Consider the following 72,089-nt stretch of genomic DNA (forward strand, 5'->3'; position numbering starts at 1 on the left):
GGTACTTCTGCGGGTGCTGCCTGCTTCTGTGAGGGCTCCCTGAGTTGCCCCTCTGTCTCCTCCTCCAAAAGGTGACATCCTGGTCCCTCGTGGGCCACAGCAGCAACCAAAAACCTCTACCGCAACCCTTGCAGCTAGCAAGGCTTGTTTGCGGTCTTTCTGCATGGGAATACCTCTGAAAGCTTCATCGTGACGTGGGACATCCATCTTCCAAAGGAGAAGTCCCTAGTCCTCTTCTTTCTTGCAGAACGCCAAGCTTCTTCCAACCGGTGGCAGCTTCCTTACATCTTCAGCTGGCATTTCCTGGGCTCCTGCCCACTCTCGACACTGCCGCAACTATTGGACTTGGTCCCTTTGTCTTACAGGTACTCAGGTCTGGAAATCCACTGTTGTTGCATTGCTGGTGTTTGTTCTTCCTGCAGAATCCCCCTATCACGACTTCTGTGCTCTCTGGGGTAGTAGGTGTACTTTACTCCTACTTTTCAGGGTCTTGGGGTGTTTTTTTTTTCTAACCCTCACTGTTTTCTTACAGTCCCAGCGACCCTCTCCAAGCTCACATAGGTCTGGGGTCCCTTCGTGGTTCGCATTCCACTTTTGGAGTATACGGTTTGTGTTGCCCCTATCCCTATGTGCTCCTATTGCAACCAATTATAATTCTCCACTGTTTGCATTACTTTTCTTGCTCTGATTTACCTAATTTCGGTTTGTGTACATATAACTTGTTTATATAACTTATCTTCTTCCTGAGGATACTCACTGAGATACTTTTGGCATATTGTCATAAAAATAAAGTACCTTTATTTTTAGTAACTCTGTGTATTGTGTTTTCTTATGGTATTGTGCATATGATATAAGTGGTATAGTAGGAGCTTTACATGTCTCCTAGTACAGCCTAAGCTGCTTTTGCCATAACTACCTTCTATCAGTCTAAGCTGCTAGAAACACCTCTTCTACACTAATAAGGGATAACTGGACCTGGCACAAGGTGTAAGTACCTCTGGTACCCACTACAAGCAGGCCAGCCTCCCACACCCATAAAGTATGCCTCTTTTGAGGCCAAGAGGTCTGTTGCAGAGGTTCCAAGAGGTTAGGACTTAGCACCAGGAGGAGGAACAATGAGCCCAAGATCTTTGATATATAGCCCAGCAGGCCCAAGATATCCACTGTTAAAGGATTTGGCCTTTGACCCCCTTGTGAGTAAAGGAGTGTGTGGGGCTCTGCCGGCCACCCGAATTCCAACGTTGGGCTGAGCCAGTTCCTGGGGTCAGCACAAACTCCTGTTTTTTGATGCTCCAGGAGGGAACATCACAGGCCCCCTCTCCAGAGCCCTCCATGACCTGGCACCCCAACCAAAGAGTTGGTTGTTCCCTAAAGAGAGGCTGAGACCCCCAACTCCAGGCCCCCGAAACAAAAGAGAAGGGAAAGTGTTGTTACATCCCCCACCCCAATGGCAGTGTCCTCTCTCCCGCTCTCTGTGCTCACTCCTGGGGTGAGCTGGGGAGCCACAGCAACTAAAAGAATATTGCTGGCTCCTGTGCTTGCAGAGACAAAGCCAGTTGGGCAGGAAGCTTGCTTGGCACTGCAGAAATGGGCTACTGGTGCTGCCCCAATGTGGGAACTATGCCAAATGGGGCCACACCCCCATTAAAAAAATATGGAGAAACAAAAGAAGAGGACAAAACGGCACGATGTGAAGCTGCACAGATGGAGGAAGTGACTGAAGCCACTAATAAAATCTTTGCAGCTACCGGGCTGGGAGCACCCCATAATGCCCTGCAGACTTATTTTGTGTACTGATTTGTGCTTGGTGGTGCCCCAGGAAAGCATGTACACCACCATGAAGAAGGATTAAGGAAGTGCGTGGGGACTGCCGGAGGACATCAGCCCCATCTTTGAAGAATATTTCAAAGTGACCATAAGTTTCAAGGGCTATGAAAGCATGACCCCCAGGTTTCTCCTCATTGTTTTTAAAACACTACTAATGCTGGGGCTTTTGCTCTTCTGCAGGAGAACTATGATTGCCCCCAGTAGTAAAAAATGTTTTTAAAGTGATACCCCCACCTATACTATCATGTTCCTTCTGGTGTAGATGGGGGGCTACTGTGATTTTAGGGGTCTGACCCTTTGGGGGTCAAATGTGGTTGCAGAATGTCACCAAAAGTATTTCTATCTGCCAGATGTATACAACTGTATTGTATTGTATTGTATTGGGCATTTCTAAAGCGCATTCCGGCCCTCGGGCATCGAAGCGCTAGCTGGGTGAGGCAATAAAGAGCTAAACAGAGACGCTCCCAGACTTATTGAGAAAACAGCCAAGTTTTGACCAGTTTCCTGAAAGTTAGATGATTATGTTCTTGCCTTATGCTCAGTGGAAGAGAGTTCCAAATTTTAGCAGCTGCGATGGTAAAAGCTCTGTCTCCCCATTTCACTTTTCTAGTGCGGGCTATTTGGATTTGATAGGCACCGGCTGAACGCAACACGCGATTAGGCTTATGCAATTTCAGCTTGGTAGTTAGTGTTACAGGCCCAATCCCATGAGCCGCTTTGTGAGTGATGCAGAGAGCCTTAAAAGAAAGCCGATGGATGATTGGGAGCCTGTGTAGATCTTTAAGGCCCCTCTTGACAGAGGCCCCCTGAGGTAATTTTAGCAGCAGCCTGGCAGCCGTATTCTGCATCAACTGAAGCCTATTCAGAGCTTCCTTATTCAAATTTAGTAGAAGCGCATTCCCATAATCCAATCTGGAAATGACCAGGGCCAAAACGACAGTAATTCTGCTGGTCTGAGGAATAAACGGGAGGATTTTTCTTAATTTCTTCATTGTCCACACACAGCACTTAATTATCTGATTAACCTGAGGTTTAAATGACAATTGTTCATCAAATACTACTCCTAAGTTTCTCGAGTAAGACCGCGGAACAGGAGGTGACCCACATTCTTCCGGCCACCAGCTAGAGGTCCAATGTACCTTGTCAATTCCGAAACACAAAATCTCGGTTTTATCGCAGTTGAGTTTCAACCAGTTGGACTTCATCCAGTGACTGACTGCCACCATACAGGCATTGAAGCGAATAGCCACTTCTTCAAGATCATTATCGATAGGGATAATGATTTGAGTATCGTCAGCACAGGAAGTAGGAATGAAGCCAAAGGAACGAACCAGCTCCGCCAGTGGTGCCACATACACGTTAAATAACGTCGGGCTCAAAGAAGAGCCCTGGGGGACCCCACACGGCAAAAGATAGGGAAGAGACCTAAAATCGCCACAGCTAACTGTGGCCCACCTATCAGATAAAAAAGATCCGATCAGTTTGAGAGCCTGGTCTCTAATGCCTGTCTGGTATAGTCGGTCTAGCAAGATATGAGGAGCAATAGTGTCAAAAGCTGCCGACAAGTCCAATAGCACCAGAAATGCCCCCTGCCCCTTATCCACCAATCTACGTATGGTATCAGATGATGCAATAAGAGCAGATTCAGTACTGTGGGCTTTCCGGAAACCATGTTGCGAGTTGTCCAAGCCCTTAGAACTTGACAGGAAATCTACCAGTTCCTTATTTAGGTGCTTTTCCAAAACTTTAGCCGCGTAGGGGAGAAGGGCTATAGGACGTAAGTTCGTTAAGTCATCCGGTTTACCCGCTGCTTTCTTTTTCAGCGGAATGATAGTAGCTTCTTTCCAAGCCCTTGGGTAGAGACCCGATGCTAGCACTTCCTGAAAAATAGGGGCCAACCTAGAAACCACTAACTCTGGTACTAGTTGGAGAATGGCCGGGGGGCAGGGATCCATGGGGGAGCCCGATTTGCATTCCCGGAGCAATTTACACAGAGCCTCCAAAGTCGGCATCTTAAAATTAGATAGTAAAAGTGGGTCGTCTGATGTCCCGTTAGTTGTCCCCTCGGGGTACGGGCGAGCAGTCAGTCGTGGAGATGTGCTAGTTAAAGTCTCCTCCAGCCTAAAACTGGAGTAAATGTCTAGCACCTTGCATTAAAAAAATTTAGCTACTTTGTTACAGAAATCTTGGGAATTTTCTACTCTGGGTAAACCTAATGGAGTAGTAAGAATGTTGACCGTTTTAAATAACTCTCTAGAAGAGTTAGCTGCTTCATTAATTTTACATGTAAAAAAAGCCGATTTGGCTACCTGACAGGCTTTTTTGTAGTTGTAGAGTGCAAGCTTAAGATTCGCCCTCTCAACTTCACCAGGGCTGAGTTTCCAGCAGCGCTCTTTCTGCCTATATGTCCTCTGCAAAGATTTAAGGGTTTGGGAAAACCAAGGGTGATTAAATTTCTTCTTGATGTGAGAAGAAAAGATTCTTACGGGTGCTAGCATGTCCATAGCTTGTTCAATCCCTAGATTAAATCTAGCAAGTGGAGACAGCCTGGACAGCTTAGGCTCATTCCAATTAAATAGAAGTGCCATTGTCAGTGGTTCAACTTCAATTTTTTTCCAGGATCTAATCCGTTTTTCATGGGGAGTAACTTTTGAGAGCTGCTGTTTGGCCCAAAATTTAAATGTCAAGAGGGCGTGATCTGTCCATTCTAATGGGGTAGTGGAAAGATAAAGTGATTCATCAGAACGAGTGAAAATCCCATCAAGGGTATGACCAGCTCTGTGCGTGGCCATCCCATCCTTTAGAACCCAATCTAGTGCCCCCATCAGGTTGAGGAATTCCACAGCCAATAAATCACGGGTATTATCAAAATGAATGTTAAAATCTCCCAGTATAATGGCTTTAGGGGCCATGATTAAGGGTTCCAATACAGAGGGCCAAATCGAAAGAAACTTAGCAATAGGGCCAGTGGGGCGATAAATTAGAAGGCCTTCCCAGACTAAAGATGTATCACGAAGTAATTTAAAGGCCATAGCTTCACAGACCTCAGTAGTGTAACTCGCATTATTCCAAGTACACGTGAGCTCAGACCTACAGATGATGGCTAGACCTCCTCCTCTACCTGTATTCCTATCCACCCTGTAAAAGGAGTAGCCAATAGGAGTTGCTTCGATAAAATCAGGATCCGAATCAGGCCTTGCCCAAGTTTCTGTTATAAAAAGACAATCTATGTTAAGGGTGCGGATGAGCTCATTAATTTCAAATTTATGTTTAGGGAGGGACCTAGCATTTATGAGAGCAAAAGGGCCCCCCGCTCTAACGTCCTTTCCAATTCCCCCCAAAGCGTGTTCAATATTATTCACACCTGTGGCCCGAACTCTCTGGGTTGCCTGCTTACCCATCAAAGGAGGCATATGCACCATCCAATTGCACTGCGTGCATCTCCAGGTGCACGCAGTATCCGGGTTCAGCGTACAGGTGCAGCGCGAGCCCGCCAACTTCTTGAGTTCATCCCTGGTGTAACTCAAGTTTCCAGAACTAGAAATACAATTCCTGGCCCTCTGGCCCGTTCTGGCGCGGACGGGCGCAGACGGGCTTGCCTTTGGCGCGCCTTTGGCGCGGCCGCGATTTTGCCGACATTTATCCCCTGCACCCGACCATTAGACCGCAAACCGCGGTTATGCCGTGGAAACCGGAAGTGGGCTTTGGCCGGCCCGACTTCCTGCCCCCAATGTTTTGAAAGCCTTGCTAATCCCAATCCCTCCCGTAAGTAATTCCGAATCCGCCGTGCCCCAAGCTTTTCCCGAGGTTCGTAGGATTCCCACACTTTAAAATTATGTAGTTCGAAATTTCAATTTCAAATTTAAAAATATTTTATATTAAAAAGCAAATAAAATTATGTGCAAATTCAGATTCAAACAGGGCAATTAGAAAAACAAGGGTGACAGAAGCTTTAAGATACAAAATCGATAAAAACAGCCTCAATTGCAAGACAAAGACGCGCTCACCCCAATCTGTGCGGCCGCGATTTTGCGGACATTTATCCCCTGCACCCGACCACTAGACCGCAAACCGCGGTTATGCCGTGGAAACCGGAAGTGGGCTTTGGCCGGCCCGACTTCCTGCCCCCAATGTTTTGAAAGCCTTGCTAATCCCAATCCCTCCCGTAAGTAATTCCGAATCCGCCGTGCCCCAAGCTTTTCCCGAGGTTCGTAGGATTCCCACACTTTAAAATTATGCAGTTCGAAATTTCAATTTCAAATTTAAAAATATTTTATATTAAAAAGCAAATAAAATTATGTGCAAATTCAGATTCAAACAGGGCAATTAGAAAAACAAGGGTGACAGAAGCTTTAAGATACAAAATCGATAAAAACAGCCTCAATTGCAAGACAAAGACGCATTTCCAAACTGTAAATTAATGCATAGTAATTAATAGTGTGTCTGTAATAAATGTACTTTTCCTTTTTCCAAAGAAAAAGCACTGACTGAACAATCTTTATTGAGTATTATTATATTGCATGCCAGCGAATGGTGATTAGTAGCCCACACCACCACCCCAGAGTAGGCCTTGCACTTACCTTTCTATACCACCATAGAACGAGTCTAGATTTAAGGTGCATATCTGTAGATGACTCAGTCTGACTTTTAGCACTAAACAACATAGCAACCCAGTTTTGCACACTGCAACTGTCTTCAGTCGTGACCTTTTTGTGTACAATTCATTAATTTCAAGTGCAGTATCCTACTTAGTTCAATGAAAGCCAAAAAGGAGTAAAACACCCAGGATGCATTAGGTTATCAGACAAAAGCCCAAGTCTAGAAATAGGCCCTCATTACAACCTTGGTGGGCGGCAACCGCCGCCCGCCAAGGTTGAACCGCCGGGTGGCGCCAATGCGGCCGCACTCCCGCAGGGTCTATTATGAGATCCCCACTGGACCGGTGAGCAAAAACCTGGTTTTCGCCTGCCGGCCCAGCAGGGATCTTGGCCGCAACACGGGAGCCGGCTCCAAATGGAGCCGGCGGTGTTGCGGCTGTGCCAGAGGTGCAGTTACATAGCAGACAGTGAAAAGCTGCATGGGGCCGTGGCAGGGGGTCCCTGCACTGCCCATGCCAGTGGCATGGTGTAGGAGGCTGGACTGGCTTGTAGTGAGTACCTAGGGGTACTTGCACCTTGCACCAGGCCCAGTTCTCCCTTATTAGTGTATAGGGTGTCTAGCAGCATAGGCTGATAGATAATGGTAGCTTAGCAGAGCAGCTTAGGCTGAACTAGGGGACGAGTGAAGCTCCTACAGTACCACTTAGTGTCATATGCACAATATCATAAGAAAACACAATGCACAGTTATACTAAAAATAAAGGTACTTTATTTTTATGACAATATGCCAAAGTACCTCAGAGTGTACCCTCAGTGAGAGGATAGGAAATATACACAAGATATATATACACAATACCAAAATATGCAGTAATAGTCTTAGAAAACAGTGCAAACAATGTATAGTTACAATAGGATGCAATGGAGACACATAGGGATAGGGGCAACACAAACCATATACTCCAAAAGTGGAATGCGAACCACGAATGGACCCCAAACCTATGTGACCTTGTAGAGGGTCGCTGGGACTATTAGAAAATAGTAAGGGTTAGAAAAATAGCCCACCCCAAGACCCTGAAAAGTGAGTGCAAAGTGCACTAAAGTTCCCCAAAGGACATAGAAGTCGTGATAGGGGAATTCTGCAGGAAAGACACAAACCAGCAATGCAACAATGATGGATTTCCAGTCGAGGGTACCTGTGGAACAAGGGGACCAAGTCCAAAAGTCACAAGCAAGTCGGAGATGGGCAGATGCCCAGGAAATGCCAGCTGCGGGTGCAAAGAAGCTGCTACTGGATTGTAGAAGCTTAGGTTTCTGCAGGAACGACAAGGGCTAAAGACTTCCCCTTTAGAGGACGGATCCCTCACGCCGTGGAGAGTCGTGCATAAGTGTTTTCCCGCCGAAAGACTGCCAACAAGCCTTGCTAGCTGCAAATCATGCGGTAAGGGTTTTTGGATGCTGCTGTAGCCCAGGAGGGACCAGGATGTCGCAAATTGCGTCAGGAGACAGAGGGGACGTTGAGCAAGACAAGAAGCCCTCTCAGCAGCAGGTAGCACCCAGGGAAGTGCCAGAAATAGGCACTACAAGGATGCGTGAAACAGTGCTCACCCGAAGTCGCACAAAGGAGTCCCACGTCGCCGGAGAACAACTTAGGAGGTCGTGCAATGCAGGTTAGAGTGCCGTGGACCCAGGCTGGACTGTGCACAAAGGATTTCCGCCGAAAGTGCACGGAGGCCGGAGTAGCTGCAAAAGTCGCGGTTCCCAGCAATGCAGTCTGGCGTGGGGAGGCAAGGACTTACCTCCACCAAACTTGGACTGAAGAGTCACTGGACTGTGGGAGTCACTTGGACAGAGTTGCTGGATTCAAGGGACCTCGCTCGTCGTGCTGAGAGGAGACCCAGGGGACCGGTGATGCAGTTCTTTGGTGCCTGCGGTTGCAGGGGGACGATTCCGTCGACCCACGGGAGATTTCTTCGGAGCTTCTAGTGCAGAGAGGAGGCAGACTACCCCCACAGCATGCACCACCAGGAAAACAGTCGAGAAGGCTGCAGGATCAGCGTTACAGAGTTGCAGTAGTCATCTTTGCTACTATGTTGCAGTTTTGCAGGCTTCCAGCGCGGTCAGCAGTCGATTCCTTGGCAGAAGGTGAAGAGAGAGATGCAGAGGAACTCGGATGAGCTCTTGCATTCGTTATCTAAAGTTTCCCCAGAGACAGAGACCCTAAATAGCCAGAAAATAGGGTTTGGCTACCTAGGAGAGAGGATAGGCTAGCAACACCTGAAGGAGCCTATCAGAAGGAGTCTCTGACGTCACCTGCTGGCACTGGCCAATCAGAGCAGTCCAGTGTGCCAGCAGCACCTCTGTTTCCAAGATGGCAGAGGTCTGGAGCACACTGGAGGAGCTCTGGACACCTCCCAGGGGAGGTGCAGGTCAGGGGAGTGGTCTCTCCCCTTTTCCTTTGTCCAGTTTCGCGCCAGAGCAGGGCTAAGGGGTCCCTGAACCGGTGTAGACTGGCTTATGCAGAAATGGGCACCAAATGTGCCCATGAAAGCATTTCCAGAGGCTGGGGGAGGCTACTCCTCCCCTGCCTTCCCACCATTTTCCAAAGGGAGAGGGTGTAACACCCTCTCTCAGAGGAATTCCTTTGTTCTGCCATCCTGGGCCAGGCCTGGCTGGACCCCAGGAGGGCAGAAGCCTGTCTGAGGGGTTGGCAGCAGCAGCAGCTGCAGTGAAACCCCTGAAAAGGCAGTTAGGCAGTACCAGGGTCTGTGCTACAGACCACTGGGATCATGGGATTGTGCCAACTATGCCAGGATGGCATATAGGGGGCAATTCCATGATCATAGACATGTTACATGGCCATATTCGGAGTTACCATTGTGAAGCTACATATAGGTAGTGACCTATATGTAGTGCACGCGTGTAATGGTGTCCCCGCACTCACAAAGTCCGGGGAATTGGCCCTGAACAATGTGGGGGCACCTTGGCTAGTGCCAGGGTGCCCTCACACTAAGTAACTTTGCACCTAACCTTTACCAGGTAAAGGTTAGACATATAGGTGACTTATAAGTTACTTAAGTGCAGTGTAAAATGGCTGTGAAATAACGTGGACGTTATTTCACTCAGGCTGCAGTGGCAGGCCTGTGTAAGAATTGTCAGAGCTCCCTATGGGTGGCAAAAGAAATGGTGCAGCCCATAGGGATCTCCTGGAACCCAAATACCCTGGGTACCTTAGTACCATATACTAGGGAATTATAAGGGTGTCCCAGTAAGCCAATGTAAATTGGTAAAATTGGTCACTAGCCTGTTAGTGACAATTTGAAAGAAATGAGAGAGCATAACCACTGAGGTTCTGGTTAGCAGAGCCTCAGTGAGACAGTTAGGCATCACACAGGGAACACATACATATAGGCCACAAACTTATGAGCACTGGGGTCCTGACTAGCAGGGTCCCAGTGACACATAACAAACATACTGAAAACATAGGGTTTTCACTATGAGCACTGGGCCCTGGCTAGCAGGATCCCAGTGAGACAGTGGAAACACCCTGACATACACTCACAAACAGGCCAAAAGTGGGGGTAACAAGGCTAGAAAGAGGCTACTTTCTCACACATGGGCAGTGCTGGGGCCACCAGGGGTCCCACGACTCCCCTTTCCGACAGCCATTTCATGGCAGTTCTTACTGCCATGAAAAGGCTGGCGGGAGGGGAACTCGTAATCCCCTGGGCAGCGCTGCAAGCAGCGCTGCCCTGGGGGATTTAAACCGCCAGGACCAATGTGGCGGGAAACAACCGGTCCCGGCGGTGCGACCGCGGTGCTTCCGCCGTGGCTGTAATGCCCCTGGAAGCACCGCCAGTCTGTTGGCGGTGCTTCCTCCAAAAACAGCCCTGGCAGTCGAAGACCGCCAGGGTTGTAATGACCCCCATAGTGTCTTTGATGACATGGGAAAGGTTGGTCACCCTAGGAGTACAGGGTCACTCTATCTCTTAAAAGGCAGAAAACACATGGCTTCAAGAGTTTGAAAGTCCGCTCAGTGGTACTGGATCATTGATGTATGAGTGAGCAGATTGTGACAATTAAATATTTGTTTGGAGTTCTTCTCATGTACTTTTCGACTGTGTGAGCAGAGGAGGATTGTGTGCTTACCATGATTGTAATTCAGCTACTACATTGTGCCGATCATATTGAACAGGTATATCAGTTGACCAGGTGGAAATGTACTCAACATTTATTTATGTTTTTGACAATGTTATGGTTCTGAAACACAAAACAGAAAAATTGTGTGAAGAAACCAGAATGCCCATTCAATGATGCCATGAGTGTGCATGCCTTTTGCTGAGGTCGATTAGCAGGCTACTCAAAGGCAGTCAAGAGAGACGAGCCACTAGGATAGGCACTGTTACCAGTGTGGAAATTATGTGCATTTGCTGTATGCTATTATCATACATATGTTTCTTTCAGTTTGATTGAACATTTGCTCCAGTGAGATAACCTATATTTAATTGTTTGTACAACGTGTGCCACCAAGTGCTATTAGTGGTGACACTAACTAAGCAGCTACATTGCATTGTACTCGCTAATATGTAGCTGTGGAACACTTGCTGAATACCAGAATAGGCAAATGTGTGATTCACCAAGTGGAAGCGCCCCTTCCCATTCCCTAACGGGTGACCTTGTCCCAGGAACAGGTAAGGTGATTGTCTGACAGGGGAGGGGAGTGGTAGGGTTGGGGGGTGTTGTGTGTGTGTGTGTGTGGTGTCTGCATGTGTGCATGAATGCATCTATGTGTAGCTGCATGCGTGTCTGAATGTTGAAGTGAGTGCGTGTCTGCATGTAAGTGTGTATGCATGTGAGTATGCGTGTTTGGATGGGTGTGAGTGTGCATGCTTGAATGCGTGAATGAACGTTGTTGTGAGTGTGGGGATGAATGGAGTTGTGAGTGCATGTAGGAATGGAGTTGTGGATGTGTGTATGTATGGAGTTGTAAATGCATTTATGAATGCATGTATGAATGTTGTTGTGAATGTGTGCATGTATGCGGGGAGAGGGCGTGGGGAGAGGAACGATGTAGTTGAAGGGGAGGTGGGAGAGGAATGATGTGGCTGAAGGTGGGCGGAAGGAACGATGTGGCTGAAGGAAGGTTGGGGGGGTCCAGTGCTTGCTGGAGGGTTTGGGGGAAGGTTTGGGTGAGCCATCTACCGGTGACAGGGAAGGAATTCCCTGTCATCGGTAGCCTTTCTGCCATGGTTTTCGTGGTGGTACTACTGTCGCGGAAACCATGGTTGAAACCCAGATCCTAATACTGCCGCCAGGCTTCATCTCCGGCCCGGCGGTTCCGACCGCCTTGGCGGTATGAGTGGAGATGTGGCGGGTTGGCAGAGGCCAACCCGCCACACCCATAATGTAGCGGTCTTCACCTCCAGCCTGTTGGCGGTAAAACCGCCACATTTACCCTACCACCTCAATGCCTGATTAGACGTTTGGTGGTCCGTGCACTGCCATCCGCTTGGCATTCGGACCACTGTATTATGAGTCATGTGGGCCAAAGGTGCAAAGACTGACGTGGTCCCACTGGCACCACCAGGAAGTGCAGACCATCGTGGTCCTGAGGCAGCACAAACAGGATGGCGGAGACAGTGTTTCCACTGGACACATTATGAGGATGCACACAGCCAATGTGACCATGGAAGTCCAACCACCATGTCGCAGCAAGCGGAAACATAGAATAGAGCAACTCTCCCGAAGGCAGCTTCACACGTCTGGTGCCACCATGGATCCCATCACACACGTTCTGCTGCTGCTCATCGATGGATTCCAAAATCCACGCCAGCGAGAACGCAACCGACCATAAGTACACACATCTACCTGTGTCATTAAGCTCAACAACAGATCATCACTCCGTCATCCCACATGAAATGGGGTCACACTGCGGGCACTAAGTACACTTGTCATTCTGTACACATTGGAGTCATTCATAAAGAAAGACACATTGACAGACACAAAACACCTGCTTTGGACAGGTCACTTACACTGCACTGCAACACTACATAAAAACACACGTCTGCACATCTTAGGGACAGGGACAGCGAAGTGTACACAACATTGTGTCACACAACACCACCAACACAGCAACATCACAACTACAAATACAACTGACACGCTCACATTGCACACATGCCATGGACTGCCATCAGATACATCATATGGATGTGTGATGGAACAACAAACACCACTCCCAGGAAGGATGCTACACTGGGATACATATCACTTTGCACACACCCCTAAAACAACATTTGCACAGGAAATGGCCCTTCAGGTATCTCAGGGACAAACAATACTAAAGCCAAGTGACATTTCTATCTGCATAATGTGAAAGTGCAAGTCACCAAAGGACATACAACTGCAACAGCATGGGACATACAGCTAGATAAAGTCTAACACTATACCTGCTGACAACAGAAGATATAATACTTACTATACCAAACAAAACACAATGCAATGACATCCCTATTGAGTTAACACCCACATATCCATAAAGTCAACATCTACCTTTGCCTTGAGTGATACCTGCACTGCCCACAAAGTCAGATATTGCAAACAACAGCAAATGGATCAGCAAGCAGTCTGAAACACACACAACTGTAGGCAGACAGCACAAGTTACTCAGGAACAGCATAAATGTAGAGAAAGAATTGCAGGACTCATCTGTACTTAAAAAAACAACAGTTTGGGTTTATTTTTAACAAAATGCAAAACATCAAATGCCATTGACCAGTCTAGCAGTTTGTCAGTGCACAGTACTGTATCCACACTTGACTCCTATTACTGCCAAGGACCCTCTACAGGAACGGGCATCAAGTGGGCAGGCATGCACCTCAGGGACTATCCGGTGGGGGAGGAGGGGTTCAGATTTGGGATGGGTGGGTTTGGGTTTCGGATGTTTGAACCTTTTCTTAGGAGGAACAGGCTTCTTCTTGGGTGGAGGAGTATGGGTGCTTGCATGGGAGGCAGATGTGACAGGGGAGGACTTAGATGTGGAATGATGGGTTGAGATGCAGGTTGGGCCGCTTGTGTTTTGGACAGGGTGAAGGGAACAGCGGAAAGGGCAAGTTAAAAAACATTCCTTTGGAGCACGGAGGTTTATCAAAAGGGGTTGGGGATTTGGAGGTTGAGGGCGTGGTTGTCTGGTGTATCGGTGTTGATGTCTTGGGTGTGTGCATGTGTGAAGTATGCTTATGTGTGGGTGATGTCTGTTGCATGTGTGAGTGTGGGTTTTTGCCTGTCTTGGGGGTTGGGAGCTGGAGGGGCGGGGTGATGTCGGAGTAGTGGATGTGTGTGTGTCTGTTGGGGCTGTATCTTGAGGTATGTTTGTAGTGGTTAATGTTTGTGTGTCTGTTGGGGTGGTGTCTAAAGGAATGGTAGATGTGTTAGATGTCTGTGTGTCGGATGAGGTGGTGTCTGCGGGTATAGTTGATGTGGTAGATGTCTGTGTTTCTCATGGGTAGTATCTGTGGATATGGTGGGTGTGTCACAGCCTGTTATGGTGGTGCCAGTGGGTATGACTGATGTGGTGTGTGAACCGGCAGGGGTGGTGGGAGTGTCTGGGGAAGTGGTGGCTGATGTTGTGTTTGTGGGTGTATGTTGAGTTATTGAGTGCCTGTGTGTTTTGTGGTGTTTGTGTTTTTGTGTCCTGCTTGTGTGTGTTGAGGTGGGCCTGTGAGGATGTGTTTGTGTGCTTGGTATAGGTAGGGGAATGGGGGATTTGGATTGAGAAGAGGGAGGTGGAGGTGGGGCAGAATGTGGGGTGACTGGCTGCCATAAGTGAGGAGGCCAGAGCCTGAAAAGATCTCTGAAGGCCAGACATTGCAATATGAATGCCTTCCAGGAAAGCATTGGTCTGCTGAGGTTGGCTGGCCAACCTCTGGATGGCATTCACAATGGCAGTCCTACCCATAGAGATACCCCTGAGAAGGTCAATACCCTTCTCACTCAGGGCAGCAGAGGTAACAGGGGCTGGGGGAGGTGCCTATGGCAAAGGAGATGCCCAGCCTCTTAGGTGAGCAGGCACGGCCACCTCAGTGGGGAGCAACAGGGAGGGTGGCAATGGACCTGGTGGTGGCAGACAAAAATGGTACTGAAGTATGTCCTGATAGGTCTGCTACCACTAGGGAGTGGCCACTGGAGGTGGATTCCGATGATGATGATGTCGATACGGTCTCCTCTGTGGCACTCCCCTAAGCCTCTGGGCCACTCGGTCCCTCTGTATCGGTGGTGTCTTCACTGAAGGTACTGTGGCCAGGGATACTTCCTCACTTGGCTGTGCCCTGCATCCTTCACTTGCCTGGGTTGATTCTGCAAATACAAAGAGAAATAGTGTCACCACATGTCCCTCATCACACTTGAACAACAGTTGTGATTACAAAACATTACCATGATGTCAAGCAGGCCCCAGCAACAAACTCCAACTAAGTGACCCCTACATGTACCATACCATATGCATGCATGCCATCTGAACTGTCAACAGTTGCCCGAAGGAAAGTCAGGATCTCAGACAACTCAAACTGCCTGGCTGAAGATGTGCAATCAAAGTAACCATTGAACAAGTAGGAGACCAGATCAACTTCAATCCTTTGCCTCATGGAGCATACCTCGGTTACCTGTTATCATACAATAGAAGGCCAATGCCAACTGCATTTCCACAGACCCCACACAAAGTAATGGAGACATTTATTTGTCACATATAGAATAACACAACAATAAGAAATGATGCTCCCGGGACATGCCATGTTGCTGTCAACAGTAAAGAAGCGTGGAGAAGGTGACATGAAAATACTCATGTCACACTGGAAACATATCCACAATGCACACTTCACCTAGTGAAATTTGTGCCAATGGAGTCATGGAGGTAGTACCAATCTGGCTCTGATAGGCCACACATTTGGCATGGAAATGTACACTGTAGACATAATGTGTAAATTGTCAGGGACATATGTCCCTAAAATCCACAACACAAAGAATCAGCAAGCCCAGGAAAAACACCACTAATGTCCAGCACCCCTTACAGTTACAAAATCTGATTGCATCATTAGAAGCCATTAGTCCTTTGTATGTTGGAGAGACACAGAGATTTGCAAGTAGCTGTAGAAGGCCCTCAACATGTTGCCCAATGGGAAGCTACATCATTGTCTCCATTTTGGTCCTCCAACCCAGATGTCTGTTGTTCAATAGTTTTTCCCAAACGTGGTTTCAACAAAACTGCAAGGTATTCCAGAATGCATGCCAACAGTCTGGAAAAAACTCTTCCTCGTTACACGAGCACAGTGCACTTTGCTACATAATACCACATCAATGGCCTGAAAATGTGCATTGTGGCTAAAATATCTAATCTAGACATGTCTTGTCCCTCATTGCTACTGCAGTTGTACATCCCAAATGGCGTGCAATGGCGGATGAGGGAATGTGTGAGTCATGAATTAAAGGTGACACACTCCTGTCTGTGGTACTACATGAAATATACTCCCATTGCAAATACCCTATTCCAAACACAGGTTGGCATGCAAATATATGTGAGGGAGTACAAGTATCATCCCATGAACACAGGTAGACAAGGCATGAAATAGCAGCGTACAGATTTTGTCAAAAGAGTAAGGGACACATGCCAACATGTAGGCACAAGGAATGTTTGCAACAGTGATAACACACAAATCAAGTCCATGGACGTTCCCCACTTACCAAGGGAAAGTAGTGATCTGTAGCTGCACCCAAAGAACAATTTATGCTGTGTCACATGTATGGTGGCCAGCTTCAGATTACAGGCAGTAGTGAGGCACCAGCACCCTTCACATGCTGAAGACAAGTAGCCTCTGGATGGCCGATGCCAATATACATACAGTATTTAACCAGACACATGGCTGAGGACAGTGATCTATCACTTCCTTTCCTTTGACCTGTAACACTGCGGAGTAGTGGTCTGTTGCATAGAATTTACACCCGCTACAACAACAAACAGTACTTGATTGATCAATGTACACTGACATATGTTGTCCCTGGACAGCAAATTGTTCTCAGGAGGTCAATTGCCTCCTCTGGGAGGGCAGCAGGGCTGACTGGGGCAGGGGAGGAGGTGCCCGGGGCGAAGGAGACACCCATCTTTCTGGGTGGGCGGGCACGGCAACTCGGTGGGGAGCAGAAGGGAGGGCGGTGATGGTATGGGTGGTGGCGGAAGATCTCACGGTAGTGGTGTGTCCACTAGGGTCCGCCACCGCCAGAGGCCCCCCATCAGAGGAGGTCTCAGAGTCACTACCTTCTGTGGTAGTAGCCTCCCCTGTGAAAGTCCCCTCACCCTCCCACCCACTGGTCCCCTGGGCATCCGTTGTCTCTGCCTTGGAGGATTCGTGGGCCGCTGCCTCCCTACTTGCTGGTGCCTCAGCTCCCTCGCCTTATGTTGATGCTGTACCAAACCAACACAAGAGAACAGGGAAGGGGAGACAAAACAGGAGAGAAACCTGTAAATAGCTGAATGCTGATACACAATGGCCAGACATACACCTACCAAGCAAACACACCCAACAAGCAGCATCGTGCACTATGCCCAAGGCCATGCCCCTGACTACACATATCATACATATGTTTATTTCAGTTTGATTGAACATTTGCTCCAGTGAGATAACCTATATTTAATTGTTTGTACAACGTGTGCCACCAAGTGCTATTAGTGGTGACACTAACTAAGCAGCTACATGGCATTGTACTCGCAAGTATGTAGCTGTGGAACACTTGCTGAATACCAGAATAGACAAATGTGTGATTCACCAAGTGGAAGCGCCCCTTCCCATTCCCTAACGGATGACCTTGTCCCAGGAACAGGTAAGGTGATTGTTTGACAGGGGAGGGGAGTGGTAGGGTGAGGGGGTGTTGTGTGTGTGTGTGTGTGTGTGTGTGTGGTGTCTGCATGTGTGCATGAATGCATCTATGTGTAGCTGCATGCGTGTCTGAATGTTGAAGTGAGTGCGTGTCTGCATGTAAGTGTGTATGCGTGTGAGTATGCGTGTTTGGATGGGTGTGAGTGTGCATGCTTGAATGCGTGAATGAATGTTGTGAGTGTGGGGATTAATGGAGTTGTGAGTGCATGTAGGAATGGAGTTGTGAATGTGTGTATGGATGGAGTTGTGAATGCATGTATGAATGCATGTATGAATGTTATGCGGGGAGAAGGGGTGGGGAGAGGAACGATGTGGTTGAAGGGGAGGTGGGAGAGGAATGATGTGGCTGAAGGTGGGCGGGAGGAACGATGTGGCTGAAGGAAGGTTGGGGGGGTCCAGTGCTTGCTGGAGGGTTTGGGGGAAGGTTTGGGTGAGCCATCTACCGGTGACAGGGAAGGAATTCCCTGTCATCGGTAGCCTTTCTGCCATGGTTTTCGTGGTGGTACTACCGTCGCGGAAACCATGGTTGAAACCCAGATCCTAATACTGCCGGCAGGCTTAATCTCCGGCCCGGCGGTTCCGACCGCCTTGGCGGTATGAGTGGAGATGTGGCGGGTTGGCAGAGGCCAACCCGCCACACCCATAATGTAGCGGTCTTCACCTCCAGCCTGTTGGCGGTAAAACCGCCACATTTACCCTACCACCTTAATGCCTGATTAGAAGTTTGGTGGTCCGTGCACCGCCATCCGCTTGGCATTCAGACCACTGTATTATGAGTCATGTGGGCCAAAGGTGCAAAGACTGACGTGGTCCCACTGGCACCACCAGGAAGTGCAGACCATCGTGGTCCTGAGGCAGCACAAACAGGATGGCGGAGACAGTGTTTCCACTGGACACATTATGAGGATGCACACTGCCAATGTGACCATGGAAGTCCAACCACCATGTCTCAGCAAGCGGAAACATAGAGTAGAGCAACTCTCCTGCAGGCAGCTTCACACGTCTGGTGCCACCATGGATCCCATCACACACGTTCTGCTGCTGCTCATCGATGGATTCCAAAATCCATGCCACAGTGGACGCAACCGACCATAAGTACACACATCTACCTTTGTCATTAAGCTCAACAACAGATCATCACTCTGTCATCCCACATGAAATGGGGTCACACTGCGGGCACCAAGTACACTTGTCATTCTGTACACATTGGAGTCATTCACAAAGAAAGACACATTGACAGACACAAAACACCTGCTTTGGACAGGTCACTTACACTGCACTGCAACACTACATAAAAACACACGTCTGCACATCTTAGGCACAGGGACAGCGAAGTGTACACAACATTGTGTCACACAACACCACCAACACAGCAACAGCACAACTACAAATACAACTGACACGCTCACATTGCACACATGCCATGGACTGCCATCAGATACATCATATGGATGTGTGATGGAATAACAAACACCACTCCCAGGAAGGATGCTGCACTGGGATACATATCACTTTGCACACACCCCTAAAACAACATTTGCACAGGAAATGGCCCTTCAGGTATCTCAGGGACAAACAATACTAAAGCCAAGTGACATTTCTATCTGCATAATGTGAAAGTGCAAGTCACCAGAGGACATACAACTGCAACAGCATGGGACATACAGCTAGATAAAGTCTAACACTATACCTGCTGACAACAGAAGATATAATACGTACTATACCAAACAAAACACAATGCAATGACATCCCTATTGAGTTAACACCCACATATCCATAAAGTCAACATCTACCTTTGCCTTGAGTGATACCTGCACTGCCCACAAAGTCAGATATTGCAAACAACAGCAAATGATCAGCAAGCAGTCTGAAACACACACAACTGTAGGCAGACAGCACAAGTTACTCAGGAACAGCATAAAGGGAGAAAAAGAATTGCAGGACACATCTGTACTTAAAAAAACAACAGTTTTGGTTTATTTTTAACAAAATGCAAAACATCAAATGCCATTTACCAGTCTAGCAGTTTGTCAGTGCACAGTACTGTGCCCACACTTGACTCCTATTACTGCCAACGACCCTCTACAGGAAGGAGCTTCAAGTGGGCAGGCATGCACCTCAGGGACCATCCGGTGGGGGAGGAGGGGTTCAGATTTGGGATGGGTGGGTTTGGGTTTCGGATGTTTGAACCTTTTCTTCGGAGGAACAGGCTTCTTCTTGGGTGGAGGAGTATGGGTGCTTGCATGGGAGGCAGATGTGACAGGGGAGGACTTAGATGTGGAACGATGGGTTGAGATGCAGGTTGGGCCGCTTGTGTTTCGGACAGGGTGAAGGGAACAGCGGAAAGGGCAAGTTAAAAAAACATTCCTTTGGAGCACGGGGTTTATCAAAAGGGGTTGGGGATTTGGAGATTGAGGGCGTGGTTGTCTGGTGTATCAGTGTTGATGTCTTGGGTGTGTGCATGTGTGAAGTATGCTTATGTGTGGGTGATGTCTGTTGCATGTGTGAGTGTGGGTTTTTGCATGTCTTGGGGGATAGGAGTTGGAGGGGCGAGGTGATGTAGGAGTAGTGGATGTGTGTGTGTCTGTTGGGGCTGTATCTTGAGGTGTGTTTGTAGTGGTTAATGTTTGTGTGTCTGTTGGGGTGGTGTCTAAAGGAATGGTAGATGTGTTAGATGTCTGTGTGTCGGATGAGGTGGTGTCTGCAGGTATGGTTGATGTGGTAGATGTCTGTGTTTCTCATGGGTAGTATCTGTGGATAAGGTGGGTGTGTCACAACCTGTTATGGTGGTGCCAGAGGGTATGATTGATGTGGTGTGTGAACCGGCAGCGGTGGTGGGAGTGTCTGGGGAAGTGGTGGCTGATGTTGTGTTTGTGGGTGTATGTTGAGTTATTGAGTGCCTGTGTGTTTTGTGGTGTTTGTGTTTTTGTGTTCTGCTTGTGTGTGTTGAGGTGGGCCCGTGCGGATGTGTCTGTGTGCTTGGTATAGGTAGGGAAATGGGGGATTTGGATTGGGAAGAGGGAGGTGGAGGTGGGGCAGAATGTGGGGTGACTGGCTGCCATAAGTGAGGAGGCCAGAGCCTGAAAAGATCTCTGAAGGTCAGACATTGCACTATGAATGTCTTCCAGGAAAGCATTGGTCTGCTGAAGTTGGCTGGCCAACCTCTGGATGGCATTCACAATGGCAGTCCATACCCCTGAGAAGGTCAATGCCCTTCTCACTCAGGGCAGCAGAGGTAACAGGGGCTGGGGGGAGGTGCCTGTGGCAAAGGAGATGCCCAGCCTCTTAGGTGAGCAGGCACCGTCACCTCAGTGGGGAGCAACAGGGAGGGTGGCAATGGACCTGGTGGTGGCAGACGAAAATGGTACTGAAGTATGTCCTGATGGGTCTGCTACCACTAGGGAGTGGCCACTGGAGGTGGATTCTGATCATGATGATGTAGATACGGTCTCCTCTGTGGCACTCCCCTAAGCCTCTGGGCCACTGGGTCCCTCTGTGTCGGTGGTGTCTTCACTGAAGGTACCGTGGCCAGGGATACTTCCTCACTTGACTGTGCCCTGCATCCTTCACTTGCCTGGGTTGATGCTGCAAATACAAAGAGAAATAGGGTCACCACATGTCCCTGATCACACTTGAACAACAGTTGTGATTAGAAAACATTACCATGATATCAAGCAGGCCCCAGCAACAAACTCCAACTAAGTGACCCCTACATGTACCATACCATATGCATGCATGCCATCTGAACTGTCAACAGTTGCCCAAAGGAAAGTCAGGATCTCAGACAACTCAAACTGCCTGGCTGAAGATGTGCAATCAAAGTAACCATTGAACAAGTAGGAGACCAGATCAACTTCAATCCTTTGCCTCATGGAGCATACCTCGGTTACCTGTTATCATACAATAAAAGGCCCATGCCAACTGCATTTCCACAGACCCCACACAAAGTAATGGAGACATTTATTTGACACATACAGAATAACACAACAATAAGAAATGATGCTCCCAGAACATGCCATGTTGCTGTCAACAGTAAAGAAGCGTGGAGAAGGTGACATGGAAATACTCATGTCACACTGAAAACATATCCACAATGCACACTTCACCTAGTGAAATTTGTGCTAATGGAGTCATGGAGGTAGTACCAATGTGGCTCTGATGGGCAAGTCACATTTGGCATGGAAATGTACACTGTAGACATAGGCCCTCATTCTGACCTTGGCGGGCGGCGGAGGCCGCCCGCCAAAGTCCCGCCGTCAGGTTACCGTTCCGCAGTCGAAAGACCGCGGCGGTAATTCTGACTTTCCCGCTGGGCTGGCGGGCGGTCGCCTTCAGACCGCCAGCCAGCCCAGCGGGAAAGAGGCTTCCACGATGAAGCCGGCTCGGAATCGAGCCGGCGGAGTGGAAGCTGTGCGACGGGTGCAGTTGCACCCGTCGCGTATTTCACTGTCTGCGCAGCAGACAGTGAAATACATGTAGGGGCCCTCTTACGGGGGCCCCTGCAATGCCCATGCCAGTGGCATGGGCACTGCAGGGGCCCCCAGGGGCACCGCGACCCCCCCTACCGCCATCCGGATCTCGGCGGTCCGACCGCCGGGATCTGGATGGCGGTAGGGGGGGTCGGAATCCCCGCGGCGGTGCAGCAAGCTGCGCCGCCGCGGAGGATTCAATGGGGCCGCGGTACACTGCCGGGACCCCGCCAGTGGTGCCGGTCCGACCGCGGCTTTACCGCCGCGGTCGGAATCCCCATTGGAGCACCGCCGGCCTGTCGGCGGTGCTCCCGCGGTCCTCCGCCCTGGCGGTCAAAGACCGCCAGGGTCAGAATGACCACCATAATGTGTAAATTGTCAGGGACATATGTCCCTAAAATCCACAACACAAAGAATCAGCAAGCCCCAGGAAAAACACCACTAATGTCCAGCACCCCTTACAGTTATAAAATATGATTGCATCATTAGAAGCCATTAGTCCTTTGTATGTTGGAGAGAAACAGAGAATTGCAAGTAGCTGTAGAAGGCACTCAACATGTTGCCCAATGGGAAGCTACCTCATTGTCTCCATTTTGGTCCTCCAACCCAGATGTCTGATGTTTAATAGTTGTTCCCAAACATGTGGTTTCAACAAAACTGCAAGGTATTCCAGAATGCATGCCAACAGTCTGGAAAAAACTCTTCCTCATTACACAGTGCACTTTGCTACATAATACCACATCAATGGCCTGAAAATGTGCATTGTGGCTAAAATATCTAGTCTAGACATGTCTTGTCCCTCATTGCTACTGCAGTTGTACATCCCAAAGGGCGTGCAATGGCGGATGAGGGAATGTGTGAGTCATGAATTAAAGGTGACACACTCCTGTCTGTGGTACTACATGAAATGTACTCCCATTGCAAATGCCCTATTCCAAACACAGGTTGGCATGCAAATATATGTGAGGGAGTACAAGTATCATCCCATGAACACAGGTAGACAAGGCATGAAATAGCAGCGTACAGATTTTGTCAAAAGAGTAAGGGACACATGCCAACATGTAGGCACAAGGAATGTTTGCAACAGTGATGGCACACAAATCAAGTCCATGGACGTTCCCCACTTTCCAAGGGAAAGTAGTGATCTGTAGCTGCATCCAAAGAACAATTTAAGCTATGTCACACGTATGGTGTCCAGCTTCAGATTACAGGCAGTAGTGAGGCACCAGCACCCTTCACATGCTGAAGACAAGTAGCCTCTGGATGGCCGATGCCAATATATATATTTAACCAGACACATGGCTGAGGACAGTGATCTATCACTTCCTTTCCTTTGACCTGTAACACTGCAGAGTAGTGGTCTGTTGCATAGAATTTACACCCGCTACAACAACAAACAGTACTTGATTGATCAATGTACACTGCCATATGTTGTCCCTGGACAGCAAATTGTTCTCAGGAGGTCAATAGCCTCCCCTGTGAGGGCAGCAGGGCTGACTGGGGCAGGGGAGGAGGTGCCTGGGGCGAAGGAGACACCCATCTTTCTGGGTGGGCGGGCACGGCAACTCGGTGGGGAGCAGAAGGGAGGGCGGTGATGGTATGGGTGGTGGCGGAAGATCTCACGGTAGTGGTGTGTCCACTAGGGTCCGCCACCGCCAGAGGCCCCCCATCAGAGGAGGTCTCAGAGTCACTACCTTCTGTGGTAGTAGCCTCCCCTGTGAAAGTCCCCTCACCCTCCCACCCACTGGTCCCCTGGGCATCCGTTGTCTCTGCCTTGGAGGATCCGTGGGCCGCTGCCTCCCTACTTGCTGGTGCCTCAGCTCCCTCGCCTTATGTTGATGCTGCACCAAACCAACACAAGAGAACAGGGAAGGGGAGACCAAACAGGAGAGAAACCTGTAAATAACTGAATGCTGATACACAATGGCCAGACATACACCTACCCAGCAGACGCACCCAACAGGCAGCATCGTGCACTATGCCCAAGGCCATGCCCCTGACTACTGAGGAGAATACTGACCTACACCCATCCCCTGAAATAGTATTGGAGCTGAGGTAGGTGAAAACTGACAGGGACACCCCTACACCATTTGGGGAACATACAGTAGATGGACACCAGTCAAATTCCCTGCTCTAAGCACCATGAGCCCTATCGCACACACACTCATCCTTCCAGGCTGAAGTATGGTCTGTGAGTACTCAGCCGCTTGTGACTGCTGTGCAGCCTTCAAGCGCCCATCCAGGTCTGGGTACACCACCGCCAGGATCCGATGCATGAGAAGGGTCAGTGCCCGATGGGCACCCCTTCCACTTTGGGAGGACTTCCCCAGCTGGGCCTCAGTGATCTTTCGCGCCCAGCGCAGAAGTTCCTCCCATCTCTTTCAACAGTGGGTGCTCCGCCGGTTGTAGACCCCCAGGGTCCGTACCTCCTTGGCGATGGCATGCCAATGTGCCCTCTTCTGGTGGGCACTGACCTAGTGGGGTGACACAGAAATGGAACACAGAGGTCATGCACCTGCACAATGGGAACAGCTGGCAGATTGTCAAACATAGGACTGACAGTACTCTCAGACATGCAGGACAGTGGCACGCAGCATTCCATGCACCATGGCCCATCCTGGCTCACAGGAGCACAAATACGTGCAATCCACTCCATCCATTACTCACACAGTGCCCCCCAAACTCAGACTCACCTGTACCTCTGGCCGGCCGTAGACTCTGTCGTACAGGGGCAGGACCCCCTTCCACTAGCTTCTCCAGTTCTTCCTGGGTGAAGGCCGGGCCCTTTCCCCTTCACCACGTGGAAAATCCATAGCCAGAGGCAGACGACAGCAGTACACAGAGTGGAGTACCTGTCCGCACGAGATCAGGGAGTCAAGTGATCAAACGATGATGAATGCGAGTACGTTCTGCGGCGGTATGCGTCACCACCAGCGGCGATCATGATACGCCAGGATTCCCCATTGACACCCATGTTAGCCAATGAGGGTGAAAACAGCGGTCAACACCGCCGTACGCTGTGACGTCAACCGCTAGCGGTATTAGGTCACTTCCACAATGAAGGGGCAGAACTACAGTGGGCAGACTTTTTGCCATCACCTACGCATCTTGAAATTCATACTACTCACAATGCAGGGCCTACTAGCCATATGAAGCACCTAGGCCTCTATCCATTGCGTATATTAGCACACATGATTTACTCTGTTCCCTCCTAGTGATGTACATCACTCCTTTTTTTAACCCCTCATAGGTACCGACCCTTGTGGCGAGGAAGGTCACCATCAGTGTACAGACCACTTGTGGAATAGGGGACCATGGTGGAGCGTCATATCATTATCACTTACAGACTCACACGTGCAACTATTCAGGACCTATGTGCATTACTGGATCCTGCACTGACTCCTGGAAATCGTAATCAGCATGCCATTCCAACTGAGGTGCAGGTGCTCTCCGCACTCCATTTCCTGGCCACGGGCTCATTTCAAGTGACAGTGGGCATGGGTGCTGGTTTCTCACAGCCAATGTTCAGCATGGTACTGACAAGGTTTCTGAATGCATTTGTACAACATCTGCAATCCTATCTGCGATTCCCCCAAAGTGCTGACCTCCCTGCCATCAAGTCTGACTTCTATGCCTTTGCAAACATTCCCCATGTCATAGGTGCCATCGATGGCACCCACATAGCTATCATCCCCCCAAGAGTGAGTGAACAGGTGTACAACTTCCACTCCATGAACATCCAATTGGTATGTACTGCAGACCAGTACATTTCCCATGTGAATACCATGTTTCCGGGTTCAATCCATGATTCATTTGTTTTGAGGAACAGTAGTGTGCCACAGAAGATGATGGAGCAACTACAAGAGGACAGAGGGTGGATCACAGGTAAGTTTGCCTGTCACTAACTGACACATTGCAGAAAACCTGCCTGTCTAACTAAGGGACATTACAATGACGACTCTGTATTGACCGTTTTTCTAGGTGATTCTGGCTATCCAAACTTGCACTGGCGACTGACACCAGTGAGGAATCCCAGGAAGGATGCAGAGAGGAAATACAATGAGGCCCATGGACGTACTAGGAGGGTGATAGAGCATACTATAGGTCTCCTGAAGGCTAGATTCCGGTGTCTACATATCTCTGGGGGGTCCCTGGCCTATGGGCCTGATAAGGTGTGTAGAATAGTAGTGGCCTGGTGCATGCTGCACAACATGGCTGTGAGACATTCCATCCCCCTTTTGGAGGTGGAGGGTGCTATAGGTCCTGATCAGTTACCTCAGAGAGGTGAGGAGAGTGATGGTGAGGATGAGGAAGGGGAAGATGTCAATTCCAGGAACCAACTGATACAACTCTACTTCCAATAACTGTCTGGGACTTAAGCTTGTAATTGTGGTTAGTGACTAATACTGTCAGTGTGCAATGTCATATAGGGGGGTTTGGTCATGATAGGTGAGACATGGACCTCTTCAGCATGGTATTGACAGGCAATGTATGCATTCCTTCCTTGCCTAATTTGAAACGCACATTACCACCACCAAGCACAAATTGACAATAAAGTTGTTCTCTGCCAGTTGCATCCATACTCTACTTTGTTCAACATTGAAGACAGGGGACAGTGTTACAGGTGAGAAATGTGTTTTATTGGTCGAATTCAGTGAATTGTGCTATATACAGTGATGGAAGTCGTAAGGGTTGGGTGTCCTCTAAACTGACTGGGGGCAGCCCTGTTGGATGTCATAGGTGGGTCCTATTTGTAGTATAGTACTTCAATTTGCCCTCAGCTAAGTGTTGTTGGTGAATGGGTGGGATGTTTGCTTTGCAGTAGTAGCAGTGTCAATTGTTAGAGTGGGGCTTGTTCTTATCTGGGTTTCCAGTGCCATATCTTAGCTTGAGACTACGTTTGGGCGCCTGCTGTGGAGCTTCTTGGGGTGGCATGGTTGGCCCTTGTGATTCCTGGGAGGGTATTTCCTGTGCTGTTTCTGCTGCTTGTCTCATCTGTTGCTGGTTGTCCAGGGTTGTTGTGGGGGTCTCTTGTCCGGTGTGGGTGTCTGACTGTTTGTTGACCAACTGCAGCAATACCCCAGCAATGGTGGCCATTGTGGCATTGTGTTCTTTCCACTGCTCCATGGCCTGTTGATGTTGTTGCTGCTGCATCCTCTGACTTTACTCCAGGGTGGACACAATCTGTGCCAACCTGTCTTGGGTATGTTGGTAGGCCCCCAATACCTCTGCAATGACGTCCTGGGCTGCTGCATCCATCCGGTGCCCTAGCCCCTGACCCACTAGGGCACTTGAGCTTGCCCTAGCTCCCTGTGCCTGTGTCCCCTGCGCAGGTCTTGACGTGCCACTTGTACTGGGGCCCTTGCCTTCCTCGATGTTGGGAGTGGGAGACTGTGGCCTCTGTAGCTGTGTTCTACCTGTCTGTGCCCTGGGTCCACTGGTGTGGGTAGGCCTCCCCTGGCCTGCTGGTCTTGACTGAGTGTTAGGGGTGACAGTGGTTTCCTGGGTGGGTCTGCTGCATGGTGAGCATCCATGGCTGTGTGAGGGGCCTGCCTGCTCATCAGTGTCCAGGGGTCCTTCACCAAGGTCTTGTGATGTGCCTCTGTATCCCTGGAGTGCTGTGGCACTCCTTGTCCCCTCCATTAGGGTTGCATGGGTGGTGGTGCCTGTTGGGGGATATAGACATGTCCGTTACATATGCCTACGGGTTTGAGGTGTACAGAACTGTGCAAATTTGTGCTGGTGTGACTTTCAGTGGCCTTCCAGGGTGCCTTTGTGAGGTGGACATTGCATTTAGTGGCAGTGGTGGGGTTACATTGTGGTGGGGGTATTATTCCATTGTGGGTACGGGCAGGGGTGGGTGACTGTGCACAGCGGGAGTGATGTGGGCCTGGTAGTGAGTTGTGGGTAATGCAGGGTGGTGGATGTGGTGGATGGGTGGGGTGTGGGTCAAGGTGGGTGTGGGTAGGGTGGGGTGGGGTGGTACATGCATTGCAGATGTGTTGTATATGGGGTAATTGTAGATGACTTACCCGAGGTCATTCCTCCAGTGAGTCCAGTGAGTCCCTCTGGGTACAGGATGGCGAGTATCTTCTCCTCCCAGTCGGTGTGGTCGGGTGGTGTTGGTGGCGGTCCTCCCCCAGTCTTCTGCACTGCGATGTGGTGCCTGGATGCCATGGCCCTGACCTTCTCCCGCAGGTCGTTCCATCTCTTGCAGATGTCGTCCCTGGTGCGTGGATGGTGTCCCACTGCATTCACCCTGTTGACAATGGTCTGCCACAGCTCCAATTTTCGCGCAATGGGTGTGTGCTGCACCTCGGACCCGAATATTTGTGGCTCCACCTTCAGGATCTCGTCCACCATGGTCCTTAGCTCCCTTTCGGTGAAGCGTGGATTTTTGGTGGGGGACATGGTGAGGGTGGTGGATGGCGTCGGGACTGGGGACGGGGTATGGGTGCTCCTGTGTGGGTCGCTATGCGTTTCCTGTATGCTAAAATTCTCTGTCTGGCTCTGGTGCTCTTCGTCTTCTGGTCCTGGTTTCATTGCAAGGGATTTGGGGTGTGTCTGGGGGTGTTTTGTGGTGTTCTGGATGTGTGTCAGGTGTGTGGGTGATAGGCCTAGCCAATGTGTGCAATTGTTGCTGTTGGGCCCACTTGCCGCCTGTGGCGGTCGCAACCGCCAATGGTCGTCCGGCCTCCACTGTCCGCCGAGGTGATTTGTGTATCATTATTTGGAGGGCGGGATGTGGGTGTGCTTGTCAGTGGCGGGGTGGGGTGGGCCGGGATTCCCGCCGGCATGGTCCTGGCGGGGAGTGGTGGTCTGGGATTTTTTGGCGGGGTTGGGTTTTTCAATCATTATATGGTGGGTTTCCATTCGCCACCACCGGCGGGATTCTGTTTACCGCTGACACGGCGGTCGGCGGTCTTTCCCGCCATGTTCATAATGACTGCCATAGTCTTTAAATAAGCAGACAATGGGGGTGTCACAGTGATTTGAGAAAAGGTAGCATACAGCCAAGAATTTCGAAGGGCACTGGCAGATGTGAAATACTACAATAAATAGGGACAGTATCTGACAGAGGAATTCTAAAACAAAATCAGCTACTTGATAGAGGAGGCAGTGGAGGCCGACTGAAATAGAAAACAAGAATCTGATATTTTAAGAGAAGCGACATCTAGCAATGGTGTTTCCTGTGTACCACACTTGTTTGCCAAGGTACATTTATTCTAGTTTTATCTTCTCTATCACTAAGATAGGGTCTTCCTGTGAAATATATACCTGCTAAAAGCTTAAACAAATGTATTCTACTTGCTGGCTTTAACATCAAACATTATTTACTCTCAGCAGTAACTTCCTGCCACTGGCAATAAGCCATCATTTTTGGCAGTAATTATGGTGACGAGTTAGGGCCTAATTTGGACTTTGACAGACAGGTTGCTCAATCAACAATGTGGAAAATATTTCGGCCACCTTATTACAAGTGTCATAGGATATAATTTATTTGCAAAAAGATGGGCAGCTATCTGTCGCATTTGTGATGGAGTAATTCATAAGCCCAACTCTAAATCAGGCCCTTAATCTTTACAGAACTGTGATTTACCACCAGTTGAAACTTTTCATTAGTCATGGTCTTTCTATTTCTTCCCACAATGGTGATCACCAGTAGTACCTAATGTGTTTACCATAAATTAATCCTTTCTATAGTGCTTAATATAATTTTGGGGCAATCAATAACTCAGGCAATGTTAATAGACCAAATGAAATTACCCTGCAAGAGGACCCAGGAACTATGTTAACAATAAATCGACTCTTCTTGCTCACACAGTCTCAAAACGCACCTGGTCCTTAATAAGTAAACTGACAAGGGGACGTGCATAGGTCGATGAACCTTTTGATTCACATGGAGTATCCTAGATAGGGTATGGCTGGTACTCTAATGATCAATACACAATTCAATAAAGATTAGTCATCATCAGTAATGAATCAAAAGAACACAACACCCCATGACCCTCCAGTCATGAATAACCACCACTTGTTAAACATTCAGTGATTTTTATTTCCCTATTTGTTACAATACTAAGTCATAGGATTAATTCAACGAAATTCAAATCAAATCAAAAGAATTTCACATTAGTTTATTATAAGGTGCCAAAAACATAATCTAACCAAAACTTGCATCAAAACATATTTTAATGCATTAATAAGATTCAATAGAAAGATCAAAGGTAACAAGTTTTCCCTGTTAATGGAGTTCAGCAAAACAGTCCGTCAATCATATGTCTTTTAAGTCAGTCAGGTTGCCATATAAGGGGAACCTCATCTAGTCCAGATTGGCATCAGCATGGGGGACTTCATGCAAACAATTTAAAAACAAGAATTTACCATCTAGCTAAGAAAACTAATTTGACAGCGCAGTTGGTACCTAGAAAGGAAAAGCATAAAGTTATATTCAGTCACATTATCATATCTACCTATCCTCGGTATGGATAAGCAACAGAGTAAGTCTTCATCTTCAGGTCATCAATCGGTCAGCTTCACATCAGACTCATAAAAGTATTAGCCCAATGACAGACTCTTGAATCGCCTTAACAACACGTAGCATCTGTGTCTGGCATTGACGTCTCTCTCCATCCATCTAGTCTCCCTCCCCTCTGTCAGGTTGTTATATCGAAGTTACCCAGACTATCCCCCAAATCCTAATTGGTCAATTAATCACCAGTTATGACTCTACCCAATAGTTATTTTATTCCCAATCTATGAATTCTAATATTGCACAGTTCCCATGTTGGTGATTGGTCCGCTTTACGATGTCCTCATCATCCAGCTCGTCATGTATCGAAAATGTTGCATCTTCTTCTCCAGTCAAAGTCTTCATTGTTCAAGTCCTGGGAAAGTACACTCAGTGTCCTTTACACTCTTGATTGCTACAATTCTAGTTTTATCATCTCCTGTCCGTCGGTTCACGTAAAGATTTCAGCTAAGCAAATTTTATTAAGCAATGAGGAGTTGACGGTTAGTTCAGCCTGTCAGCATTTTCCATTAGACACAAAGAAATACAGCTTCTGCATGAGGCCTGGCAAAACTAGGCCAAGACATTAGCTAAGTTAAGGCCTACCATCATTGCAAAACATAGGTTATATCTCTCAATATGACATATTACTACATTATTTTTATAAGTTTTTCTATATTTCATGTATGCTAGTCATTTTATTAATACATTCTTAAATCTTGGTGGGCAATCTCTGAGGTCACAATTTCAAATGTGCACATTATTTTTCTATGTTAGTTCTTTTATATGTTTTTTCATTATTCAAAATACATAAACATTCATTTATAATTTATAATTAAGACATTTGTGTTAACAATCCCTCCTTTGATGACTAAATATGTAATCACACCACTTTTACCACTAACAGTTTCACAGCTCAGTTTCTTCATCATTTTGCCTTCTTCTCAAAACTTCCATATAGATTCTTTCTCTGCTTTGGTCTTCCCTCCTCTGATTATTTTTAGACCTTTTCAAAGTAATCTTTTGGCACAATTTACATAATCCCCATATTCCTAACATGCAAGCAATTACAATCAGTATTCCCTGTATGATTTTTAGTAATATCCCATTCCAAATGTTACCAAGCCACTTCCCCACTGAAGCAAAACCTTTCCCTACCTTTCCCACACACCTGGTTCTTTCAATTCTTTCAAATCACTACTTGAGTTAGTCAGGTTAGTAAGTAAGTCTCTTATCTCCTTACTATTGTTAGGAATATATAAGGAGCAATGCCTAGAGTTAATTATTTTACAGACTCTGCCGTCCTTCGCTAGAAGGATGTCTGAAGCAAGACGATTTTGAAGAGTCATAGTTCTATCCACAGCCAATTCAGAATCTATCAGGAGTATTGCCCCTGTAAAATTTGTCAGCATGTTATCCACAATAGTAGACAACTTTCGAATCTTGATCGAATTCAGGATGACTCCCTATTATGGAATCACCGCACCAAATATACCTCCCACTTTCGCAGAAGAGGATTCCCTCCTCTGTCTCTTATGATGTAATTCAGTCAATTTCAGAAACCTTTTCAAGTTCTCTATATGGTAAATCTTTGGAGACACTAGTCCCAAATAACATGTTCCATACCATCCTCTTGGAAGACTGTAATAAGCATTAAGTCTACAAATATAGTATACACCTGGGATCGCAGAGTCCTGACCATTCAGCATAAAAGTCCATTTGCTCTGAAACAAAAACACATGCCTACATTCACTCGTTCCCACAAATAAAGTGTCAGTGCACGACTTTGGCCTATATATATGCAAAGCTTCCCTATATGTAATGCATCTAAAGCTAATTTTCTGTGTTTTAATTGCAGTGTAAGCATAATCATTTTTTTAGGTCCTTTTCTCTAAGCCTTTTACTAATTTCTCCTCTACTGCTTTTCTCCTATCATCAGTATGCCCTAAAAAGCTTTTCTCTAAAGGTGTAAGCAAGCATGTTAAGTTATTTTTATGTGCATAGGCAGTTCTAAACATTACTGTAGGTTCAAAGAATCCTCTAACCAATACTATGTCATGATCCTTAGCTACTCTACTCAAATACCTAATGATGGGAACAAAAGAAAACACTACATCGTAATTGGAATAAAAATACTGAATATACTCCTGATCATAGAACCTTGTTACTAGCAGACTACAACTTATCCCGTAGGTTAGTGGAAGACTATGGTATGTAATTCCTTCCTCTACTGATGAAGGAATTTGCGTATACATGAGACAATCCCTTACAATCATAGTCTCAACATACTCACTCAACAACCGATAGAAGACGTTAGAAGAAAGTTCTCCTTGAGCATTAGTATAATTATGCAAATATTTCTCATGCGACTTAAACTTCTCCAAAGCTGTTAGTGTAGTAGTTTCAAAAGCAGTAGTATAGATGGCTCCTTTCGCATCAAGAACATACATGCCCACAATCACTGCCATAAACAAAATCCCACACATAATTGCTCATCCAATGCTCATATATTTATTGCACTTAGCATCCCTAACTTGATTATTGAACTCAGCCATGATATGTAAAGAATCAGAAAACAGAAGTAACTTTTAGAAAAGTACAGCAAAAATCAAAAATAGAAAATTATGTTTTCAACAGTTCAGTTTCACATCTAGGAACCCCTTTTTCCCTTGTCAAAATCAATTAACAGGTTGTCAAATCTGGTTTTCAAATGTCAAATCAGGTTATCGTATTATTGTATTTTCCAAATTGTTTTCAACAGTCTCTTTTCTCAAAATATTTTCAGATTGGTTCAACAGTTCAGCTCCTTGATCACCTTCAGGTTACATCAAAATACTGACTCGGAACTTCCCTATCAAAACAAAAGGACATAAATTTGTGCTGCCATTCCTTTGTAGCTGTGTATGCCCATTCAGGACTTGTGTATCTTTGACTTGCTATTCTCTTTCTTTTCAACTTTCGATCACCGCTCAATTCTCCTTCACTTAATTCTTCTTTTCTCGTAGTATCTACTTCTTCCTCTATTGTTTGCTCAATGACCACTTCCTTTCTTTTCTCTACTTGTGACTCAGGCCAATTGTCTCCTTTCCTTGAACCTTCTGCCAATATTTTTCTCAGGATTCGGCTTTTCTTCTTTTCTTTTTCTATGGTACTTTCTCTTGATGGACCTGCAACAGGCTCAGGAGGAGTTAAATCACCTTGACTTTGATCCAACTCTACTCCCTCCCCTTCTTGGTCTGGCACTTGTTCTGTTTGTCTTTCAGAACCACCTACTTCTGGGAGAACCACTGCTGTGCTAGGTTCCCCTACTGTATCTGTCGAGATTGATTCTCCAGCACCCTCCTGTAATTCTTCACTTTCGTCTCTTACAGGGATAATAGAACCATCTTCCACAAGATCTTGCTCGATTTCAGGCTCGCCTTGCTCCTTTTCTTTCAATTAAAAGACTGGGTGGAGACACGAGTTTAGTAAGCAAAGTCACAACATTCACCAACAGCTCTACAAATTATAACCATGTTGAATTGAGCGGCAGTACTAGCTGTCTGATCCTATGATGTGTATATGTGAAGCAAATTGGAAGTAGAATGGCAGTGGGATCCTCTTGTCCCTTGCCCCAGATACGTGGCAGTTACCTTGAACTAGTGTGACCATGCCAGGATGAAAATCTAGAGTCTGTCTGAAATCTAAATAAGGGGGCACAGATCACTTCCTCCCTATGGGGCATCTCAAGTGTGTGGTCCCAGTGAGGGCGTTCCTGAGATTTTCTTATCATTCAATTGGAAAAAACTAAACTTTGCCAATGTACTACTCCATGACAAATTCATTTTAACCACATATCCAGCTAAAGACCCCAACAATCCTGCCAGCTAATCATCATGCTTGGGCTACTGCAAAACATTGTCTCTTTGTTCGATAACCAGGAATACAGATTAGCGGGCCAGAGAAGCACTTGGCAAAAAAATGCACAGGACCATGATATCTGACTTTAAAGTATTTCTTTGGCTCGGCATGAAATTCGAAGCTTGACTGGAAGTCCACCATTCAATTTCCTATGCCTAGGTTACCATTCTATAATTTCTTAACACAATATTTTAACATAAGAACCGAAAACCTGGGTCTGGTGGCCTGAAAGAGGCTTTCCTCATACTCTCTCATCAATCAGTAATACCACTCCAATGACTAAAGGCAAAATTATAATACACTGGTATAAAAGTGATTCACCCTGGCCCAAGTGGGAGCTATGGGATGCACCTCAAGCGTGGAATGCCTGTTTCATATTCTTCTGGCAATCCCATCTTAAGGGTGGCTACATTTTGGACTTTATGGATGTAGTACATATGGTATTTGTGTAGCCCAGCTTCCAAGACACTTCTGAAACCAAGTTTGCTGGTACACATTTTCAGCTGATAGAAGGCTCCCCTGACCAAGTAACAGAAAAAATGCTGTTTTGTTAGAAGAACAGGTTAGTTTAAGGAATCTGATATGGGCACATCAGCCATAATGTGACTCAAGAACATAGTTACATGGGTGTCAGAATGTGAATGTTAAAGTAGATGAAGGACAGCTCAGAGTCACGAAGCACAACACTGTTAATGGGGCGGTGCTAAAGGTTAATGGGCTGAGTTTGACCTCCCGATAACTGAAAGGTACAACTTTCAGCTATGCACAAGAGACACCAGTTTGCATGGATAAACAGTGCCAAAGGTTGTTAAGACTGGCTAAGTGAAAAGCATCATATATGTTGTGAAGGAATGAGTTGGAATGAAGTAATTCAAGGGCGGTACAAAATAACCTTGGAGTCATGTTTAGGACAGATGTTAGATTGACGAAGTTCAAAATTAGATGAGTTTTAATGAAACGCTGGAGATTTTGGACAGCCAGACAAGTCAGACTTTCTAGTAGCAGTTAATCAGATTTGATAAAAACAAAGGTATTTGGGACAGCTAAAACAACATTTTGAAAGAATTGAGCATTAATTAATTTCAAAGGGCATTGGTATTGTACAAAGGTTTAACTGGCTGCTCAACACATTCCTGACCATAACGTGAATAGAAGATGATAGCTGCTGAGATCAGGGAAGGGCTAAAGGATTTGAGCAAGGTCCTGGCATATAAGGTTAACAAGGGATAGAGAGATATAATATTATGCAGAGATATGGAGATTTAACAGGGAATGAGAAACAATGCCTCTTTGGTCACCCCCTCCCATTCAACAGTCAATGTCCCACTCCAGCACTCTCAAAAAATAAATCAAGGGAACACAATCAGTGCTTCTGTTCTCCATTTGGACTCCAGCACATGAATGGTTCTCATATTTTTCTCTCCTTGGGCTCTCTGCATCCTACATCAAAGACTATAGCCTTGTTTCTGCTCCTCTTCTTGTTGCCCTGTTTATGTTTTGAAGTAACCATGAACAAAGCCTGTACTATAGGTTGTGTGGTGGGGGTCAGGGGAAGGCATGTGCCACAGTTAGTCTTATAACATGGATACTGTTAGACTTTTCATCCTTGGTGTGGTCTCCCTTAACTTCTTGCCTCTGTTCCCCAGGTTGTTGATGTGTGCTGGACTCTGATTTTGCTGTTTTTGTTACTCTGGGCACTTTACCACTGCTAACCAGTGCTAAAGTCCAAGTGCTCCTTTACAAAATGTGTATGCGATTGGCTTATCCATGATTGGCATATTTGATTTATTAGTAAGTCCCTAGTACAGTGCGCTAGAGGTGCCAGGGCCTGTAAATCAAATGCTACTAGTCGGCCTGCAGCACTAATGGGCACCCACATACATAGCTCTGTAGTCATGTCTCAGACCTGCCACTGCAATGTCTGTGTGTGCAGTTTTAACTGTAAATTCGACTTGGCAAGTGTACCCACTTGCCAGGCCTAAACCTTCCCCTTTTCTTACATGTAAGACACCCCTAAGGTAGACCCTAGGTAGCCCCATGGGAAGGGTGCTGTGTATGGTTAAGGTAGGACATATAGGGGGTCATTCTGACCCCGGGCGGCGGCGGAAGCCGCCGGCCTGGCTGGAACCGCCAGAATACCGCTGCGCGGTCAAAAGACCGCCGCGGGTATTCTGGGTTTCCCGCTGGGCTGGCGGGCAACCGCCAGAACGCCACCCGCCAGCCCAGCGGGAAACACCCTTCCATGAGAATGCTGGCTCCGAATGGAGCCGGCGGAGTGGAAGGGGTGCGACGGGTGCAGTTGCACCCGTCGCGATTTTCAGTGTCTGCATGGCAGACAATGAAAATCTTGGTGGGGCCCTGTTACGGGGGCCCCTGCAGTGCCCATGCCATTGGCATGGGCACTGCAGGGGCCCCCAGGGGCCCCACGACACCCCATACCGCCATTCTGTTCCTGGCGGCCAAAACCGCCAGGAACAGGATGGCGGTATGGGGGTCGGAATCCCCATGGCAGTGGAAAACCGGCAGTATACCGCCGGTTTTCCGTTTCTGACCGCGGCTGTACCGCCGCGGTCAGAATGCCCAAGGGAGCACCGCCAGCCTGTTGGCGGTGCTCCCGCGGTCGTTGGCCCTGGCGGATTTTACCGCCAGGGTCAGAATGACCCCCATAGTAATGTGTTTTATATGTCCTGACAGTGAAATATTACTAAATTTGTTTTTCACTGTTGCAAGGCCTGTCCCTCTCATAGGTTAACATGGGGGCTACCTTTAAATCTGATTAAAGTGTTTATTCTCTTTGGGAGCGGATGGACATGTGGAGTTTGGGGTCTCTGAGCTCACAATTTAAAAATACATCTTTTAGTAAAGTTGATTTTAAGACTGTGTGTTTGAAAATGCCACTTTTAGAAAGTGAGCATTTTCTTGCTTATAACATTTCTGTGACACTGACTGTTAGTGGATTCCCTGCCTGGGTCAGTTTGACAGTTGGGCTGGTTGTACCTCACACTAGACAGTGACACAAAGGGTGCTGGGGTGTAGTCTGCATTTCCTGATAAGCCATCTGTGCTAGGAGGGAGAGGAGAAGTGGTCACTTACACCTGAAAGGGATGTGCCTGCCCTCACACAATACAACCTGGTGAGTGTTGGGGCCTTGCCTAGGCAAGGCAGGATTTCACATTCAAGAGGGACTTTGCTTTGAAGTAGGCCTACTTCAAAGGAGAAATTGGGTATAAGAAGGGCACCCAAAACCACAGACTTTAGAACACTTCTGGAAACAAGAGGAACCTCTGCCTGGAGAAGAGATGAAGAACTGAGGAAGAAGAGCTGCCCTGCCTGTGACTGTGCTTTATGGAGCTATCCTGCAGTTGCTGCTTCTGCCGGAGGAAGAGGGCAGAGACTGGACTTTGCGCGCCTTCCATCTTGTGAAAATCTCCAAGGGCTTGATTTAGAGCTTGCCTCCTGTTGTTTGAAGTCTCAGGGACAGCAAAGACTTCTCTCTGTCAGCACCTGGAGTCTCTGGACAGACTCTTACTCTGCCCTGTGGTGCCCATCCAGTTCCTGGGATCCAGAAAGGAGAAGCTGGCAGCCTAAGAGTAAGAAATTCACGCACAGAACGCCGTGCGGGGAAAAGATCGACGCAACTCCAATCTGCGGCTGAAGAAACAATGTGCCGCTGGCTCTGCGTCTGAAAATCGACGTTCGTCGGAAACGCGACCAAAGAATCGACGCACGGAGCTGGAGAAATGACGCTCAGCATCACTGACAGAGGCTGGGAGATCGCAACCCATGCTGCGTGGTTTTCGGATCATCGTGCGGCTGGATTTCCAACGCAAATACCGCTGGTCGTGTGAAAACCACGCAATGCCTGCCCGGACCCGAGAGTGCTGACCAGATCCACGCATCGCTCTCCTACGGAGAGAAGAAACAACACGCCCGACCTGATGAAAGGAGAAACGACACAAGGTCTCGCTCATGAGTGAAATCGATGCATCGCAAGCCCTTTTTGACGGACACTCTCCTGTGCGGGGTTATTTTTGAGGCACCTAAGGTAAGGTACTTTTTCACACTAACAGTGTTAGTGTATGTTTAAAAAACTACACGAAGACTCTTTTTGCTTTTTAAATTGATAACTTGACTTGTGTATTGTGGATTTTTGTCGTTTTGGTCTTGTTTTTTTTAATTTAAAAATTCTCTATTGTTCTAAACCTGTGTTGTGTCATTTTTGTAGTGTTTTCATTAAGTTACTGTGTGTATTGGTACAAATACTTTATACCTAGCACTCGGAAGTTAAGCCTACTGCTCTGTCAAGCTACCAAGGCAGTAAGCAGGGGTTAGCGGAGGGTGATTCTCTTTTACCCTGACTAGAGTGAGGGTCCTTGCTTGAACAGGGGGTAACCTGACTGTCAACCAAAGATCCCATTTCTAACAGATACCATTGCCAGAGCTGCTACTGATCACATCTTGCTAGCTGAGCTGGGAGTTTTAGCTATGTCAGGGCTGCCCAGTTTGTCATAGCTGCTTCCTATGAGAATCTTCCTTAATGCCAAAGCTTCTCCTTCAGCCAATGTCCTACTTGTCCCAAGGAGACTTAGAAAGACCACTGCAGCATCCCTGTCCCGGCCTTTGTGACAAAGATGAAATCAACCTGCAAAGCAGAACTGAAACGTATGCTGTCGTTTCCACAGGCGTCTCTAAAGTCTGAAACAACATAAGTAATTTATTTATGTTTTTCTTTGAGGCAGTGGACGAGGAGGTCAGCTGCATGCTCCCAGCAGAGGGGAGACCAAGTGGGGTGCTCTGAGGAGGGGGGAACGCGGGTGAAGGAACGAGGTCCTGCCATAGCTGATGGTATGTAAATATAGCCTTGTACTTTTTCAGTGTTTGAAAGTCCCTGACAGAGAGAGTGTGAAAGAGAGGCTAAAACATGTTTGTGAATGCTCGCATTCCCCTGCAGATGGTAAGTGACCTATCAGCTCTGGTTAGTGCTCATAATGGGGAGGGCCATTACTGATCTGCATAGGGCTCGTCTCTGTGTGGGTGGCATAATCAAGAAAGAACAATGGACTGGGATGAGGCTCGGCGTAATTATCAGTGATTGAGATTAATTCAAGCAATGTATTTAGCAATGTATTTTTGTTTTGTTTTTTCCCACTGACTACTTAACATAATGTCCAGTGTGTCGGTCGGCATGGGGAGAAGTTTTACCTTTTACCTAATTTTCAGTAAAATCTTTTGATTATGCATCCTTCAGATGTGGATGCGATAGTGTTAATCTTTGGTAGAAATTTTACAAGTAAAAACATATTCTTTCTCCTTCAATGGAACCTGTCAGGAAACTATACTCAATTTGCGGATACCAGTCAACTTCAAAGATAGCTTCATAGCTCAAGGCTCAATATTATTCCTGTGAAGATCTGAACCATTGGTGCAGCTAAAAGACACAATGAACTATTTATTAACACCCAGATTTGAAGACATAAAGAAGGAGACACTGGAGAATGCACTGCAGAAAATCAACCTAAATGAGATCATTACTTACTCAGAATAAAACAATATGGACAACATTAAATGTCTGAAAACGAATTTGTTACACTCATATAATTCTGCTTTCATCTTGTAAGGTAATTTATATTACATTCTCACATCAGCCTGCATCATAAATTCTAATTAACCTGATAAAAAAAAAGACTCACATGCAGGAAAATCAAAATAAGAAATGCAGTATGAAGAGGGAAAGGCAATGCTGCTGAAGAAAAAAGAGAAATATGTTCAAAAATGAGATGCAATCTTTCTTTGAACGACCTTTAGTGAGCTTTACCAGTGCCACAGGGATGGCCGAGAGATACCAAAAGACACCTTTATTTACTATTCCTTTCTTAATATTCACAGAACAATTACACTGAAAAGAACAACGTTTTACATTGGAATAGGTCTGAAGGCATGCTGAACCTGGCTGACCTGGTACAAGGATTACTGATACCCCATGACAAGAGCCCTTTCACTGCCCCAATCGCTGACAATGACGCCACGTCACTTTTCTAGATGCTGTCTGGCGAACCTTGCTCTTGGATGACTTGGCTTTAATCTGCACTGTTCTTAAGTTTTACTTTAGTCTGAATGTGTTTTTTATTCATATCACTAACTGTTATGCTTTGGTGTTTACTTTGTGACCGGGCGTTGTCTCTGAGACCAAGGAGAAGCAGTCTCTGACTCCTGTTTTCACAAACTCAATCAAGATGCTTAAGAAGATTTTCAAGTGGTTTCCTCTCAACACTCGCAGAACCATCACCCAGGCCCTCATCACCAGCATTCTGGACTAGGTACTCCAGTGTCCATTCCCATCCCGAGTCACCGGGCCTCCAATATCCCGATCCAATTTAGCGTGTATTGGCAAAGTGGTATGTGTCCTGTCCATCAGCATTGCCCTGTAAATCAAAGAGATACATCTGCCTCCATCTCGGAGTTCCACAATGGTACCTAGAGTGTGTGATTGCAGGGGTCACCCCAGGAAGCCAGGCCAGCACCTGCGCAGTCAGCTTAACAAAGATTAGAAATTGGCCCAGCCTTACTTAGGATTCAAGTCCTGCCTCATCAAATGTGAGAAACACCTCCCCTTGAAACAGGTCACCCACCTCTTGGAAGCCTCCCTTGAGCCAGACCACTTTCTGGACCAGCAGCTTAAGAGCTTGAAAGCTCAGATGAGTTCACATCTCCATATAAGACAAATGGGGTATTCCCTACCACACACCTACAAAAGCAGTCCCAGACATGAGACATCGGTAACATGAGGTATGGCACAGCAGGAGATTTGCGTCTCAAAGTGAGCATCACCACATTCAGATGTCCCAAAGGATAGCATCCCGCCAATAGTGACATTTGCTTGTTAGGAATATCTGTGAGCGATAGTGGGAGATGCTGCAGCAGAGAGGCAATATAATAACACTCAAAGTCCAGGAGTGAAAGTCTCCCCTCCTCTTATTGAACTTTAAGAGTACTCAACATAATTCAAGGATGTACACCATCTCTCAGCATTACAGTAAGTATAGTTTTGATCTGTCAAAAGATGGATCATTGCAGGAGTCACATGGCAACCTGAAATGCATATAGGCAGCGGGGAAATACAGTGATTTTGCTACCAGCCACCCTGCCAGCAAGTGACCATGGCAGCTTTCTCCAGAAAGGAAGTGAGCATTCTATTCATCTGTGTACAGTGAAACCACATGCATGTCGAGGCCGGTCTGAATCATCTTGCAACACAGTATGCTTGCTGGCAGTTCAATGGCCATGGCAAACAGGAGGGGTGACACTTGGACCCCTGCTGTATGACCTGCTCCAGTTCCCATTTGGGGGATACCAGCCTGTTCATCTTGATACTAGAGTGAGTTCATAATAATCTGACAAGACCAAACAAACAGGTCAGCTGCTACACAGAGATCCAAGAGCTCCAAGAGACCAAACAGTGTAAACAGCTAGGAAGGAAATGGAGAGCCAGCCACGATTACCAGCAAATAAGAGACACAAAGAAAAAAACACTAGTGGACCGCATTAAAGGAAGCTCCAACAGCTGCAAGGAGAGCTTCTCGATTATCAAGGATTTCACTTCAGCCACTGTCAACATCATCACAGCCTCCCAACAACTCTGTGACAGCCAATCCAATATCTTCCACATTATAATAGTAAACATCTACAACAACTTCACACACTAACCCAACCCAGAGAACTTATTGCTAACCTACCCACCACAAACCAAGATGGCCACCTGACCAAATTGACAACTCTCACCAGAAGCAACACCATATCAGTCATGTGGACCATCCACTCTGGAACCCAAATAGACATATCCCCCACTACATCTCCAACCTGGGAAAATCAAAAACAAATGCTTCCCCAACAGCAGACACTCTAAACTGCACCTGCTTCGGAGTTCCATACGTTAGAAATCGGTGCACACTTTCCTCAGTCCCAGCCAATGTGTGCAGCTTCTGCAAACCGCAGAGAAAAATCCTAACTATACAATATGGAATGGTGCACCCCAGTGTTCGGAAGTCCAATAATCTCAATATGTCATAGTGTATTAAATTCCCTTATTTTGTCAATACAACACCAAAACAGACAACGTATTTCATTCACTTTGTTTGAACTATATCAGGGCTAGCTTTTGCAGATAAACGTAGGGTTTCTTTTTTTTTTTCTCTCATAATCAAGTAACTATTTCATCCTGTCACATCACACATGGACGAGGGGGATTATCTCCCCACAGCAAACACCAGAGTCTGTGTCCACAACCTTAGGTCTGGCCTTCACCCTCACGGCAGGTTTCAAGAAAGTTGAGTGCCTTAAGACCCTCACGGGTGAGTAGCTGCGCTTTCCAAATATTGATTGATTGACTGAATGAAGCAATGTCGGCTGGGTGGCTTCTTTCTTAAATACAGCCCATCTCGTCAAAGGCGAGTCCTATACCTGTGCACAGCCCATAGAGACTGTAGGAGGCTGGCCTGGCTTGTAGTGGGTACCAAGGGGTACTTACACTCTGTACCAGGTCCAGTTATCCCTTATTAGTGTAGAAGAGGTGTTTCTAGCAGCTTAGGCTGATAGAAGGTAGCTATAGCAGAGCAGCTTAGGCTGAACTAGGAGACATGTAAAGCTCCCACTATACCACTGGTGTCATATGCACAATATCATAAGAAAACACAATACACAGATAAACTAAAAATAAAGGTACTTTATTTTTATGACAATATGCCAAAAGTATCTAAGTGAGTACCCTCAGTATGAGGATGCCAAATATACACTAGATATATGTACACAATACCAAAAATATGCAGTAAGAGCAAAAGGAAGTAATGCAAGCAATGTAAAGTTACAGTGGATTGCAATAGGAGCACATAGGTATAGGAGCAACACAAACCATATACTCCAAAAGTGGAATGCGAACCACGAATGGACCCCAAACCTATGTGAGCTTGTAGAGGGTCGCAGGGACTGTAAGAAAACAGTGAGGGTTAGAAAAATAGCCCACCCCAAGACACTGAAAAGTAGATGTAAAGTGCACCTATATTCCCCAGAGAGCACAGAAGTCGTGATAGGGGATTTCTGCAAGGAAGACCAACACCAGCAAAGCAACCAAAGTGGATTTCCGGACAAGAGTACCTGTGGAACAAGAGGACCAAGTCCAAGAGTCGCGACAAAGTCGAGAGTTGGCAGATGCCCAGGAAATGCCAGCTGAGGGTGCAAAGAAGCTGCCACTGGATGGTAGAAGCTGAGGATTCTGCAAGAACGAAGAGGACTAGAAACTTCTCCTTTGGAGGATGGATGTCCCACGTCGTGAAGAAGCTTGCAGATGTGTTCCCACGCAGAAAGACTGCAAACAAGCCTTGCTAGCTGCAAGGGTTGCGGTTAGGGTTTTTGGATGCTGCTGTGGCCCAGGAGGGACCAGGATGTCGCCACTTGGATGAGGAGACAGAGGGGGTGCCCAGCAAGTCAGGGAGCCCTCACAGAAGCAGGCAGCACCCGAAGTACTGGAACAGGCACTTGGAAGAGAAGTGAACCGGAGCTCACCCGAAGACACAAAAGGGAGTCCCACGACGCCAGAGGACAACTCAGGAGGTTGTGCACTGCAGGTTAGAGTGTCGGGGACCCAGGCTTGGCTGTGCACGAAGAAAATCCTGGAAGAGTGCACAGGAGCCAGAGCAGCTGCAAATCACGCGGTACCCAGCAATGCAGTCTAGCGTGGGGAGACAAGGACTTACCTCCACCAAACTTGGACTGAAGAGTCACTGGACTGTGGGAGTCACTTAGACAGAGTTGCTGAGTTCCAGGGACCACGCTCGTCGTGCTGAGAGGGGACCCAGAGGACCGGTGATGCAGTCTTTTGTTGCCTGCGGTTGCAGGGGGAAGATTCCGATGACCCAAGGGAGATTTCTTCAGAGCTCCTGGTGCAGAAAGGAGGCAGTCTACCCCCAGACCATGCACCACCATGAAACAGGCGAGAAAGCGGCAGGATCAGCGATACAAGGTTGCAGTAGTTGTCTTTGCTACTTTGTTGCGGTTTTGCAGGCGCCCTGAGCAGTCAGCGGTCGATCCTTTGGCAGAAGGTGAAGAGAGAGATGCAGAGGAACTCTGATGAGCTCTTGCATTCGTTATCTAAAGAATTCCCCAAAGCAGAGACCCTATATAGCCAGAAAAGGAGGTTTGGCTACCTAGGAAGGAGGATAGGCTAGCAACACAGGTAAGAGCCTATCAGAAAGAGTCTCTGACATCACCTGCTGGCCCTGGCCACTCAGAGCAGTCCAGTGTGCCAGCAGCACCTCTGTTTCCAAGATGGCAGAGGTCTGGAGCACACTGGAGGAGCTCTGGGCACCTCCCCTGGGAGGTGCAGGTCAGGGGAGTGGTCACTCCCCTTTCCTTTGTCCAGTTTCGTGCCAGGGCAGGGCTGGGGGATCCCTGAACCGGTGTAGACTGGCTTATGCAGAGATGGGCACCATCTGTGCCCATCAAAGCATTTCCAGAGGCTGGGGGAGGCTACTCCTCCCCACCCCTGACACCTTTTTCCAAAGGGAGAGGGTGTAACACCCTCTCTCTGAGGAAGTCCTTTGTTCTGCCTTCCTGGGCCAAGCCTGGCTGGACCCCAGGAGGGCAGAAACCTGTCTGAGGGGTTGGAAGCAGCAGCAGCTGCAGTGAAACCCCGGGAAAGGTAGTTTGGCAGTACCCGGGTCTGTGCTAGAGACTCGGGGGATTATTGAATTGTCTCCCCAATGCCAGAATGGCATTGGGGTGACAATTCCATGATCTTAGACATGTTACATGGCCATGTTCGGAGTTACCATTGTGACGCTATACATAGGTAGTGACCTATGTATAGTGCACGCGTGAAATGGTGTCCCTGCACTCACAAAGTCCGGGGAATTTGCCCTGAACGATGTGGGGGCACCTTGGCTAGTGCCAGGGTGCCCACACACTAAGTAACTTAGCACCCAACCTTTACCAGGTAAAGGTTAGACATATAGGTGACTTATAAGTTACTTGAGTGCAGTGGTAAATGGCTGTGAAATAACGTGGACGTTATTTCACTCAGGCTGCAGTGGCAGGCCTGTGTAAGAATTGTCAGAGCTCCCTATGGGTGGCAAAAGAAATGCTGCAGCCCATAGGGATCTCCTGGAACCCCAATACCCTGGGTACCTCAGTACCATATACTAGGGAATTATAAGGGTGTTCCAGTATGCCAATGTGAATTGGTCAAATTGGTCACTAGCCTGTTAATGACAATTTGTAAAGAGAGAGCATAACCACTGAGGTTCTGGTTAGCAGAGCCTCAGTGAGACAGTTAGGCATCACACAGGGAACACATACATATAGGCCACAAACTTATGAGCACTGGGGTCCTGGCTAGCAGGGTCCCAGTGACACATAACAAACATACTGAAAACATAGGGTTTTCACTATGAACACTGGGCCCTGGCTAGCAGGATCCCAGTGAGACAGTGAAAACACCCTGACATACACTCACAAACAGGCCAAAAGTGGGGGTAACAAGGCTAGAAAGAGGCCACTTTCTCATAGAGACCAACACCAAAAAGTTGCTCTCCTTCTGAGATTGCAGAAGAAGCACCCTGTCGCTGAAAGTGACAGGGCAAAGGATGCAACTTCATGCTTGAGGTTCCGATCTGAGCTAGCTATTCACAATAATATACCATGCCGGTTAAGATGAACATATTTGCTCTATAAAATCAGTTTGTCAAAAAATGCATACATTGATATAAAGAGTCTTCAATTGTACTCCAATTCCCAGAATGCACCTCATTTACAATTCGTGGATATGCCACCCATCCAAATCGGGCGATAGTTTCCTTAAATATAGCCCTTCTGCTAAAGAGTTAGCCATATATCAGTCAGTGATTCGAAATAACTAACTCCAAAGTGCCGCGCCCTGCGATAACTCCTAGCAACAGGACCCACTTCAATTCCCAGGGCAACCCATCCATATTCAGATTTCGCCCTGACAGTCTCCAATTGAACTCCGTTTCCAAGAGTGCACCTCATATACAATTTGTGGATAAGCCATCCATCCAAATCAGGCAACAGTCTGTTATTCATAATACCCAACTCCAAACTGCCACGCCCTGCAATGACTCCTAAACACAGAACACCATCCTTTTCTCAGAGCAACAACTCCATATTCAGATTCTGCCCTGGCAGGTCCAGTGTGCAGGTGTATTCAATGTCAGGGTGGTCTCTCATCACAATTCATTCACCGGCGTGCATCCAAATTTCATCTGTCACATGTTACAGCCCTTAGCAACGTAAGCTGAAAACATCAATATGTTCCACACGCAACAATCGACCATCCATCAACTACATCATGTATCCCGGGTTAATTTCAACGCAGACTAGATTTACCTTAGTGCTCCAAAGAGGTAGTTCCACATCCAACAACAATAATTCATCAGGCCCATTGTGTCATTCATCCCAATTTGGTTATAGAGTAGGCCATGTTTCTGCCTCCCAAGGGTCAATTACTTATAGACCCCTTTCTGGACCACCACTCACACATATTCAATGTGTGTGCTGAATCTAATGCCTGTGTAAGTGAGCCTCCTGCTTCAGGTTATATCGAGCGCCACCATGCGGCAACTCCTGTGAGTTTCAAAGCACCACTCACCATGCATGTGCTCCAGAACCAATTTTATACATCCATGGATACGCCTATTTGAGAGCCACCCACTGCAAATGCTCAATATGTATGCATGTTTCAATGCTTATCTGAGCGTACCATCTGCCTAACCCAAAAAGAAGTGAAACTCATTGTCAGTGTTATGGCCCTTCTGTAAGGCCCTCAGGTGACAGATCCATTTTGCCTCCCTCTGTCTGAGGTTCAATTCCCTGTTACCCCCCCCCCCAATGAAGTTCAAACAAAGTGAACGAAAGGTGTTGGTTGTTTTGCTGTTGTATTGACAAAATATAGGAATTGAATACAATACAGCATATTCAGACTATTGGACGTCTGAACATTGGTTTGCACCATTCCATATTGTATTCTTAACCTGGGAACATCATCAATCAGCACCACTCTGACCCACATCATCAATACCTCCATCATGTCCACCTCTTTCCCAGATTAACAGAAACTTGCGGAAATCAACATCCTCCTCAAGAAGCCCACAGCCGACCCAAATCAATTGAGCAACTTCTTACCCATCTCCCTGGTCTCCCATCCAGCTAAAGAGATTAAAAAGGCCTTCAACAAGCAACTCACAGCCCACCTCAAACATCACCATCTTCTAGAGAACACTAAGTCACGGTTCAGAAAATAAACACAGCATCGAAACAGCACTCGTGCGGGCATCGTTGATATTCGATGTATCCTGCACTGAGCAGAAACAGCGGCCCTCAATCTGCTCGACCTCTCCAGGGCCTTCAATACTGTCTCTCATAATATCCTCATCAGAAGAATCCATGAGATTGGCATACAAGGATCGGCATTCAAATGGATTTGTTCCTTCCTCACAGGAAGAACCAGCGGGTCAGACTGCCACCCTTCAGATCAGAAACCAAGAAATTGATATGCAGAGTCCCATAGTGATCGTCCCTCAGCCCCACCCTTTTAAATACATATACCTGGCACCGTTCACCAAAATCATTCAATCACATTACCATCATTATCTACGATATCCAACTCATCCTCTCATGGATGGAAAAGACAAACACCACCAGCAACAACTCCACCAACTGCATGACCATAGTAGCAAACTGGATGGAAACCAACTGGCTCCAGCTCAATTCTGACAAGACAGAAGTACTGGTCTTTGGCAACAAGGTCTCCCCATGGGACTCTACCTGATGGCCATTGTAGCTCGGACCAAGACCCACAGACTACGCAGGAAAATATAGCGATCATCCTAGATGACAAGCTAAACATGAGGACTCAAGTCAATGCAGTGTGCACCTCCTGCTTCCACACCATATGTATGGTGCAAAATATCTTCAAATGGTTGCCTCAGAACACTAGAAGGACCATCATGTCAGCACTCATCACCAGCAGGCTGGACTGCAGCAACAAACTCTGTTGGAATCTCCGAACATCTCCTACACAGATTCCAGACCATTTAGAACATCGCTGAAAGACTCATACTTGACCTACCATGCTACACCTGCAGCACATCTCACCTCAAGAATCTTCACTGGCTCCTTATTCACAAGCTCAGACAATTTAGACTTCTTATGCACACATACAAAGTCCTACACAACATGGGACCAGAATACCTGAGCAGATGTATACACTTTCACCAACCCACCAGATATCTACGCTCTGCCTCATTCTCACTCCCTCACATGCCCTGCATCCGCAAAAGCAAAACTGGAAGTCGCTCATTCTCCTACATCACAAAAGACATGGCATGACCTCCCTCAACACATCAGTCCCTCATCCTCATTCTTGAGTTCTGCAAGGATCTGAAGTCTTGGCTCTCTGTATAAGTACCTTGGAGACCACACTCATGCCCAAGCACCTGGATACTATCTCAGGTGATTAGTGCACTATATAAATCTATAATAATATAACATACATTCACTGAAGTAGCTTCAGGCCAAAGTTCATTTTCCAAAACATCCTAAACATGTACTCCCACCCAACTGTATTGAGGCTTTTTCGAGGTCACAAGAAAGCATGGCATAATGCCACTCAACAGTGCACAGGTAGTGCTCAACCTGCATCCAGCTCCATAAATTAAAGGCTGCATTCCTATGGGGTAGAAAACCAGTCGAGTCTTTCTGAACAAGCAGTTCATACCCCTTGTCAGTCTACCAAACAACAATTTACTAAAAAGTGTTGAGCATAGTTAGAGTCCAACTTGCTGGGATCCCTTCCTGTCTTTGGAATTGCAGCAGTTATCACCCTCCTTATTGTGAGGGGAGGCTTGTCACCAGACAGACAAACTCCACCACATTTCTAAGTTTGTCCATAAGGGGTGTAGAGGATAATTTATAAAAGTCCATGTGAGCCAGAGGTCTTCTTAATTTACATGTCACTCAGAGCTGCGCTCAGGTCCTCAATTGTTATGGGTTGGACAAGTTCCTGCTGCAAGTCTATTGGTAGGCAAGGCAGTTTTGCAGCCCTCAAATAAGTAGTGACTGTATGTGCATCAGGATTCCCGTATTGGGAATGCACCCTTTGCTGGTATAATTCGGAAGCCTGACTGATGGCCTCCAGCATCTGGTGAGCACAATCACCAGCATCAGTGATAGAACCAATGCATATTCTGTTGAGCAACCTGTGGAGGAGCCCAGCCAGAAGTGCCCCAGATTTATCTCCCTCTTTGTGTAGTTTTTGCTGAAATGTATGGTATGTATACTTGCCCAGCCTATTGTAGGTCTCAATGAGGCAATGCTTTAAGTCAACCAGTATGTTAGTGTCGCCTCCCCCGAATGCAGCATTAGCATCTCATCATCCCTCAATTTTGGCTGCCAAAGCTGGATCCTCCTTTCGAATTGCCCAACTGCACCCACTGTCCTGCCGATGGTAGCCCCTGTGGCCACAACCTTCATTTCCTCCCATTCAATGGTCCTCTTGTTGTCTCAAAGCAGTCAGTGGTAACCTGAAGGAGGTGAGCAGCAAACTCCTGGTCCATGAGGGCCTGTGTTCACAGCCTCCAAGTGGGGATGGGTGCGTGCACATGACCCTGTCAAGGTGTCAGTACCATGGGGGAGTGTTGTGAGGGGGCTCTGCACATGCATTCTAACTTGAGGCAATCTGTGCACACATCGGGGCTAATGAAAAAAAAAAATCCAATTTACTTTTAGAACCATGCAGCAGTGAATAATATGAGTATATCCTATCCTGTGGGTGTCGAAGCCTCCAGGGATCAATTAAATGGAAATGGTCTACAGCTTCAACTGAGTGGACATCTTAGAGTGAGAGACCTCCCTTGGGTGTCTGTACATCATGGGGGACACAACACAATTAAAGTCTCCCACCCAGATCATTGGGACATCCAGATAGGGTAGATTCAACTACAGAAGCTTGGGGATGAACTCTGCATTGTTGACATTAGGGCCATATACATTAAGGATACAAATGGGTTCACCCTCCAGGACCCCCACAATCATAAGATACTGCCCCCCCCCCACCTCATTAGCTCTACAGGGCAGCCTCTTCTCCATCCAGACTGACAACCCTCAGGCATAAGCTGAATAAACAGTGGAGTGCAGATGGCTCTTTTACCTTGCAGCCATTTTCTCAGGCTGCCACAAAGTGAGATGTGTCTCCTAAAGAAATACTACACCAGCATGGTGCCATTTAATGTAGGAGAAAATTCTATGCCTCTTTGTATAGTTCATTAATCCCAGTATATTCCAGGTAATTATCTTAATATCGTGTATCACAACCATGCAGTGTTATCTGTCATGGAACCCCAACCAATCTACACTTGCATAGGGACACAACAGCAGGATCAAAAATCATGCCATTGTTTGACCTATGGACAGCAGACCACACCACTCTAGTCAGGTGATTGTCAATGAAAACCTTGCCCTCAGCCCCCTCCACAGATGTTAGATTGGACTGTTAATCAGAACGCATAAAGACATAGGCCTGCTACCTCTGACCCTGCCTATTGTAAAGAACAGTAGCTGAACATCAAGAGGACTTCAAGTAGAGTCATGGAACCCACAAAATACCTCAATGCCTAAGTCCAGAGCCCCTCCCCTCAAACAGAAGCCCCCAAACATGTGAAATTTCCACAACAAATACAGAAGTAAGCAACAGAGCAGAATCCCATCCATGTGGGACTGTTCCACCTCAGGCCCCCCAGCACACCAGCTTTGCAGGAACCTCATGCTGGCAGCCATCGGGGAATCCAGTGAGAGGTATCAACATGGGTCAGACACAGGGAGTGTCGTACCTCCCCGTCCTGCAAACATTTAGAGTCTTACCAACAGTTACAGCATTCTAGAATATAAAGTATTGCAATCACAACCAGCTGCCATTCCTGTTGGTCTAGGGGCTTTTACAGTTCAGGTGAACAGTCCCTACTATAATGTGCCATGAGTAGTGACCTCTATGCATCGCGGAGACCCCTCCAGCGATGGAACTTCATGAACCACCACTGACTGTCCCCCAGAGTCATTCATGCACCACAGGCCCGTTAGTTGCAACCCACATCAGCCCTCCAGTCAGTTGCAGGGTTCTGGAAGATGTGTGTCTTATTGCCTTTCATGATTCGGCCAGATAGAGCAGCATATATTTCAAGCTTTAATCCTTAAGCTATCTCTTCACAGCTTCAAAGGATTTCCTGTCCTGCTGAGCTCCCCGAGTGTAATCTGACTAAATCTGGATCACAGTTCTCTCGTAATGTGTCACGCCATGCAGTGACCCTATGGCAAGATAGTGTCCCTGTCTCTGAAGTTAAGGAAGCGTGCTATGACTGTCCTGGGAGGGGCGGCGGGCAAGGCTTGGCAGTGGGGCCAAGGCCCTGTGCACAAGCTCAACAGAGAAATAATTGGACAATCCTTTAGGTTTGAACATTGTTAGGATCCGGTTTTCTCGAAAGAGCTCCATAGAGGGTGCTCCACCCTCTCCAGGAAACCCAAAATTCATAAGTCATTGTACCTTGATCTGCCCTCTTCATCCTCGGCCCTCTACTGTGGAGCCCTTGTCGTCTTCTGCAATTTAATCACTGCATGTTCATCTGAAGAGTCGGCACCATGTCCTCTGTGGCCTTTGACCTGTGTGCAAGCAGCCAGAGGTCTGTTCTTAGCAGAATAATTTCAATTGCCATACCGTCTACTTTATGTTCCGGGGCCTGGAGTGAGTGTGTGATGAGCCCCTGGCACCCCTGAAGCGTCACTTTTTGTTACACTCCGGTGGTGCAATGCCCTGCGCCGTATTTACAAGGTGGTGTTAAGCCACTTTTTGCAGTCCTTTGGGTGGAACAGGCGTGCAATGGGTGTTGCTGTGGGCGTGCCACAGCAACACCCATTGCCTTTTGACACTGCCTCAGATTTACAAGTTTTTGTAAACCTGTGGCAGTGCCAAAATCTAGCGCCACCCCAAGGGTGGCGCTAGCATGATGCAACGAGGAGGAGTACATTTATTCCTCCTTATTGTTTGCTTTTTCTATGCGTGGTGTATTCTGCAGCACATATACAGTAGAAAGACCAAAATGCCAGACATGATTGTTTATGTGCGGGAAGGTGTCCCTTCCTGCACACAATCATTTCAAAATTTTGCTTTGGAACTTCTGTGTGTGGTGCGTTATGCAGCACACACAGAAGTGCCAAATTGCCATTAGTGACTGTTTATGTTCAGGCATGGACACATCCCACACATAAACAATCAAACCACTCAACACAGACATCCTTGCTTGATGGTGCAAGGATGCATGTGTTGGCTCTAGGCAGCTCAATTTAGCGCCAGCGCAGGGGACAACACAGGGGTGCACCATATTCAATTAAATGCGCCACATCCCAGCATTGTGAAAATGACGGAGCATGGCACTGCCAATTTTGGCGCATCGCTCCATCATTTTCCATTAAATGTGGGCCTTAGTCCGTCGATGATTACTCTGGGCTACTTTCTCCACCCTCCACAGTAGATGAAGAAGGTCCGGCCTCTAGGTGGTGCTAGGATGCATTATTTTATTGTTCTGCAATGGTTTGTCATGTTTTTCTTTCACTATAGCGCTGCTATAAGGGGGCCACTAAAGTCAGGCTTAGGCACCTCTGCCTTTAAGGTTGCAAGCTCCCAGAGTCCCCTGAAGGCCACAGAACCAGACACATTCCCTAGCAAGAGTTATGGACTTGTTGTCTTTAGGCTTGAACAAGGGCCACAACAAATCAGGATCCATAGTCCCACAGTTCCCACTTGTGAGTCAATGTCACATGCAGCACCCAAAGGTCAAGGACTCCGGGTCAATATCCTGATGTCCACATAGTGGGCGCCTCTGCGCCGCCCAAGGTTACTTGACACCCTTGTTGTCCACTCTACAGCAGAGCAGGGTTTCCAACCTCGTACATTGTGCTCCAACAGGTTAGATGCTCCGGTCACAGCGCCCTGTCTCCTGGAGCTGTTCACAGCTGCACTACCACATCAGGCAGGTGCCGCGTGCCCAGGGTTGTCCCTGCTGATGTTTAAGTGCACTAGGACAGCAGCGATTATGTCCGAAGCTACTGATGCAGGCCATGGCCTGCTCTCTCTTCTCCGAGGCCACAGGGCACATCCACCTTACACTTATCTGCTAGGGCAACACAGTGAACTAATGGCCCAGCTTCCTCCCTCCTAGGCTTCAAGTACAGAGGGCATCCCCAGGCCTCACAGCAGCTGTATCAAGACTCCAGGGCTGCCACCTTTGACACCTCACAGCTGCCCCATGTCCTCCACTGCCACCTACACAGACGGGGGCAGTCCGCCAGCACCCTCACAGTGAAGCGGTTATGTATCGGGTGTATAGGCAAGGTTGCCGGGGAATGATGGGAAATGCTTCAAAGAATGGCGCTGGATGCTATTACAGGCTGGACGGAGCTAAGCAGAGGCACATCTACTCCACAATCCTGCCAGCTATACCCCCTACATGTGGATGATTAATTACAGATGTGGTGTAGTCTCCTAAGCCATCTTTAAACCATTGGGTTTCATATGTTTCTAGACCAATAATATATTCATACTCTTCTCTCCTAAGTGACATGAGTCTATTTCCAAGCCTTATATTGTTTTCAACGTGAATGATACCCTAATAGAATAGATTTGAGTTTCCTTAATGCATGTTGCCTAAATGTCTTGCTATCCTGTTGTGCCATAAAAATACCATCCCATACTTTTGAAATAACCATCTTTTGCGTGGTATCAGGCCAACGTTTTATTTTGACTGTTTCATTGCCTGTTCACCAGTGAGAAAGTGTCTCTGCTCCCCCTTTCAACAGGATGAAATTGCCATACCTCTTATCGGACAAGTAAACGTTTAATGTCAAACATCCTTAAGTTGAAAGGTCCTAACACCTATTTTCACTGTAGTAAGATTGGCTGTTCCATATGAAAGCTCTGTGAAATAATATTAAATTAAACTTTTGGACTTTTTGAAATATTATGACAAGCCCAATTTAGTGGTGAAGTTGTATTTGTAATAAATATTTTGGAAACTGTACTTTTAGACAGTTAACATTGTGCTGCCTAAAGCCTCCGGATGCCCTTTTGCATGAGCCCAACTGGCAGCTGAATAGCTCCTTTGATGAGGTGTGAACTTGCTCCCAGGAATTTATTTAACTTCAAAGAGGCCTTCCCTGTCGCAGGCAAAAGTTAGCTGGCAGCTAGGCATGGCCTTCTTTATTCCCTCCAGCAAGACAGGCTCTAATCCCAGTGGGAGAGGAGCTGCACTCAAAATGGTTTAGAGAGATCACAGGGGAGGGGTTGCTTACTTCCCTGGCCACACCTCTAGGGTGGACACAGGAACTCTACACTGGGGAGGAAAGGTTCTGCCATCTTGGTTCTAGGTAAAGAGTGCCAGACCAGCATGTCAAAACTGGAATAGCATTGTTGACAAGGACTGCAACAGTGCATTCTGCACCCACTGACCCAAATACAACAGCAGCCTCCCCAAAAACATCAAGAATTTTACAATTGGATCACCTTCTGCACCAACTCCCTGGCCCCCCTCATATACAGCAATACAGCAAGCAGTAGACTCCAGGCCAGTTGGTACACTGAGGAACTCAGGCTGATGAAACACTGCTTCAAATAACTGGAGGGCATGCCAATGTAGACAGGAGTATGTTCAAATCTGCCCAGAGAAACTACCACCAAATAATCCGGACCATCAAACACACCACTCTGGTGGGCCGCACCAATGCAAGCACCAACAGAAGCAAAGAAATCTTTACCATTGTAAAGGATTTCACCTAACCAACAGTCACCCCCAACTCAATCAACCCTTGCATGACCTCTGCAAAAATCTCTCTCAAGTGTAGAGCAACAAAATCACCACCATTTACTGTAACTTCAACCTGTAACCGGACCCAATAGACCTTGGCAAACACCTCCCAATCTCATCCAAAGTACCAATACTAACTCCATGGTCCATCATCGCCTCAGAAGAAACCGCCACCAACATAAAATCCATTGGGGTTCCAATCGGATCTTGTCCCTGCCATGCCTGCGCCAAAGGACTGCAACCCATTAGCACCAAACTAACAGCCACTCTGAATACCTCTCCCTCTTCTGCAAACTTTCCAGATGCTTAGAAACAAAAAACTGTCCTCTTATTGCCTAAGAAGCCCTTCACAGACAATTCAATGCTGTCCAAAAACAGACCGATTTCACTGGTACCATACCCAGCCAAGTTCTTAGAGAAAATCATCAATAGATGCTTCACTGAATACATCAGTGACCACCAACTACTCAACACTTCTAAGTTGGTTTTCAGACCCAACCACAGCATGAAAACTACTCTCATCACATCCATAGATGCCCTGCCCATGACTCTGAATGGGGGAGGCACTGCAACCCTCCTCCTTCTGGACCTCTGTGCAGCATTTTTCACAGTGTCCTACTCCATCCTCTTTCAATGTTGACATGACATCATAATCCAAGGACACTCACTCAGAATGATCTGCTCCTTCTTGACTGTGGTGTACAGTCAGCCTGACACTGTACACCTCAGACATCTTCAACCTCATCTGTGGAATTCAACAAAGATCCTCCCTGAGCTCATGCCTCTTCAATGCATACATTATCCTTCTAGCCACCATCATCCAATCTCACAACATCAACATACTCTCCTATGCTAACCACACCCAACTCATTCTCTCCCTCTCAGAAAAAAATGCCCAGTCCCCGGATGAAGCTCAATACCTTCATGACTGAAAAAAACAATGGATGAAGATCAACTGTCTGAACCTGAGCATCGTCAAACTCAAAATTGTGCTATTCAGAAAAAGCACTCTACCTGGTGGCCAACAGAGCAAGGTCAGACACTAACCCCAACCAACCATGCCAGGAATCTCGGGATTGTTATTGCCAGCAAACTCAACATGACCACCCAAGTCAATGCTGTCATCGCCTCATGTTTCCATGCCCTGTAGATTCTGAGAAAGAGTTTCAAATGACTCCCAATCAACACCCACCTTTTATGCCAGAATCATCAAAAAACTCACCAGAATTGGGCAGACAATTCAGAACACAGTGGCCAGAATCACTCTCAACTTCCCATGCAGCACTCATATCACACCATGCCTGAAGGAGCTGCACTGGCTCCCCACATACTGTCAAGCATAATTCAAACGCCTCACCCACACTTTAAAGGCACTACATGACACTGGCCCAGTATATGTCAACATTCACGCCTGCTCTTCTGGATTCCTATTTGTACACATCCCACACATACGGAAATCAGATCTGGCGGTCACGCCTTAGCCTACATCACTCTTTGAGCGTGGAACGACCTGCCACTACACATACCAGCCTCCTACTTACTACTTGAATTCCACAAGAAGCTGAAGTCTAGCATTTTGAGAAGTCCCACTAGGCCCTAGATTTCATTATGCTTAGACCTGCTCAGAGTCAGGATACCCTCTCGGATGACAGTGCACTGCACAAATCTGAATAACATAATATAACATGATACGACATGAAATATAACAGAGGGGCACTGTGGGATTAGTTGCAGAAGGGCACCCAGGAAATGCTGCAAACGTAGGTAGAGAGTGGCCAGGAGTTTCCACCAAGAAAAGAAGACTGATGGCAGGCATAAATGTGCCCTCCAAAGAACACTTTCTGGACTTTTCAAAGAACAGAAGAGGACTGGACCTGCTGTAAGTGTTAGACTCAGAAAGGTCTCCTGAGGTCCTGCCTTATCACTGAATAGGATTACATACACTTCTACACTTTGCATTCCCCAATCCACTTCATATTCCAGTGCAGGCTCCTACCTTCCTGGTACATCATGGTTCCTGTAGTACTTTATGTCTCTAAATCCTACTCTGCTCACGCCTGGGTGGTGGTGCTCTATTGTCTCTCTTGATTTAGGGATCTGAAGGCCTTTCTGTACTTGCTTTCTGGGCCTTTCACTCTGTTGGCTCCGATCTGTGCTCTGTTCCTGGCTTTCCTGTGTCCTGTCTTGTGTCTGCTGGTTTCCCTGGTCTCCCCTTTTCCAAGTCCCAGTTTTGCCTTCCCTTCATTGGTGGTTCCCTTAATTCCTTTCACCTGGTTGATTCCTTGCATCTGGCTCTCTCCGTGCATCTGCCCTGCAGAGTGCAGTGGCTTGCAATTGACCTTGCTGCTGAGTCTCCTTGTGCTCTGTTTGTACTTGCTACTATATACAGTGCTTGCCTTTTGATTTCTGTTTTCAATGTTGTTTGATCTCATGTTCCTGTTCTAATTAGTTATTTGTGTCTGTTGCCAGTTTCTTGTTTATCCTGCCTCTTTCTTCCGGTGCTTGCCTTGATCCTAGTTCTGTGTGCACACTTCCAGCCATGCCCTGTATTTACAGATTCCTTGTCATGTACTCTTTGTTCCTGTTCTGACTGGATATTCCTGTGTGCAGATTTCCATTATTCACAGTTTTGTCTATTCCAGTCTGGTTCCTGACACTTATTCCAGTCCACTTTTTCATTGAGCCCAGTTTCTGTTTCTGTGTACCTTTCACTATTCCCCTTTGTCTTCTTGTGTGTTATATTATTATACCGACTTTCATTGATTCCAAGGCTGCCAGTGGGGCTTCAAGGCTTATATCTTTGCACAGAGAACTACTCAGCACTCCATTTACATAGGTGCTGCTGGGTGTCTCCCTGACCTTTATAAGATTAATCTGATCCTTGCCTTCTTGTAAGATCTATTTCACCTCACAGAGAGATGACTTCTGAGTAGCAGAAAACTTATCATTTAGGATAGTTTGTCTATTTCATTGCATTTTTTTGTTTTGGTTTGTATTTTTATCTTCATAGTTTCCCCTGTAAACTTCCCAATACCCTGTTCACTTCCTGTTCCAACCTGCTTCAGTTCTCAGCTTTTGTCCTGTTTTCCTCCCAGCCTTCAGGTATTCCTTTGTTTATATTTAGCCCCTTCTCTGGAAAGCCTTTGTCCCTGCATAAAGCAATCACCCCTCTACCAACCTGCCTTGTCTTGACATCTGCTATTGTCCCAGATAGATTACCCCAAACTTGTTAACTCTCTGACAGTCTGTGATATGAGGAGAACCCTTAAGACTGGGCCTGCTCCCTCTATTACCAAGGACAAAGAAGTGGACTCCAAGTGTCATAAGGCTTACCTCATGTTCAAGTTACAGGGACACAACAAGCTACAGTTCTGCAACTATTCAGCTGACAAGTTCTAATTGGACCTGCCATGAGCCTTGTTTGTTGGCTTCTGCTAGAGTGAGTCTTGACTCACAATTACTGGCCGAATCTTTAGGACCCTTGGCTGGTGACAAAGTGTACTTCTCCTAACTTTTCCTGAAACCTATGACTCAGAAACGTTTTGGCTTCAAGGACCGGAGAACTGGGATCAATCTGCCAAGGCAATCCGACGAAGGTGTGTTGCCTGTGGGCCAGAGATTTAGGTTGTATCTAAATGGAGATTTTCTGCAGCACCACATTTAATTCAGCAGGGCCTTGAAAAGAAAGTATTGAGCTTTATGGAGCATCTTTAAGGTACAGTCTGCCACCTTGCCCTTCTAGAAGAATATGAGCTCTAAAAAAGTGACTAAATCTGAAGGTAGAAATTGTCACTGGGTTAGGACACGAAAAGTACCTGGCTATACAGGGGCCTTCTCTGGACACAAAAGACATATTTCACCTAGTCAGAGATTTTTAGCCAGAAGTCAATAGCTTCACTGAGACCTCATCCAGTGGCTCTATGACGACGTTAAGCCCTCTTTGGCCACAGCCTGCTGCCTTGCCCCGCTGAAGAATTTTGATTTCCATTTTAGAGACTAAGGGTCTGATATAGATTTCAGTGGATGGGTTACTGCATCACAACGATGATGGATATCCCATCCGCCAAAATATAAATCCCATTATTCCTTATGAGATTTATATTTTGGCAGACGGGATATCCGTCACCATGTAACAGAGTAACCTGCCTGCCGAAATCTAAATCAGTTCCTAAATCCAAAGATCAACTTTCTGACCAAGTCATGCCTAGTTTCTGTATCCGACCCGTGCTCCATCTTGGTCAGCCTTAACTTATGCCTAGGGACCAGTCAAGTACAACCAGACGGCCACAGATGGCATTTAATGCTTTTTGATTGTATATTCACATTTGGACTTTAAAAACTCATTATTCTGGGTTCTCTTATTGGATTTTTGTCAGTTTAGTGTCATTTTATTTATTAAAATTGACTGTTTGTTTTGTAAATTGATTTGGAATTTATTACTGTTTTGGTACTTTTCACATTGCATTGAAGTTAAGCCTGCATGCTCTGTGCCATAGCTACCAAGACCTTGAGCTCAGGTTAATTTAGGGACTTTAAGGGTTTACCCCACCAAGGAATGTGGCTATTACTTGAGGTGGGTACTCACCCCCGGTCAATTAGTACTCCAATTTCCTGCATTAGTGTTCAGTGGTGGGATCCAGGGTTTGTGTTTTGCAGTGCAACTCAGCAATTTAAGTTAAAGTCAAAAATCCCTTTTGTAATCAGTCATCAACATGGACTATCATTTTTTGAGTAGATGTGGTTATGAGCAGCACTAAGAGACACATTAAGACAGATCTGAGTAATCTGTGTAAGGAGACAGGGCTGTAGCTGACAAAGGAGAAGATATCGCTTAGAAAATAGAAGGAAGTCAAACTGCTGCATTCTACAATACAGGAGTGGAAGGATTATGCAGCATAGGATGAAGAAGAAGAGGACGGGGATGGCCCTGAAATGAACTCAGTGTCAGTGGAGAAAGAGGTGCCCATTGGATACACATCATCTGTTTTGTCCAGAGAAAAGAGTAGTGTGACCTTTCACAGCTTCACCCAGTCAGTTCTCAGCTTGAGGATGGGCTCTGAGGATGGGCTCTGAGGATGGGCAGGCTAAGAGGGAGCTAAATCTAAAACTGGCTACTCTAGCCTTTGAGGAAAAGAGTAGCAGAACTGGCACTGGAGGAGAAAAGATTAACCTTGTCCTTGGAGGAGAAAAAGGCCTTAGCGACCCATGAGATGAGCCAGATTAAAATGGACCTGAAAGCAAAGAAAATCTCTGAGTCAGGAAATGATGGCAGCAGTGACTGTGAAGTGTCTTGGAAAAGCAAAAACGTCCACATCCTCAAAGAAATGGGGACATATTTACAATCTTTCGGTGCAGGACAGCGTTACAGGCCTTCTTGCTGCGCTGCCCTGCATCAAAAGAAAAGGACAGGAATGCACCATATCTACAAGATACGGCACATCCCTGCCTTTTTTCCCTGCACTGGTGCACAATGGGCTACCAAGCACCAATGCAGGCACCTTTGCACCACGGTGCAAGGGTGTCTGCGTTGCGGGGACAATTTTTTTTGTGCAGAAATGGATACCTTCCTGCACAAAAACTATCACAAGAAGCGTTTTCCTCTTTCTATGTGTGTGCTGCAGAATGAAAATGAGGAGAAATAATGGTATATATTTCAGAATTGTGCTTCCCTATGCCTCCCCTGAGCAGGTGTAGGCTTTTGACACACTCCCATTTTTACAGATCCTTGTAAATCTGGGAATGTGTGAAAATCCATGGGTGTTGCATGGGAACACCCACTGTAACACCCATAAAATGCCTCTTTGACTCAGAGTAAGGCAACACAGCAACCTGTGCTGTGTTGTCTTACTTTATATCTACAAGGCCATGTAAAGCCGCACAAAGTGGCTTTGTGTGGCCTTGTAGATATGGGTCTACAGCCTGCACCATCAGTGCTTCAAAAAAGGTGACGCATCGGCAGCGCAACCACTTGTAAATATGGCCCATTGTGTCTAGTTATGTGGCTGGAAATGACATAGATAAACTGTTTGCACTATACAAGGTGGCCCTAAATATGCACAGAGTCCCAGAGGAGGACTAGGGAGCTATTCTATGGAACCACATGCTCAGTTCCTGAGAGGGATAACCTTTTGGCCCTAGAGGTAGCTGGCCAAATGAGATATGCCGCTATTGAAGAAGCCCTAATCATTAGGTTAGTTCTGACCTCGAAGAAATATTGCCTGAAGTTAAGGGATAGTCTGAAAAAATCACATTATTTATGTGGTGATTTTGTGGACTCATCATGTTAGGTGCTGGGTGGTTGGGTGAAGGTAAGCAAATAATTATGGCAGGCTTTAAAATATGATGATGAAGGAGCACATTTTTAGATTTTGTTAGGCTGATCTGTCCCAGCACCTAGTTGATTCCAAGCTAACTCTGCCCAGAAAGCTTAATAATAAGGCTGACCTCTTGATCAGAAACAGATTGTCTGGGAAGGTACTGAGCGGTGGAGGAGGGCACAAGAAAGCTGTGTGCCCCACAACAGACAATTAGGGGATTTTTCAAAGTCCTTCAAAAGAGTTCTCAGGGGAAGAAGTCTTTGTCATCCTCTCACCACAAGAAGGGGTGTTTCTTTGGGAAGAGACCCCAGGGGCCTTACCAGCCAAAGTGATTTGAATGCTACCAGTCAGGCAGAAGAAAAGTAATGCCATATGTCCCAGAAACAAACAATTCCCCACTTTTGGGCCTACCCTGTGTGTTACCAGGGTAGTGTTGAGGGAGGAGGTTGCCCCAGTTAGCTTAAGGGGTAATGCATAAAATTCCCTAGTATCATTTGGTGACCAAGGGGTGGTGAAGCAAGCTCATATGCCTGGAATCACTAACAGGAAGTAGCTCACCATCTATGGGAGAGAGGGTGGAGGCTCCAAGAGACATAGGAGACAGCAGGACTACTGTTAGGTGTCATCTGGTGTCTTCAAAGCAGGTTATCACTAATCTAGTCCACCAGGTTGTGACAGCCAAAAACCAGGTAAGCCACTACCCTGTGGCTATGGCTCCCATGGAGTGGGGTGGGGCTTCTGGCCCTCTAAGAGTAGCTGGGAGTCTAGCAATGCCTGTAGATGGTCTGGTGGGTAATGACCTAGAGCACACTATCTTACCTCAAATGCTGGCATGCAGAGCCAAAGAGGTTGGTCTCACCCCATGCTGTGCATGACCTTTGGCAGCAAGGCCCGGCATTGGCTACAGGGCTGGGCCTGGGGCCAGGCTCTGCGATCAACCTCATGCATGCAGCCAACACCACGCTGAGGGTCTATAAGTGGGTGTGTGAGTGGCTGAATGGGTGTGTGACTGGGTGTATGTGGTTGTGTAGGTGTGTATGTAGGTATCTGAGTGTATGAGTATGTGTATGAGTGGCTGTGTGGACGTGTGTGTTGGTGTGTGAGTGGTTTTGTGGGTCCATGAGTGGATGTGTGAGTGACTGTATGGGTGTGTGAATGGCTGTGCGGGTGTATCAGTGGGTGTTTGAGTGTGTGAGTAGGTAAGTGAGTGGGGGTATGAGTTGCTGTGTGGGTCTGTGAGTGAGTGTGCAAGTGGTTTTGTGGGTCTGTGAGTGGGGTGTGAATGGCTCTATGGGTGTGTGAGTGGGTGTTAGAAATGCAGTCTTTGGTTGACAGTAAGGTTACCCCCTGTTCAAGCAAGTACCCTCACTTTAGTCAGGATAAAAGAGAATCACTCTCAGCTAACCCCTGCTTAACCCCTTTGTAGCTTGGCAGAGCAGTAGGCTCAACTTCAGAGTGCTAGGTGTAAAGTATTTATACCAACACACACAGTAACTGAATGAAAACACTACAAAATGACACAACACAAGTTTAGAACAATAGGAAATATTTATCTAAACAAAACACGACCAAAACAACAAAAATCCGGCATACACAAGTCAAGTTATGAATTTTTAAAGACTAAACTCAAAAATAGCTCTTCGAAACACAGAATGTGACAGAGTCGTTCCCAACAAGCCGACACCAGCGGCGCTGGACACAGAGTCATGTAGACTCTCAAGTACAGTACCGTTGGTGAAGAGTGAAAACAAGTTGATGCGCGAAGTCTGGGATAACGGCGTCTGTGCGAAATGGTGAATCCGCGCACTTCGAGCGGCGTCAGTCACGACGTGGTGCAGCGACTTCCATTGACTCGCGGACTTCAGCGGGGCTGCAGCAGCATCGGGCTTGCGAAGGTCGTCGCGTTCCAGCGAAGATCCCGGAGACAGTTGCAGACGGCGTCACCGGATTCAGCAGCGGCGTCGGTCCGAAGTCATCCGAAGTCGATTTCCTTGGATATCCACCAGCTTTCCTTTCAAGGGCACAGGGACTGGAAAGGGCACCACTTTTCAGAGCAGGAGTCTCTCCAGAGACTCCAGGTGCTGGCAGAAAGAAGTCTTTGCTGTCCCTGAGACTTCAAACAACAGGAGGCAAGCTCTAAATCAAGCCCTTGGGGATTTCTTCACAAGATGGAAGGCACACAAAGTCCAGTCTTTGCCCTCTTACTCTGGCAGAAGCAGCAACTGCAGGATAGCTCCACAAAGCACAGTTACAGGCAGAGCAGCACTTCTCAGCTCTTCAGCTCTTCTCCAGGCAGAGGTTTCTCTTGTTTCCAGAAGTGTTCTAAAGTCTGTGGTTTTGGGTGCCCTTCTTATACCCAATTTCTCCTTTGAAGTAGGCCTACTTCAAAGTAAAGTCTCTTTTGAATGTGAAATCCTGCCTTGCCCAGGCCAGGCCCCAGACACTCACCAGGGGGTCGGAGACGGCATTGTGTGAGGACAGGCACAGCCCTTTCAGGTGGAAGTGACCACTCCTTCCCTCCCTCCTAGCACAGATGGCTCATCAGGAAATGCAGACTACACCCCAGCTCCTTTTGTGTCACTGTCTAGTGTGAGGTGCAACCGCCCAACTGTCAAACTGACACAGACAGGGAATCCACAAACAAGCAGAGTCACAAAAATGGTATAAGCAAGAAAATGCTCACTTTCTAAAAGTGGCATTTTCAAACACACAATCTTAAAATCAACTTTACTAAAAGATGTATTTTCAAATTGTGAGCTCAGAGACCTCAAATTCCACATGTCCATCTGCTCCCAAAGGGAATCTAGCCCCCATGTTAATCTGTGAGAGGGACCGGCATTGCAACAGTGAAAAACAAATTTAGCAATATTTCACTGTCAGGACATGTAAAACACATTACTATATGTCCTACCTTAACCATACACTGCACCCTGCCCTTGGGGCTACCTAGGGCCTACCTTAGGGGTGTCTGACATGTAGGAAAAGGGAAGGTTTAGGCCTGGCAAGTTGGTACACTTGCCAAGTCGAATTTACAGTTAAAGCTGCACACACAGACACTGCAGTGGCAGGTCTGAGACATGATTACAGAGCTACTTATGTGGGTGGCACAACCAGTGCTGCAGGCCCACTAGTAGCATTTGATTTACAGGCCCTGGCACCTCTAGTGCACTTTACTAGGGACTTACTAGTAAATCAAATATGCCAATCATGGATAAACCAATTACATACAATTTACACAGACAGCATATGCACTTTTGCACTGGTTAGTAGTGGTAAAATGCTCAGAGTTCAAAATCCAACAGCAAAGGGTCAGAAAAAATAGGAGGCAGGAGGCAAAAAGATTGGGGATGACCCTGCATAAGCAAAAAAGTCCAACAGTGGGTGTGTGAGTGATTGTCTGGGTGTGTAAGTGGCTGTGTGAATGGGTGTATAAGTGGTTGTATGGGTCTGTGACTGGGTTTGGTAGTGGTTCAGTGGGTCTGTGAGTGGGTGTGTGAGTATGTGAGTGGGTGAATGCATGGGTGTATGAGTGGTTTTGTGGGTCTGTGAATAGGTGTATGAGTGGCTGTATGGGTATGTGAGTGGGTGTGTAAGTGGTTGTGTGGGTATGTAAGTGGGTGTGTAAGTGGGTGTATGAGTGGCTGTGTGGGTCTGTGACGAAGGGCCAGATATAGCAAAGTTTTGCGATTCGCAAATGGCCCGATTCGCAATTTGCGACTTCGCAAAATCCGAAATGGGATGCAAAAATCCCATTTCTGAAGTGCAAACTGCGATGCGAGCCATTACCGACTCGCAAAAATAGCGACCTCATTGTGCGACCCGCAAAGAGGAAGTCGCAATTTGCGAGTCGCAAACCATATGAAAAAGCCACTCGCAAATTGCGACTAGTCGCAAAAAGCCCATTTTGCACACCCAAATTACCACTAAGTCAGAGCAGGTGGTAACCAGAACCAAAGTATAAAAGGAGACCCAGAAGGCATCTGGGTTACTCAAAATGGCTGAACTGTATGTGATAGCATGGAGGAGGAGAGTCCACGCCACCCAGCAGAGGAGGAGGAGGAGTTAGAGACAGGAGAGAATATACCGAACCAGGCAGACACTTTTCAAACAAACTTAGAAGGAGATCTATGACAAATATAGACTGAGCGGTGCAGCAATATTAAAATTAATTGAACTACTCAATCCGCAGCTTCAATGACAGACAATGCGCGGCAGCGCCATCCCCACACATGTGCAAGTGCTATGCTCACTGCACCTCGGGTAGCTATCAGGGGGTGATTGCTGTGGCAGGTGGGGTATCCCAAAGTGCACTCTCATAATTCTTCCGATGTTTTCTAGATGCCATACTCACACACATGTCCAGATACATATACCTACCCAGGAATGAGGCAGAAATTAACAGCACCAAGTTGGACTTTTACAGAATTGCCAACTTCCCCCATGTAATAGGGTGTGTGGACGGGACACATATACAAATCTGCCCTCCTGCAAATCGGGAATATGTGTTCCACAATAGGAAATTTACCCACTCACTAAACATCCAGGTGGTATGCGACGCCCATAATGTCATCACTGACATTGTACCTAAATTTCCAGGGAGTACACATGACTCATACATATTCAGGCACAGTGGGATACACCAACGCCTAGAACGTGGGAAGTTTGGAGACGGATATCTATTAGGTATTGGTGAATACACCCTGAAGCCATACATACAGGTCGCTGTAGAAACCATCCATGCCCTGCTAACATTGCTTATTTTTGCCAAACACGTGACAGTGCATATGCCCTAAGACCATGGATACTTACCCCGTACCTAACACCTGGCAATAAGAATGAGAAGCGATATAACAGTGCCCATCGGCGGACCAGAACTGTCATCGCGAGGACCTTTGGACTGTTAAAGGCAAGATTCAGATGCCTCAACAAAAGTGGAGGTGCGTTGCAGTATGCCCCAGTAACAGCATTCAAGATCGTTGGCGCATGTGCAATCCTACACAACATTGCCACCAGACGAGGGCTACATCTCACCCCTGAAGACACAGATTCGGAAGATGAGGGGCAAGAGATACCACATCGACAGCCTGGGGATAGAAGCATTGCAAATCAAGGCAGACAGAGACGGGACCACATTGCAACCCAATACTTTGGCAGGTACGTGGCAACTGTCACCACACTCACTGATGTCACACAAACAGAGCCCAGTTGTGTAGTTGAACAAACAAAACCTTTTTATTTGTGAACTAAATGATGAAAGAAAAGTGCTGTCGGTTAAGGTCTGTACATGTCCAAACGTAATGAGGACACATTGACATCATGTGACTCATGAGTCATGCTGTCCGATGGCCTACACCCTCCTCCTTGTGCGCCCAGCATGGCTGATCCCAGGTGGGTCAGCTGACCCCTGCCGTGCACTTGCACTCCTCAGCACACGGGAGTCACTTGCAGACACACTGCTGATTGTGGACCCCTCCTCACTGTCCTGAAGGGTCTCACCTGTGCACTGCATGGCTGATGCGGCCAAGTCCACGTGCCACATCCCCCACAAAGTGGCCAAGTTCCACCTGTAGACTCATGGTCCGTCTAGACAGGCCAGTAGTGTTTGTTGCAAGACGCCCAATTGACGCTGCCATGCGGTCGAAGCGTTCCACTGTGTGGCGCTCCCTGCGCCTTGCGCTGCGTCTGTCTGCCACCAGTTCCGTCACAAGTTGGCGGATGGCCTGGGTGAGATCCCCCACATTATCATTCAGTCTATTGAACTGCGTGTTCACTTCAGCCAGGCCAGTTGTCATGTTGCTCTCCATTCTGTGCAATGCACTTGATATTGACCGCAATTGTCTGTTTTGCAGGTTAAGGACGGATGCCTCTACTCCTGACATTGCTGCCTCCCCTATTTCCTTCTGGGGCACTGCCAGAACTCGGCGTCTGTGTCTGCGCCTTTGTCGTGCTGCTGGCTTTGGACGACTTGATGTGGGGCTATGGCTGGGGCCAGGGGTCTTGTGAGCTTCCCCCATTTCCTGCTCTTGTTCCTGAGGGGACTGTGGTGGTATCCTGCTGGGCCCAGGAATTTCTGCTGCAGCCTCCTGCACCGTCTCTGGCCTGTTGTCTCCTCCCTGCATGTTGTCGCTGCTGGGGGTGTCGTGTGGGAGACCTGTGGGACATAGGGAATACACTGTCAGTCTCTCACATCTGTTGTATGCCTCATAATAAACATTTGCCTATATGCTGACTACTGTACTACATTGCCCATAATGCACCATTCTAGTGGTTGCGAGACTGGAATGGAGCTTGTCTGGTTGTGCCTGCTGCTGTGTACTGGGAGAGTGTGGATATAGCATTTGTAGGTGTGAATGCATATCTCATGGTACTCACTTTTGGATGTCCCTGGCGCAGAACTGTCCACTTCTCCCATTCCAGAAACGGCCTCAGGCTCTAGGGTCTGCTCCACCATTGCTTCCATGGGTGTGGGTGGTGGAACGGAGGATGGGCCTCCTCCGGTGCCCCTCATTTCTCTGAGCCGCTCTACTACCCTCTCCTTTGTCCTGGAGCTCAGGTTATACCACCTTTTCTTTATTTCCTCCAGGGTACGGTGGCTCACCCCTATGGCATTAATCCATGTCCTGGATTTGCAGCCATATTTTCTTTTTTTCTGTGTCTGGGACACTCAGGGCTGCCTTCCCAAACAGTTTGTCATGGTGCTGGCAGCATTCCTCAGTGAGCACCTCCAGTTCTCTGTCAGAAAACCTCAGTTTTCTTCTTCTCCCAGCACTGCCTGTTTCCTCCATAGTTGCAGCAGGTCCTGTCTCCTGGGTGTTGCACTGCAGTTTGGAAAGGGTGTGGTCCTCCCTCCTCCCAGGTGTATTTGATGACTTCCTGGTTCTGATGTCATCACCAAGAGCCAGGAAGTGTATTTCCCAACTGTTATGCTGCACCTGCAGGCAATTTGCAGGCCAGTCGCAATTTGCAACACCCGACTCGCAAATTGCGAGCTCGCTTTTAGCGAGGTCGCAAAAAGCCACCTCGCTAGAAGCGAACTCGCAAAATGCGGTGCGACATCATTTGCGAGTCGCAAATTGGTGTCGCACTTTTTTCTTGGATCCCATTTTGCAAGTTGGAAGTTGCGATTCTCATTGAATCGCAATTTCCGAATCGCTATTTTTTTCCAACCTACATCTGGCCCTGAGTGTGGTAGTGGTTTTCTGGGTCTGTGACTGGGTGTGTGAGTTTGTAACTGGATGTGTGAGTGAGTGAGTGTGAGAGCAGATTTATGGGTGGGAGTATTTTTTTATTGGGGTGGGATCCAAGGATCTGTTGCAGATATACAGGGGTAACTCTGAGTGCCTTGGAGGATCCGCTCATGCTCATGCTCATAACCCTATCCCTTGTATCCCATGTAATCTTTAGTCTCCACCCCAGGGAACAGTGTTCAGATTCACTACATGGCGACTGTAACTTTTCTATCAGGTTGTGGCCAGCCAATCACGACATTGCTGTTGGCACGTAGATCTGCGTATCTTTAAAAACTCCAAAACTACTGAATAGATTGACACCAAATTACAAAAACAGATCTTCATCGACCAAGAACTAACTTTCTGCCAGATTTGGTGTAATTCCATTCCGTGGTTCAGGCTGTAGTTGTGTCTAAACTCCCTTTTGGAACTTGTATGGGGAAAATGTATTTAGGGATCCCCTTTTGCTCGGCCCCCACTTGACAAATCACCCTGACACTTTCCAGACAGCAGCTGCAGTGACCTAAAATCTCGTTTTAAAAATTTCATGAAGATTCTTCAAACGGTGCAAAGGTTATTAGTAAAACAAAAAGTGTTTTTCCTAAAGAAACTAGATCCTAATTATAGCTGTGTGTGTGTGTGTGTGTGTGAGTGTTTGTGAGGGTGTGTGCCTGTGTGTGTGTTTGTTACTCAGTGGTAGTCACCAATGTGTCCATAGAAAATTGATTTTTTTGTTTGCTTATAACATTTAATGAATATTAAAGAGAATTTCCAAAGAATGACTCATTCATCTCAGCTCCTTCCTGGAAAGTTTTGGGGTAATCTCTCAAGCAGGGGCCACGAAAAAGGGTTGGGCAAAAAATGCATTTTTCCCATGCAATACATCCTTATCCACAAAGTGTGTTTTTTTCCGTTCACTAATTTTGGATAAATTAAGGTTAAACATGTATGTCTATTTCACACCGCAGAGAATGTGCGGAACTAACAGGTCAAAGAAAATGATCTGATTGGCTACCACAACATCAACAAAGATGTAGCTGCAGCTGTTTTATGATTCTGGGTCTCAGTCCCATGTTCTGAAAAAAGAAAAAAATATATAGGGGGCAGGGTAGGTATACTCTGAACGGAGAAGTGTGGCTCAATGGTTAGAGCGGCAGACCCTGATGCAGAAAATTGGCCCGGGACCAGGGTTCAATTCGGGTCTTGAGCTCAATTTCCTCGGACCTGATAATTCTTGCATTGGTGCCTAATCAAATTAATGGGTCCCACTCTGTAACTCTGAGCAATAGCTTGCTTAATTTCCACAATGGCCCCAACAGCACTGGGATGCCTGGTTTCACCTGGGAGACTGCCCAGGAGTGGGCACCTCACAGGGAAAAGGCAGGAGGGGTTCCACAGTGGTATGTGTACAGTGCCTTGAGACCCTAACGGGTGAATAGTGCGCTATACAAGTACAAAGTTTTATACTCTGACACCCTAGGTTTGGTGGGGAGAGGTGGGGTCAAACACACCTTTTATTTAAACGTCAATACACTAATCTGCAGTGCAATTTAAAATGTAAAATGGCAGGCTCACAACCTTTTCATTTCTAAGCCTCCAGGGGTGGGCTAGAGCCCCGGGTGTTGCCACATTATTGATAAAAAGGGAGGGGCATGAGCCTCCTCCCTGAGCCTTTTTGAGGCCCTCAGGACACCATTCCCTGGGGCTGATATCTTTTTTATGGGGAGAGAGACATGCACCCCCCTTCACAATCTTTTTTAAAGTTGTAGGGTTCCCTGGAAGGGCACTGGGGCACTCAAATAAAACAAATATGAACAGAGTTAGTTCACCATTTATAGCTATCTAAAGTAACTAAAACTTGTACCCTAAAGTAACTATAACTCACGCTCTTGCCATGTACTGCTTGTACCACTTCTTGTACCACTACATATTACATCACTCATGACATGTTCAATGACTGCATTGATAACATTCCTAAAGACATCTGAAATTACATTTTTTATAACAACAATGTGCATGGCAAGGATGTGAGCTCTAGTTATTTCAGGGCTCGCATTCTAGTTACTTGAGATAACTATAAGTGTCGAATTTCTGTGGTTTTGCTAATTTAAAAAATGTACTTTTAACTAACATTTTACCCTAACTATAACGTTCTTTAACTTTTGTTTTTTTCAGCAAATTTCTAAGGTTCTTTTTAATGTAAACTAATATGTAATTGCCATCCCCAACTGTTATGTCCCTTTAACCTCTGTTTTTTTGCAGTGAATTATATATAGCAAGGGAGAGGATTGCATGATATTTGCACAATATTTGCCATAGGAGCTCAGTGTATATGCTTCCCAGAGCAATGCCCCCCAACTTCCCATGGAATTTCAGCCAAGAAACAAGGTTACCAATAGATCTTCATGAAGAGACTACGGCTAGTCTTCCAGCCACTAGAAACTGGCCATGGAACCAAAGAGGTAAGTAAAGGAGAATCTTTCCACAAACCACCAAACAATAGTCCGTGCTGTAATCAGAGGAGCAGGCAGGTAAAAAATCCTGGAAAAGTGGGACTTGAGGAAAGTGGACCTGGGAAGAAAATAACAAATGTGTTGGAACAACCAGAGGAAGAGACCACTAACGCTTTTTGGCAGGAAACTCATGATGGTGATGGATTATTTTGCCCCATTCAACTGATCTCCCCAGAAGGGCATCAACTCCTGCACTACAACAACCATTAGTGCCTCGAAGTAGTCCATTCCCATCTCTGCTTCTCATTCCTAAGCAATAAATATAACAAATGTTCAAAGGCAATCATTGACACATTCACAAGGATGTTCAACTCAAAGACCCAGCAACCAAAACAAGTGTTTTAGAAATTCTTCAATTTAATCATTCCATACGTTGCATAAATAAGGTGACAATTCCAGTCAGTGAAGACATGCTACATAGTACATGTGATGTTGCAGTGAAAGTGAAATTAAGTGAGAAAATGTGCAGAAAAATATACAATGCGCATAAACAAAAAAGTTACTGAGCTGTGACATGCATCCCCTTTTCATTGATTGGAATTGTCACCTCATTTATGCAATGCACAAATGATCAAATTGAAGAATTTGTAAATCATTTTTTGTGGTAGCAGAGTCTTTTAATTGAGTATCCCCACGAATGTGTCAAATTTTGTATAAGTGATTACCTTTGGAACATTTGTTGTATTTATGGCCTTCACACCATAGACCCATTTGAATACAGGATGTGCCTTCTCTTTATTTGATTCTACTCCAAAGCAGCACCTCCTTTGCTCCATTGCGTATGACCTCTACAACACCAGTGCCTTGCTTGGTGAGGTGCTTTCTGTTAGAAATGGGGTCTCCAGTTGGAAGTCAGTTTACACCCTGTCCAAGTAGGGACCCTCACACTAGTC

The sequence above is a fragment of the Pleurodeles waltl genome, chromosome 1_2, assembly GCF_031143425.1.
Source record: "Pleurodeles waltl isolate 20211129_DDA chromosome 1_2, aPleWal1.hap1.20221129, whole genome shotgun sequence".
Classification (NCBI taxonomy): domain Eukaryota; kingdom Metazoa; phylum Chordata; class Amphibia; order Caudata; family Salamandridae; genus Pleurodeles; species Pleurodeles waltl.